The sequence below is a fragment of the Lipophrys pholis genome (assembly GCF_963383615.2).
Source record: "Lipophrys pholis genome assembly, chromosome: 2".
In the NCBI taxonomy this organism is placed as follows: domain Eukaryota; kingdom Metazoa; phylum Chordata; class Actinopteri; order Blenniiformes; family Blenniidae; genus Lipophrys; species Lipophrys pholis.
This window is the reverse complement of record NC_137636.1, coordinates 16643428-16715298: the sequence shown is the minus strand read 5'-3', so window position 1 is coordinate 16715298 and position 71871 is coordinate 16643428. Positions and strand designations below refer to the sequence as shown.

At 40.5% G+C, this 71871-nt stretch overlaps 4 protein-coding genes across 5 annotated transcripts; 3 read left to right on the top strand and 1 right to left on the bottom strand.

Moving 5' to 3' along the window:
- Nucleotides 1–14491: 14491 nt before the first annotated feature.
- LOC308106832 (chromodomain Y-like protein 2) lies at nt 14492–44828 on the top strand. The gene is made up of 7 exons (XM_080458813.1): nt 14492–14877; nt 31381–31987; nt 36306–36523; nt 43679–43851; nt 43939–44149; nt 44283–44426; nt 44511–44828. The coding sequence occupies exons 1-7, from the start codon at nt 14854–14856 to the stop codon at nt 44667–44669; spliced, it is 1536 nt and encodes a 511-aa protein (XP_080314939.1). The 5' UTR covers nt 14492–14853; the 3' UTR covers nt 44670–44828.
- A 3833-nt stretch (nt 44829–48661) lies between these two features.
- cmc2 (C-x(9)-C motif containing 2) lies at nt 48662–52022 on the bottom strand. Of its 2 annotated transcripts, XM_080491305.1 has the most exons (5): nt 51740–51986; nt 51474–51547; nt 50764–50834; nt 50611–50682; nt 48662–50508 (listed from the first exon to the last, which is right to left on the bottom strand). In XM_080491305.1, exons 2-5 carry the CDS (start codon nt 51508–51510, stop codon nt 50425–50427), a joined length of 264 nt encoding a protein of 87 aa, XP_080347431.1. In that variant the 5' UTR covers nt 51511–51547; nt 51740–51986; the 3' UTR covers nt 48662–50424. The 2 variants fall into 2 exon arrangements, with proteins under 2 accessions (XP_080347431.1, XP_080347432.1); XM_080491306.1 differs by lacking the exon at nt 51474–51547 and having other exon boundaries at nt 50764–50880; nt 51740–52022.
- A 1963-nt stretch (nt 52023–53985) lies between these two features.
- Nucleotides 53986–58831, top strand: cenpn (centromere protein N). Its single transcript, XM_080458555.1, has 10 exons — nt 53986–54278; nt 54769–54814; nt 55675–55734; nt 56530–56603; nt 56752–56925; nt 57014–57115; nt 57282–57336; nt 57468–57565; nt 57656–57779; nt 58272–58831. The coding sequence occupies exons 1-10, from the start codon at nt 54108–54110 to the stop codon at nt 58391–58393; spliced, it is 1026 nt and encodes a 341-aa protein (XP_080314681.1). The 5' UTR covers nt 53986–54107; the 3' UTR covers nt 58394–58831.
- A 2531-nt stretch (nt 58832–61362) lies between these two features.
- Nucleotides 61363–69493, top strand: atmin (ATM interactor; the record flags this gene model as incomplete). The annotated part of the gene is made up of 4 exons (XM_080489345.1): nt 61363–61578; nt 64746–64871; nt 65357–65556; nt 65664–69493. 4 exons carry the CDS (start codon nt 61363–61365, stop codon nt 67432–67434), a joined length of 2313 nt encoding a protein of 770 aa, XP_080345471.1. The 3' UTR covers nt 67435–69493.
- Nucleotides 69494–71871: the final 2378 nt, after the last annotated feature.

Here is a 71871-nt window from a genome sequence, read left to right as displayed (position 1 = left end):
TTGACAGGTAGGGAGAGTATACAATATGACCATGCTCTGAATTATTTTCATTAAAATGATTGTCTAAATTCATGTAATATGAGATGCTATCATTTTACTGGTCCCACCCAATGGAGATCGGCTGAATGTGACGGTCCTAACTAAACTCAGTTTCATACCCCTGCTCTAGAGGTTGTATCGCTTGAATTGTTTTTCGAGGAACAAATGTTTAAGTGTGGACAGAGAGCTCCACTTGTGAGAAAAACTGCAAATGTTGACAGCTATGTGAGGATTTGGTCTGCGTGTGGAGAGGATGTTTGTATAGTCTGTAGGCAATGTGTTGATGAAAGCTGGGTTTTCTTTGCCCTGTGTGTTAGCAACAGAGCCGGGTGAGATTTGGCTGTGCAATAAGGAATGTACACTACATAATGTATTATTAATAAATACCAGTATCTCTTTTAAGTTTCTGCTGACCTGCAGTTTTAAAAGCAATCCAGACATAAAATACTGCCCTTGTCTCGTCTGAGGTCTTTACAGGTTTATAATTAATTCAAGGCTGCTAACCAATTCAAGCATTTATTGCTCTTCCACGAGGAAAATCCTCAGTTTCTCATTCAGATTTAGTCATTACACTTAAGTTGAACAAATGTCTCTACTTTATCACAAAATGGGTGAGCTTGCATCAGTTATTGCACAGCTTAAGATACACACTGGTGGTAAACCATGTCTATTAGTGTATATGATAGTCATTTTTATTCATAATAGACATCTGAACTAAAAGCACTAATACTAAATACTCTAAATTGGTGCTTCTCAATCCTGCTCCTAGAGGACCACCAGTACTGCTTGTGTTAGATGTGTTCTTGCACCAAAACACCTGATTTTGAAAGAATATTCATCATAAAAATCAGTTGAGGCCTGATAATGAGTCATTCATTTGAATGAGGTGTGTTGGACCAGCCTGAAATATGAAGAGCAGTGGTATTTCAGGAGTTGTAAGTCCCTCCTGGACAACCCTGACAAATTTTACAACTTATATGAAAAGATGTACAAGATAAAGACAAGTCATTGAGAGAGCACTTCAAATAACCTGGCTTTTTGAAAAGTTATTTAATGGACAGGAGCTCAGGAGGCACTTTGTTAAGCTGGAAAACTTTACTTCTTCATGCTTGGATATTGCTTGTGGTGTCCCTCAGGGATCAGGACTGGGTCCCAAACTCATCATCCTCTACCTAAATGGCATCTGTAAAGTTTCTAACATTTTAAAATTGGTTTTATTTGCAGTTGTTTTTTTTATATTCAGTTTGGAAGTTGCAGGAACTACTGAAGACAAGAACTGCAGAAACGAGTAAGTTAAAGAAATTGCACTGTACAGGAATAACTTGTAAAAGGAATGCTAAATAAATTAACATAGATAGATGAGACTGACATTGGAAGAACTCATAAAATCTAATTTATTTGAGGGCACTTAGTGCACTCACCTCACAGTGAGAAGGTCCAGGTTCAAATACCGCCCAGGTCGTTTCTGTGTGGAGTTTGCATGTTCTCCCCATGTGTGCATGGGTTTCCTGCGGCTATAGGCTGGTTTCCGCCGACAGTCCAAAACATGCATGTGAGGTTAATAAATGACCCTAAATTGCCCCTAGGTGTGAATGTGAGTGTGTGTGGTTGTCAGTCTCTGTGTGTTGCCCTTTGCTGGACAGCCCATGGTGTACCCTGTCTATTTGTCCATAGTGAGATTGGATTGGCGCCGGCACCCTGTAACCCTGGACAGCCGTATTGAAGATGGATGCATGGATGGATGGATGGATGGAAAATGAAACTACAAATTGCACGTAAAACAGGTTCAAAACAAACTGCCACGAAGCATTTATCAGTTTAATACTTCCTAGACCACAATTCACTCCATAGTCTCTACTGTTCATATTTGAATTACTGTGCATTACCTACAAATGTACACTACATTCACTGTCTATACTGCAGAAAAGAGCCATAAGTGCCATTCACAACACAGGTTACAGATGTCACACTCATCCACTATTTTTCAAAACAAAAGCATTACAATTCACCAATCTGATTCATTTTCAAACAGCACAAATTATGTACAAAGCAGGAAAAAGGGTGGAATATGGGTGGATTTTTAAATTGTACATTCTGCTTATTTACTTGTGGGTTACTTTCTTTGTTTTGTGGTTATTTAAGGTCACGAGTACATGGTTTCTTGAAACAAACCCAAACAGATTGTTTTGTTTTCATTGTGTTCGAAATAAAATTAAACAAACAAACAAATCGGACATACAATCTTCTGGCAACTTCAAAATCAAAGTAATACAAATTGTGACAGTGATGGCAGCATATAATCAACTCAATTGGTACAATAAATGCAAATATCAGTCTTCTGCAAGTCAGACAAGATCAGTAACAGGTGGAACCACAAAATGACCAAGCCGTCGTTTTATCAACAAATCAGGTTATTAAGCAAAATGAAGAGTCTACTTAGTGCACATGACGCCACCTTTAAACATGACAAAAGTCACTGTCCTTACCTTGTATTTGCTGCTTTAACCAGGTCTGTTGGAAAAGAAAATCCTGCGCTAGTTGCTCCTCCGTGGTCATATTTGAGTCATGATAGTAAAATATGTCGCTTGTCAACACACCTCTTCTTACTTTTCTATCAATTGGGACGACAGGGGCCGTCAACGTGCCAGTTTGCTGTAAAAGGCGACAGCACACGTGTGGGACCTGTTGTTTTCCAGGTACCTGGTCCAGTAGTGAGATTGACTTCCTGCAGCCATGGCGCGCGCGTGCCCAACGAGAAAATGGATCGTTCCCCAGAGTGTTCCGAAAAGCAGGTTTGACCATTTGTTTCAGTGAGTCACTTCAATAAAGTTGATGACATGTAATTTAAAAAAACTGAATTAATTAAAAGAAGGGAAAATGGACAGATATTTTTAAAAAAAAAAAAAGTCTTGGACTTATCGTGTACAGAGCCCGTAGCAGCAGCCGTGGTACTCTACACCCCCTAGCGTTTATAGCGAGACATCTCAGTCTGCAAGTGAAAAGGCAATTTTGACAAAAACATCCAGCTTTTAAAAAAAAAAGTATACATCCAAATTTCAAAACATGTTCCAGATATAAAGATTGTATGTATGTAAGATTGTATGCATTTTAGTAACAATGATATATTTGCCAGCATTTCAGATATACTAGTTTTGCTTTTGGAGTGCTTTGGGAAGCAAGCTTGACATTTGTTCTTATAATTCACTTCTCCTGTGTTAATTTCATATCTTTACAAAAAATTGTGCAAACTACTCACATGGACTTTTCATTTTCGCTTCTTGTTCATTTTATTAACTATCAACATTTTTACAAGACATGCAAACAATTGAGTTTAGATTATCCATACCTTCAATTGTGTCAGTTGATGATGAAAATATGTGTAATATAAGAAGAAAGACAGTTTAATAAATCTTGAAGTTCACAAATAGATTGTGCTCTGCAGGATTTGCCATTTACACCCAGTGCAGCCGGCAATGAGTACATATGAGGAAATACAACAAACATGGAGCACTGACCCAATTGTTTCTTTCTTTTTTTTTTTACCCTAAAACAGTTGCCTTAAATCCTTGGTCATTTATATTGCTTGAGACAGGGAAGGTGAATCATGGCAAGTTTATTTATATAGCACTGTTCAAACACAAGGCAATTCAGTGTTACAAAGTATACAATAATGCAATAAAAATCTAAAGAACCAAAAACAAAGCTGATAAGATGGCGAGTAAGAAATTAAGAAAAGAAAAATAGATACAGGACCTTCTTTTTAAAGTGAATAAAATAAGTAAAATGTATTATTTATTGAAAAGTCTGAGACAACAGTAATATTTCAAGGCCATATCTGAAAGAAATAAGTATCTTGGCAGTCCTCGGATGTTCAGGAAGTTTGATTCACAGCTATGTGATATTGTTTGCTTCTCACTCTGGGAACACTTCCTAAAAACCTGAGGGCTCTGGATTATTTTCATTGTGCAAGTAAATCTAACATGGATTTAAGCTTAAGACCATTCAATGCTTTATGGACAAGAAGCGGTCCTTTGACTTATAAGTAGCCAGCACAGTGGTTTAAGCACAGGTTACTCCACCCTCTTTGTGGGCTGCATCATTCTGGCTGAGCAACAGATTTCTTGCTGAGAAGTGACAAGTGAACACACCTTGACAATAACTCAGCCAACTGAAATAAGTCCATGAACAACTTTCTGTAGATCTTGTTTAGTCAGACATTGCATCGCTTGGTGTTTGGACCACAATAATAATAATAATAATAATAATAATAATAATTATTATTATTATTACTATTATTATTTACTCATATTTGCTGAGCTGAGTCAACTTCTTTCCATGGTAGTGTGGGCACATGTTTGATTGACACTGTAACCTTCCTACTTAAACTAGAACAAAGAACAACCATGGTGTTGTCACTGAGATTGTTTCTGACATCTCACTTGTGAACAGTTTACAGAACCGAAAAATGCTTTTTTGTTTGTTTGTTTTCCATTGCAGAGCTACTTTCAGTCATGGCTGAGGGGTTGAGGCATCATACACATTTACTCATTCTGTTTTGTACAAAACATCATTGAGCATGACTGAAACTTAAAGAGCATATGTCACAAATTTTAAACACAAAACATTCTTACTGATTAAAGATATACTCAGATCCCACTGATGTTTTTGGCCATCACTTTTCCTATCTGGAGGAATCCTTCATGCTATGTTAAAAATGCTGCAAACCCTGTTTACTTTACGATGCTGACAGTGTCCAATTAGAAACCATGCAAAAACTACTGATTTAAAATATACCTGTGTGTTGTCAAGAAGGCCCCTATAACTTCGTGGTCATTTCACATTGTTAGACCCACAATATTTCAGCCATAGTCCTGATGTCTCAAAACTTTTCCTCTCAAGCTTTAAATTCATAACCGGTGTCCCTCCTGTTTTACATGTATCTCTCTCCGAAATGGTGTCACATTTAGGATCATTCATTTGTGAGATGAGCAGCAGAGTATGTCCATTTCTGTCTATGCTGAACAACTATTCTTTCTGTTGCTATTGACTTGTTTTGAGAGATGGTACTCCAGGGGTTGAATTAATGTCCTGATTGGAACCTGATGATGTTCAAAGATGAGCTCAGACTGTCTACAGACCTGGTATGGTCCTTTTTGAGGTTAGTGTGATAGTGTGGGGACGCGTCTCCCTAACTGGAGAAACAACAATAGCAAAGCTTCGGATGAAATTCTGAAACCCCCTTTCAATGACATGCCTCCACAACCAGGGACCGAACTCTGACCTCCATGAGGACAAGACTTGGTCCCCACAGTTCATCAGAGACTACCTTCAGAATTTGGAAGTCGAGAAGATGGAATGGTCTTCCATCAGTCCTGACCTCAACTCATGTAACGCTTGTGGAACGAGCTGTTTGTGCCAGACTGAGCAACACAGCCACGTTAGCCGAGTTGTGACAAACACGTGTTAAAGAAAGTGATGCCATCCCACAGCAGTGTGTGACCCGGCCTGTGACCGCCATGAGGAGAAAGTGCAAGGAAGTGCAGTTCTCCCAGTCATCACTGTGGTTCCTGTTTGTAAAAGGAACGAATTGTTAAATTGCCATTATGTCTTATTACTTCATACTTCAGTCACCGAACAACAAACGATAGTCAGCAAAGACGAATTGCTTGGAATCGGTAGAGAAATTTTGACTATTTTTTCATAGGTACAGCCTTACATGCTCCCCTCTGCTTGCATGAACGCATGTTCCTTACAAATGTGATATATAAAATGGAAATAACCAGACGTTTCAATAACAGGAAAAGAAAATGTCCCATTGGCTGTCGGACAATAATTTGCAGCGGTAATACTGCAGGACATGATTTCCAGAATTATTTGGAATAATCCACCAACATGGTTGTGATTGACTGCAGCTCAAAGGCAACTTAATGGTGCAAGATTTGCAAAATGTTGTCCTTTCTCTTTAACACTATTACCGTCCAAATTTACCACATGCTCACATGTTCACATCCTGAGTAACCAGGGTTACAGTTGTGAATTTGAGACCAAGTGTGGCAGGCGCACAATGGAAACTGTAGAGAGATTCATAACTGATTTGGTTCAGTGGGAATAAATTGGCTTGTCGAATGCAAACAGTTATGATGACAATAGAGGTTTGGGCAAACACTTTCAATCCATCAATCTTGTATATTGCTATATCTAACTTTGTCAGGTGCTGGGGCACTGGGGCACTGGGGCACTGGGGCACTGGGGCACTGGAGCTGCTCCCACCTCACTCCAGGCAAAGGTGGAGTCTGCCCTGGACCCTTGGCCAGTCCATCACAGACCAACCACAGAGAGACAGGCTGTCACACATATTCACATTAACACACACACAAACAATTTGGAGTCACCAATTAGCCTAAAACGCATGTTTTGGAGAAGAGCCAGAAGTCCACAGAAAGCATCCAAATTCTGCCCAGAAAGTCCAAGCCCAAATTGGACTAAACCTGACGTTGTCCTCGCCATGTGATGAGACTACCGGGCTCTACGTCATTACACAGCCACTTGTGAAATCTTTAAGGAAATTAATTGATGCAGAGTGAAGTGCTGCAGTGATTGCATGTAATATGCTGTACAACCTGTGAAACTGTGGAGAGCCAAGTGGTGGTGGTCCAACAGGAGAGATTTTTAAAGGATTTCCAATCATTAATAAATGACTGGGATTTTCACTGGCGAGCAGAACACACAAAAAGCTGATCATCCCCCTAAAAAATTCACCAAAATTAAGAATGAAATAACCTATTGTATCCATCAGAGAGTTTTTGCTGCAATGTTTGTTTGTTTGGCTGTTGGTTAGAAGGACACTTCTAAAATACGTCAATAGATTCCAATCCAATTTATTGAAAAGTTAGGCCCCGGGCCAAGGAACAAGTAATTAGTTTTTGGTGCAGCGAGTGCCCCTCACTTTGGCAATTCAGAAAGCACATTACATTTTTACTCACAACTGCTTAACCATGGGTTTTCTTTTTTTTTTTTTAGTCCATAGCTGGATGAGTAAAAACAAGATAATTGTTTAAGTGCCAGAGCCCTTTAGCCGCCATATTAATTATGGTTATTGCTCAGTGGAAGCAAGGGAGGAAGTCAGGTGTTGGAATACGGAGGCACAAAGTTGGTAGAAGGAGGAGGTTTTGAATCAATGGGTGTGCTGGAGAAATGTCCCAGAATAGCTGTTAGTCCTTGTCCGTCAATTCTGGGTTGTTATAGCCAAGACATGTTTTTAACTCCAATGTCTAGTGTCTCGGTCACATTTTTAGCTCAACAAAATATTGATTTCTGATGGTAGTTTCAAATTAGAAAATATCTTATTCTGGATCATTATAGTTTGGATAAACAATATATTATTTGTTTTTAATTAACATCAAAAGTGCCATTTTTTTTCTGTTTTCCCTTGACGAGTCGAAATCAAAATTATTCATTTTGTTGTATTTCATGTTCACCAATAGCCCCAAAATAAACCTAAAATGGCCCATTTGCAAAATGATTAAGTTCTGCTTTAATACGTAATATAATGTGACCCCAATCACCCTTCGTCAAGGTCGCACACAAACTTCGGGTTAGAGTTTTAGCTCGTTGTTTTTTCAATTCATGACTTGTGTTACATGTCATCATTTTCTTAAAATCTAAAATAAATTTTATCTGAGAAGACAAATGCTAGAAACAATGAATGTGCCTCCTTTAGGGGGTGTTTGCCATTCAGTGCAAGGAACAAGTGAAGCATGGTATTCACTTCCATGTCAATTCTTACTGTGATAATTAAGCATATTCAATAATAATATCGTTTTTGTCAAACTTTTATTGCCTTTGTTTTTATATATGTTTTCATACAATCCACAAGATGCAGGGCTCATGACAAAAAATAACATCTGCCTGACTACCTAAAAAAAAAAGCATTCATTTCTCTGTTTCACTGATGTTCTGTAAGCGGATGAGCAGAAACAGATCCGTTATTTTTTCTGAGATCCTCTGAAACTGTCAAAAATAAATTACGTGTGATATTCTGTCTTTCCTACATGACAACAAATTGTAAAGCTTCTGAATTTCCAAGATAAGAAATGTCCAAATTTTATATAATATATTAAATTGTAAATAGAATAGAAGCAACTTTTGCGACCTTAAGGTGAGTAATCAGTAGCATGCTTTTCAGTGCAGTCGTACTTTTTGTTGCGTTCAAAACCAAAAGTATGGCTATATTCCCCTGAGAAAAGCAAACACCTGAGCTGGATGTTTCACTCTTAATATAGTCTTCTTTTTTTGTGCACATGCAAAGCATCTTGCATCAGAGGATGAAAACAGACACATAATATAAGAGCCTCCCCCGATGTTACCATGGTATTCTTCTCTTTGAAAGTGTCTGTCATTTCTGTGAACATCACGTTGTTTGTGTTCCCTCGAAAGTTGTTTTTATCCCCACTGTCCAGGACACCAGTGTTCTGGAAAGCTCCAGTCACGGTCAGGCGTTTTTTTTTTTTTGTTTTTTTTTTTTTAGAGTTGCCAAAATTCGTCTAACATTGAGGACATTTAATTTCAAAAAGTGGTGGCAGGAGCAGACACGGGGGCAAAGATTCAATGGAAGCACCTGCCACCCCTTGTAATCTGATTGCCCGTTCCTTGTGCCTCTTCAATTGGCATTGATTTTTAAGCATTGTCATTCATTGTATGAACTTTTCACTTTCTACAATAAAAAACAAACTCAAACCTGAAAGTAATGTGAACCAGAAGGGTAGGATTAGGCTCCTTGATTTCAATGTGAGGATATTTCTGAATGTTTTTCATTAGAAAAGAAGTACAAAATACAAAAAAAATCAATGTGACGCATGTTCAAACAATAATCCTCTTGTTTTGCATTAGCTGATGTTTAAATGTGATCAAGTATGCATTTCACACCAAATATTACATAATTCTCTGCAATCTTCTCTTGCTTAACCAACAAATGCAAGATGAAGTAATGTACTAACTGAACCATTTAAAAAGTAGATTTGCACTTAGTAGATTAGATATAATGGAGCGACATCACTGACGGCTTCCATTTCGATCACATTCTGGCAGCCCAACAGGTTTAACTCTTTGTAGGTCCTATGCCTCCTTTCAAAACATCCTCTGTATCCGCCCCCTGATTGTTACTGTTATCTTCGAGGCCAGCTTGTAGAGGTTCAGATGTTCTGGTGATACTTTCTGAACTGTTTGAGCTCGCCTTTTTTTTTTTTTTTTTTAAATCTGCGTCATCCCTGTGGCAGCCAGGCAGGTTGGCCATGATCCCATAGACCTTAGACTTCTTACCCTAAATAGCGACTGTCACCCGAGTGTCAAGTCTTTTGAAAATGGGCTTAAAGCCTTTATCATAATCATACTTGACAGTTGTTTTCTCTCTTCATACCTTGAGGGAATTTAACAGTTTTCGTTTGATTGTTCATGTTGTGCACACACAATAACAAACAGGAATAAAGATTGTCTTTCTCTGTTTCAAAAGCCGCATGAAGGCTACATGATTGAAAATGCCACTAAAGCCAAGGGAAGTAAACAACCTGTCATATGAAAACAAATATCCCCGAAAGTATGCATGACAAAAAGGTTTGTCAAATTTGAGGACGTTCATGAAAAGTTAGACATTGTTTCTGTCAGGCGTAGCGCAGGCACACCACGGTGTGCTCAGAGCAGCACTTGGTCAACAGTGACCTGATTTTCTGGTTTAATTTGTCAGAAAATGTGACAGGATTTTCACAACCTTTCATGCTTGGGCTAATGCCATGTGAGCAGCAGCAGTGTTTTGTGTCTTTACTGAACACGCCAATTTAACGTGCTTGGGTGTGAACCTACATGAACACTTGGGTTTTAAATAAACCATCTTGATCATGACCCTTCTTAGAATGCCTTTAGTTAACACAGACAGTCATTTTCGAATTTACACTTTAAAAAAAAAAAAAAAAAAAATTTACAGGGTTTGTCAGTGTCTCACAAACTCAACGTAGCTGAAAACACTCCCCATCGCCCTTTTGTCTGACCTATGACAGCGTTGCAGTGCAGGTAAAATACAAAAGGCCCTTTATCCATCCATTGTTTTGGTTCACTTGGTCTGTGTCACTGCAGAAACATCAGTGTAACAGGTTGGAACTCTGGACGAGGAACTTCCAGGGCACCAGGCAGATATACAGTACCTGGTAAATAAAGCACATTCTTCCATTTCTGTCAATGGATCCAATTCAATTCATTTTTTTATTTCTTTCTTTTTTTAACATTCGCAGTCATGCCTATGGACAATTTAGATTAACCTCACACGCATAGTTGAGGAGTAGGAAAAAACACCAACTGACACATAAGCAAACTAGACACAAAAAGGGCCGGTCCCCCCGCCCACCCCCACCCCCCACCCCCACCCCCACCCTCATCTATTGCTGAGACGAGAGCGCTCCACACTACACCACCATGCAGCCCACACATGCAGGTTATTTCCAATAACATGAAATTGTCTATGTAGCTGTTCTGTAGTGGTAAACAGCTCATATTGTTTCCTGAGCTCCAGCTCAGCCAAAAGCCTGTTTCGTTATTACACGTACAGTAGAAGCTCATAATTGAACATATATGCAAATGAGGGCAGCTTTCAGTGTTCACTCTACCCCTAAAGGTTACACTACTCCAACGTTTAAATTAATTATCTAAGCGCTTTAAAGTACATTGAAAGTACATTCGGTGGCACCTTGACGCTGAAACTATTCCAGCAGCTTTTTGCTGTTTAAAATGTATTTATATCTCTTTATTGAATACAAAGAATACAACCTGTCTTGACATTGCAAGTTAGGATGAACATTACATGTAGTATTTTTGTTTTTAATATAGATTTATTTGTAAGTTTTATTGTATTGAGGCTGATGTGCATTCAAGACAGGATCTAAGATAGCTAGGTGATGTGTTTCAGGTTTTCTTGTTTATATGTAGATATATAGCATAAAAAAATTACGATTTTTACAAAAGATTCTTTGTACAAAATGATAACTCCCTCATCAAGCAATCAATGCCCAATGGGAAGCACTCCGACCATCGCTTACATGCTCTTTTAACCTTCGCCCTGGAATTTGAAACAACCGCTTCCTTGCAATCACTCTGGCCTTAAGAGCCCTCCACAGATTCTCAGTGGGATTCAGGTTTGGACTTTAGATGTGCTATTCCAGAGTTAACTCTTTCTTTACCACACTGCCATTACGAGTTGGATCCTTGACTGAAATGTCCAATCCCGCCAAACCCAAAATGTGTTTTTCAGAATACTTCATTTTGGTTCTTGAGAAAAACATCAGGGATGAAGTCCTCTTTCTTTACAGTGCTCGTTACAACAGTTTGACAGAGTCGCTGTCTTTAAAGTACCCACAAACCATTGCATCCCATACCATGCTAACAATTTGTGGGGTTCTTGGGGTTCAACGTTTCTTTCCTAAACCAAACCACATCATTGTGTCTTAGCAAATCTTTTTTTTTGCCTCATTTAACCAAAGAAAAAAAAAAAATCACTAATGAAATGTTTTCTTCCCAGTTCAGCTGAGCTCTTGCAAAGAGTTGGCATGTTTCCGTGTGCTGACTTAAGGAAAGGAAGTTTTTCATGGCCAGTATTCATAGATAGTGAAGGCAGTGTCCTTCAGACTGTCTGGCTTGAAGCCTGTGATGTTGGTACCAGATTTGTGGAGATTCATCAGCATAGCCTTGGTCGTGATCCTTGGATTATCTCTTGGCCTCTCGCACACTCATGCTCTTCAGGGTGACGTTTGGCTCGCCACCAAGCCCTTCAAAACACTTTTGTCAATGCTTTTCACTGTGTCCATTTGACCTTAAACACACTTGGATATGGCTTTATATTCCTTTCCTGTCTTGACAAAAGCCTTCATACTCCAACCAAAGGACATTATTTTTTGGCTGTGACTGGTAATTAATTTGAAGCAGGCAAAATCAGTTATTACAAGCGGGATTACATTTTCAGGAGAAATTGGTTTGGGTAAACAATCTCACCATGTGGCTATAATCTGAGCATAATATCTTGTCAAGCCAGCCGAGAGTATTTTCACACATCTGCTGTCATATCATCAAGGTCTGTTCAGTATTTTGAGCAACTATATAGGACAAGACCTTCTTTATCATCTGTTCATAATTTGTATTGCCGTCTTTATTTTGCAGCACAGAAGTGCAATTGTGTTACAAATCAAGTGTGCAGTGGCACGTTTTATTTCTATGAGCTCCTTTTATCCAGACATGAAACAATCAGCTGCTGTTGTTTCATATTATTGCTTCAAGACAAATAATTAAATGTCACCCTATCTTGTTGTGTTACATAGTTATGGTATATGTTATATAGTTAAGAGTTATCTGTAAACTACATTTAACGTTAACATTTAAAGACATTAGGGGTACCGATGACCTCCATCTTAGCTTGTTTTCATTTCATTGAATTATTTGAGGGTAACCAACTGCTGTCAGTGTTTAAGATGTCTACAGAAAGACAGAATGAAAGACAGTTATAGATAATTGTAAAAGAAATGCTGCTCTTCGAAATGATCATTACTATATCTGGGATGAATTGAAGACTTTCCAATTAGAATATGGTGCCGGAAAAACAAAACGGACAATTTGCATTGAATGAAGTCATTAGTGTAAGAATAAATATGGTCCTTAAAAAAGGTTAAAGAAATGCCATTTTGAAAGTATGTGTGCCACCACAAAGTGACAGTGGGTTGTGCTTTTGCCTCATGAAAAGAAGGTTGCATATTCAAATTCTGGCTGGGCCTTTCTGTGTGGAGTTTGCATGTTCTCCCCATGTGTGTCTGCATGGACTTCCTCCGCGTACTCCAGCTTCCTCCCACAATCCCAAAACATGCTTGTGAGGTTAATTGGTGACCCTAACTTGCCCTGAGGTGTGAACGTGAGCGTGGGTGGTTGTCTGTCTCTGTGTGTTTGCCCTGTGAAGGACTGACAATCTGTCCAGGTTGTATCCTGCCCTCGCCCATACTAAGCTGGAATCGACTCTGCGACCCTGAACAGGATACAAGCAGGATAGAAGGTGAATGGTTAAATGGATGAAGTATATGTGTCATATAAATGTCACATCAATCATGTATGAATGACATGTATATCAATCTTTATTAATCACTTATTACCGTATATGATTTGTTTTATTATTTTCACTTTTTCCATTAAAATTGTGGCGTACAACACTGAAAATGTGACGAGCATCTCCAATGGGCCCTTGTTGAATAAGCACTATTCTAAATGGTCTTTCCACAATCCATGACAAAGAAAGTGTCCTTTACTGATTCACTCGGGGGGAAAGTACTTCCCTGCATTGGACTCGTCCTATTCATAGTTAACTTTAACGATGCATGCAGTAGGCTGCCACAGAATGACCCCTGGGGAGTTGCTGGGGCCAAGGGTCCTGCTCCAAAGTGACCTGTGTGCAGTAGGATTCACACCTGAGAACGTTCCATCACAGGTCTGTTGCTCTGACCTCCAGGCCACTGCTCCGTCCAGATTACCTCCCACTTCCACACACCAAAGCAGTTCAAAGTCTCTATTATGGTAAATGTAAAATCCAAATACAATTTATTGTTGTGGGTGATTTTCTTTTATGTAGCTAATATTGAATTCACCAAAGTTTTCTATTTTTCTAGTAATAGCAATTATATGATTATACACAAGTTAGTAAAATATTATAAAGCAAGGGTCAGCAAGCTTTTTGAATGACTGTATGTAATCATCTATTTTCAATCATTCAAATCATATATTTCCATACATCCATTTTCCAAAGCAAAATTTGTCAATTTTACCCATAAATACCAATCACTCTTCTCCAATGCATTGTCTGTTATTCCACCCAGATATAAGAGTCTGACTAAAATATGGACATTTTCATCACTGCAACACAGAAAAAGTTTAAAGCTTATATTCAAAGGTTATCATGGCACTATTTTACCAGTCAGTCTCACACAAAATGGAATTGGCCTGTATGTGGCCCCTGAACTCAAATGTGTTTGACAGCCTTGTTTTAGGTAAAATGCAACACATTCAAACAACCGCTGAGGAGAGAATATTTTTCCTGACGTTCACAATGGGACTTTAACATGAAGTCAGTACAGTTTGTGTTTCTTAATGAAGACTAAAATGCATTGAGTCTGTCTGTATGACTGTGAAAAGCTGATTCCATTTAAAGAAGGTAGATCTTTCAATTATATGCCTTTGCTAGTGTGCCAAGGATTAGGCCAACTGTGGCACTGGTGCCCGACAAATCCCTCCACAGCCACAAGTCATTTGTTGTGGATGTTTCAACATTAAAGTAAATGAAGGTATCTTTCGTTGACACTCCGGTGTGCTGGTAGAGTTGATCAAATCATATAAGGGGATCTGACTCAGCTGGTGTTGAGTAAACAGATCCTCTCCCGGTGAGTAGTTGGGCTGCAGCAGAGCCGTGCGGCGCGGAGCGGAGCGGAGCGGAGCTTGGGCGCATGCAGACCGACAGGCTGTGCGTTCTGAGCCGGGGACTAATTTCCAGCCCTCCACTTGGTTCTGGGTAAACAGCACCGCCCCGATGCTTGTTTGTTTTAAGTGTGGAGCGATCCATCGCGGAGCGCCGGGCTCGATTGACACTGCCTGCTGATCTGCTTGCTGCGGATTGCTCAGAATAACAAGGCTGCTCGCTAATTCCCGTCCGCCGGGGCTTTCTCCGAAACACCGACGGAGTACACGGTCCAAAAACAGCCAACGAGGCAGGCAGGGACGCCGCGTCGCCGTGCTCCGCACCCCGCTATGGCTTCAGGAGACCTTTACGAGGTAGGATAACACCCCGTCCGAGCGAAATGGCATGTAATATTGACGAATAATGGAATTAGGAAGTAAAGGGAAGGGCGTCGCGCATGTATAAAAGCGGTGTCCTAAGCCCTTTAACAGGCGAAACTAACCCGTCTCCAGACCAGGCGGCTTGATTCACGCTCATATACTTTATGTCGCTTCTGCTCTACTTTGACATAATTGTTTGGCGGCCGCGGTGGATAGATGAGGTGTAATTTCACGGGTTGAACTCCTCAGTCTGACGCCGAGTTGAAAGTCGTGGTAAAGTGACAGCAGCGCGCAGCGGACGGACGGGCGGGCGGCATGGTGAATAGCTCCAGACGGAGTGATGGGTTCTAGAGGTGCGCATACATGCCCATCACGGGCTTTTTACTGCCACTACCACTACCACTTTCATAGCACACTAGTTTATTTATACCTGGAGAAAACAAGCATGCTATTGCCTGGATTTTGTAAAAAAAAAAAAAAATGATAATAATAGTAAAAAAAAAAAAAAAAAACACAACTCCCACAGTGGTGGGCGTAACAAGTTGCCCAAATGGGTGTCAGGAAGGTCACTCTGCCCTGGTACGCACCATCACTCTGGAACCGGTGCCAGATAATGAAGCTCAGTTCCTAAATCAGCTTTTATATAAACAGACACTTTAGTGTCACTGTGCCAGTGTGGGAGGATGAGCCCTCACTCATAAAAGCTCCCACTACATTATGCCCCCCTCCCCCCCAACTTTGTCTCACAAGTAATTTATTGTTGAATGCAGGGTTTTCAAAAACATTATGACTTATTACTATTAACATACGTGAGGTCCAATTCTTCTCATGCTGGTTATAATAGTTCAATTTTAACTTTACATGTACTTTGCCACTCTTGTCATAATTATACTTGTGCACAAGAGTTCCTTTTACTGTTTTTAACTGGTTAAATTTTCATTAGGGCTGCACAATATATTGCAAATGTATCCTTATAACTATACCAACATGTGCAATCTGCATTTAGAAGACGGACAGAGCTGCGATAAATGATGTTTCCATATACTTTGCATTTTTGCTTTGCCGGTTCAAAATGACAGAATTGCAGGTAGAAAAAAGTGTGAATCATTCACGAGAATTGTGTGATTAACTGATTAAAAATATGGATTCAAACGACCATAACTAGTTCATATCTAGTGGACAAATTTAACAGCAAATTTAAATACAAGAAGACATAACATCATCTACATAAGTGTTGTCGCAAGTCATATTGTTCAATATCCTCAGTAACATTACTGTCGTATGTTATGTGCCTATCTAAGAGAGCCAGGTGGAGGTAGAAGATTAGAGAGGCTGGACGGTTCCAAAAATAACGTAAAGTAGCCATAACTTCATTGACCATACATACACGTTACGCGTGCCGTGAAAAAGTCATTCTGAAAAGAAACTTGGTTCCTCTGAGTGCTCAAATAGATTAGATTATCAGCTCACAGCAGGGCCGGCGTAGGACCCTGGGAGGTCCGAGTATGGTCCACTTTGTCCATGGTAAAGGTTAAAACGGTAACACTGCAGGTCAGCTCTCACAGTCACAATTAAAAAAAATATATTTGTTATGTTGACAAAAATATTTCCTCGTATCCCCGAATAGATATGTAAAGCACAAACTCAAGTCTAAATTGAGAAGGTTGTGGGTTTGAGTCCGGCCCAAACCTTTCTTTGTGGAGTTTGCAGGTGCTCGCTGTGCACGCATGGGTTTTCTCCCAAAATCTAAATGGTGACTCTAAGCTGTGAGGTTGTGCAGTTGTCTGATTCTGTGTGTTTGCACTGTGATGGCAGCCTGTCCAGAGTGCACCCCTCCTTTGCCATTGGTCAGCTGGGGTCAGCTCCAGCCCCTTTGTGACACTCAATTGGATCAAGCAGGATGGAAGACAGATAGATGGGCTGTGTTAATCTTGTTTCCGGATGCTGGGTTGTTGCTGTTGTTGTTGTTTACATATTCTGGTTCAAAGTCAGCATTGATGATAGGCTTGTCTCCAGTAATATTTGCCAGGCAGTGCACTTGTTTCTGCTGCTTTATTCATAACCGTGTCATAGTCTGTGGGCATTAGGGTTTCCATTTCTTTGCACATTAACATGAAAACCTCCAAGTGCTCCTGAGCCCCTGAGCTTTGTAACCTGCTCTTAATAACCTTCAGGGTTTTCAGGAGCAACCTCCCTGGCAACCTGAGTGATAGAAACTGTCAATAGAAATGTGGGCACCAGCCCAGCCCAGCTCCATGGTAAGCATCTGTGAGGAGGTTATATTATGTGTGGAATGGCAGGTCCTCCTCCTATGCTTGTTTCACAGGCTCACTCTGCGCCTCCACGTTTCTGCAGTGCATCCTCGTTAACGCTCTTTTACAATACCACAGGTTACCACTGTAGTACTTGTATTTTAGCCATACCAACTCTCACAAATGTGATGCGCTGGGCGGAGAAATCACTCGGATGGCACAACTTTACATTTTTTAACAGGACGACATTTATTTATTCATTTATTTTTTAGCCGACCTGCCAAAATACAAACTGGTCACTGAATACTCACTTTACAAGCACTCTCAAGTATTGAGGCATATTTTAAATACCTGCGATAATTGGCAATAAGTAATTGCTTTTTTAAATTAATTTGTATAGCACATATATTTCTCATTTTCTTTATAATGTATAACAATGTTTGCTCCTTATCCTGGGAACGTGCTCAGTTTGCAATTTTGTTACATAATATTGTCAATGAGAGAATCAATAAACTATATTTTGCACAAGACCAAATCAATATATCCATCCCATCGCTGTCTCCATCTTTGTGACCGTGTGCCGTTTGGCTGTTGTTGATTTCATTCACTGTTATTTTCAGTTTTGAATTACAATCCATTCATTTAGCTGCTTTGCATATTGACTTCATGCATTTGCAAACTATTGCAACAAATGTTATTTGCATTGTTTCAGGTCCAGTGATATTGTTTCGTATTTATGGCTGCTGAGTTGGAAAGAAAAACCCTGTCTACAGCTGTATGTTGTGGGATTGTATTTTCACCTCAAAGAAGAGGTGCTGAGCAATATTGTACTTTTATTTTTAGTTTGCGAGTCCCAGATTGAAAACGAATCCTGCTCCTTACTCACTGTTGGTTTTGTAAGAAATCTGCTTTCACGTTTGCCACGAAGAGCCAGCGCCAGTTGAGTGTCTCAGTGGATTCTCTCTGCTAACGCAACAACAGTTTCTTGACAAGTTGATGCTTGATAGTTTTTAGGTGGAAATTACCGAAATGAATCGTCTGGAAATCTGTTGAGTTGAGATTCATGACAAGTAGTTATGTGTGGAGTGTGCACGGTGGAGATGCCATCGTTATTTAATTAGCCAGTTTGGCTGTGAGGAATTGTTTTGTTTCGTGGTTCTGCAGAAAATGGCGGGGAAAATAAGATATTATTGTCAGTTCACTATCATTAGTGTTTTGATGCATATGGATTTGTTGTGACAGGTTGAGAACAACAAAGAGAAGTGAAGAAATATAATACCATTCTGCTTTTGCATGTTCTTTGTTCCTTCGTTGAGGGAAAAACAAAATAACAAGATGGCTCAAGCAGCATTGGGGGTGCACCTTTCTACAGGACGGATTCACACAGTTACCAGGATTTCACAGCAAAGCTTGACGAGCTGAGAATAAGACTGGATCTTTTTCAGTGGGGAGGAACTTGTCGGATTCGGCTTCTAATATGATTTGTTTAAGCTTTGATTTGGGATCTTTTGGAGTCCTTAAGTCAGAAAATGTATAATTTAGGTCCAAGACGTTGAAAAGTCAAAGAAATAAATCAGTGGTGGAATGTTGTTTTTAAGCAACTATCGGTGACCTTCAGGCCCGAGTTTGGTTGGCTGAGACCAAGGTGAGGCATTGAAATGAGCTACTTTTATGTTGACCTTTTGTGGTTGGTAAGCAGTAACTTCTTGACTTGTATTATATGTGAGAATTCGAGGTTCGGTCTCTAAAGGGTTAGGACAGCTGTTGAGTTGTATATTGTGTGATTCTCTTCCACACAATGCGTGTAGGATTTGTACCTACACATTGAGAAATGTATGAGGAAGGCAAAACAGTAGACACTCTAAACTCTGTCTCTTTCCAGCATTCTGTTGTGTGTGTGTCGTACTTTTTCAAAGAGACTCTGATGGCTTATTTTGTAGAAATCACATTGTTCAAAAGGGTCGGAACAAATGTAATAAGTGTTGCGTAAGAAGCCCTGGGAGGCTGTGCCTGGTGCTCCAATGTGTCGGGACATTTGAAAATGTCATCCAGAGCTATTGCTTGTTTTAAAATGCCATCAGTAAACAAGGCCATCAGTCTCATTTACAAAATGAAGCAAAAATGAAGTCATTAAAAAGTTGTGTTAAACAAACATTGTGACATTGAAACGACTGGGAAAGTAACCTGTAAGCACTTTTGCTAAATTGCCGCGTTTGCTGAGCTGTAAAATGCAAAGAAGTGGTGGAGGTTTCGTGAATGAGGAGAACAATGTAAACTGACAAAAGAGCAACTGGGGTCCGTTGCTCAACAAATAAGCGCTCTGCTCATCTTCATCTGCCCGACTGAAACATGCTGCATACAATAGATAAACAGAGAGTTGTTTGAGGTAAATGCTTTTTGAAATTGCATCAGTGCGATGCAAAGGTGTATTTAAGGATTACACTTTTAAACTAAACTAAAATTCTCCCCCCAAATCTGCTATTTTAATATCAAATGTTGTCCTCGTGATGAGATTTGGCCCACCCAGAAAATGGGTCCACTCTCTATTGGGTAAGATTGAATCTCGATGCTTATGTTGACATTTTCTGTGCGACGTGCCATTGAACTTTTCAACCATCCAGTAAAATATTAATTACAACATCAACCTGAGTGACTGGTATAAATGTCATTCGTGGCTTTGGTGATCCCAGCATTACATGGGAGGCTCTTTGTTGTACATGGACACCTCAAAACCAGTGGTCTTATGTCATACAGTGGAATGGATTCATAGATATCTCATGTCACAGTCTGGCAGCCAAACAAAACCTGAGATAATCTGACAGTTTCACGTGTTTGACGACTGCTGTCTCGCTGTGCTGCTCAGCCACACAACACTGCCGCCACACACAAGCAAGAGTTAACCTATTTTCATGGAGCTTAATGCTCGACCACATCCATTAGCTCCTTAACACGTAGAGCTTTTCGGCGCTCAGTCCGTCCATTCAGAGAAATTTGGGGTTCAGTGTCTTGCTCAAGGACACTCTGGCGTGTAGACAGCTAGGGAATTGAACCAGCAGCATTCCGATTGAGAGATGCCTTGCTCAACCAACTGAGCCACAGCCGCCCACATAGATGGAAGACTGGCAGCCCTGCATACCAATCACATGACCAACACATTTTTTGACTGGCACATGAGCATGCACCGCCTTCAGTGCCATTTGTATTGATTGACTGACACTGTCGGTGTTTGAACCTGGACCCGGACCTTCTCGCTGTGAGGCGAGAGCGCTAACCAGCACGCCTGTAATAAAATGTATGATTTTATATTAATTCATTGCTAAAATTGCGAACCCTAACCCAGGCTTCTTCTGAACAATGCGCTGACTCTGAAGCCATGGACAAAGACATGTTTAATGCATATGTAATGGTGCCTGAGCAGTTCGCCAAACATCGCTAGGAGTTTTCGGCAGAGAAAGAGGAAGAGGGCAATAATTGCATCTTATGCCTTTGCTGCAATTATTGCCTCCTCTCCCCAAAGACTGAGAAGGCACGCAACCGCAACTGACCTCTGTGCTGGATTTTAATCCTGTCGGACATCAGATAGCCTCCATGATTCTTCATTTCTTTACCATTTGTTCACTATGTGACAAAATAAACTAGATGGTTGCAGATTTGATGATGTCAGAGACGTAATGTTAGGAAAATTTGATCAGCCAGGTTCCACACGGCAGTCACATTGGCACATAGCCGATCTGATTTATTTTCACATATCAAAGAGGCCGGCTCTTTTATTATTCAATTTCAGCCCATGCTAACGTCATTTAAATACAGTGCGTTTATAAACCACATTAAAACAATCTTGCCTTTTTTAGATTGCGAGAGGCCCCAGTGATAAAACATTATAGTTATTTTAAACAGCTAGTGAATAGAGAGCTCTTATTAAGACTCTTTTATTGACAAATACAAGCAGAAGCTTCATTAGTCCCTTTCAGAAAAAGAAAGTGTTTTGTGGCTGGTTTACTGGAAATGACGCCACTGGTCTAAAGTCCGAAAATAGTATCATAGATTTGATCTGCATTGAGGTGAACTTGCAATAGATTTGGGAATCTAAAGACAATCCTGTTGTTGAACTGCAATGTGTCAGTGAGCATAGGTGAGGCTCAAGCTGTTTGAAATGACTGAGGCTGAAGGATGAAGTTGTTGCTTATGTCACCTGAGCTTTCCGTGTTTTTCTTTCAGGTTTTTAAAAATAATTTCAGTGGGTATTTACAAGTAGTGGTTTTACAATAATGTATTGATGTCATCATTGACCAATGAAAGGGAAAATGTAAATATTTCTGTATTGTTAAAAAGTAATTACTTTGAGAAGTAGTTTTCCACGAGAAAATCTCACAGTTATGGACAATGTTACCCATCAATTGCTTCTTAGTTCAATGGGATTTGACTCATTCACATAAACTGAATGTGAAGGAAAAACCTGGTATTTTAGCTTAATAATTGAGAATCTAATTTTAGGTTTGAAGGATTGCTGCTTAAGTACATTCTTGGTGAGGTTGTGATGGGCCCCAGAGTTACATTTACTTAGAGAGTAAGAAATGTGTGCTGTGAATTTCACTGAATTTGTATATGCAGTGTGAATTAAGTGCTTATATAAAAGGAAAAAAGCAGCTTAGTATGGAGTAACTGGATAAGGTAAGTGAAGGAGTGTGTTTAACAGTAGGATTATTTCTCCAACCAGGTGCTTCTGCTTGAGGCACAAACTTTGTGTTTGGGGAGGGAATAGATCACTCAACACTGTGCCAGCTGCCACACTATTCGTTCGGTCTTTCCAAGGACTGTGGTTGTTGGGTTTGCCTGCACTAGGATGTTACTTCCTTGTGTGAGTTGGAGTGATGCAATCTGTGTTGCAGATGCTGATGCATACCCAGTGTAACTGATGGTGTGGGGTCAGGAATATGCTATATTGCCTCTGCAGACCATTCAGAAAATGTATGTCATCCTGTGGACTACACAACTCCTGTCTTGCCATCTTTGACAGATCTTTGTTTGTCCGTCTCGCTCTGTTTCAGCCTCAAGGGGCACTGCAAAAAGTTTGGTGGCTAAGGGATGAAAAGCCCCTCCATTCCCTCAGCTCACACCAAAATAGCATCATTAAAACTTGATTTCTTGTGGATGCAACTGGACTGTCTATCGACTCCATATCCATTCCTGTGTGTTTGCCTGCATGCAAGTCTGCCATGCTGTTAAGTGTGACCCTGTTTTCAACTGGCAGCATTCATACCTCCCGTGTGATTCAGTGTCACACCCAAAAAGTTCTCCGTCCATCGCTGTTCACGCCTGGTAATGAGTTCAAAGCTGCAGTAAATCACGGTTGAAACTATCCAACCATTTGTGACTGAATAAGAGTGGATGATGTCAGCCCCCCTCAATTTGAAGTGAATATTCCCAAACCCCTTTGTGTGAAAAAAAAGAGCCCACAATGACTCATCTTGTGAATTTTCAAGTCGGTTCTACCTTATGAAGAGACATTGCTCCGGCAGAGTCTAACTCAAGACAGAACATGTCTTTTTTTTTGTTGGTTGGTTGGTTTCACCCAAAGCTATATTTGTAACATATACCTATGTATGATGCTACTGTAGAAGTGGGGTATATTTTATTTAACTATAAGGCAGAATAAACGGCGAGTCTTTGGAGCAGACATACAGTCAGGTTCATTGGTATTTGAACAGTGATGTGATTTTGAATCTGCACGTGCAATAAAGAACTCTGGGAGCGTTCACTCATGAACTATTTATAATTTTGCAAAAAAATGTTTTATATAATATATAACCCACATAGAAGTTTCATTGTATCTCAGTTGGCACGTTGTAATTAAACATGATTAGAGATATTCAACAGTGACTCATTACTTGAGTAGATTTTAATACAAGTACTTCATTTCTCTTATGCAAGTGTTTTTTTTACACCTATTCTCTACTTTTTATTGAGTAATACCATGCTAAATTAACAATATTTTTACTTTTTATAGTACTGTCACCTCCTGTTGTTGTGTATGAAAAGCCTCTTTGAAAAGCTTATTGAACACAGTGGGTCACTTCATGTTGTTTTTAAACTAGTCAGTGTGAAGAATGAAACTACACATGATGGAAACCTTTTTACCTAAGAGTTTAATTGGAAGTTTTTTCAAATGTTTTTTTCTCTGTGTTTACCCTGTGACGGACTGGCGACAGGCCGAGGTGTACCCTGACCTCGCCTGTAGCCAGCTGGGATTGGCTCCAGCACCCAGCAACCTTGCACAGGATAAAGCGGTACAGAAGATGATGAATAGATTCATGACTTCCATATACTGAAGAGTATAAGTTTGGTAGATTTTTGCCAAAGCACAGCGCTTCACTCAAAACTGCAATTAACACAGTTATCAGAATAGGAGCCGTTATGACACGTGGTTATAAATTACTTGTAGTGAAGGATGAAACCTCGGGACATCATTAATTGGAGTTAACGCCATAGGAACAGGCGACAGTTTGTTTCAATTATCTACATTTCCTTGTAGTCCTTTCACTGTTTCTTCAGGAAGTGAAAATCCTGCTCAGCTATGTTGAGTTCATGTTGCTGGACTTTCCATTAATCTTAAGAAGGTCTGTGGTTCATTTCATCTTGCCTTGACTACTGCAATTCCATTTTCACTTGCTTCAATAAGACCGTCCTCGGCAGACTTCAGGTCATACAAAATTCAAGCTGCTAGACTTTTGACAGGTTCACCCAAAAACTTCTTATCAAATCTTCATTGGCTCCCAGTCAAATTTCGAATTGACTTGAAAATTCTAATTCTCACTTCCTGGGCGTTGCATGGTCAGGCCCCTCTATACATTGCTGACATGCTGTGTCCCTACATCTCAGGGCGCACCCTCCGATCTTCAGGCCAGAGTCTCCTAAAGGTCCCAAAGACCCGCTTTGAAACCCAGGGGGACCGGTCCTTTCAGGCTGTAGCCTCCAGCCTATGGAATGACTTGCCCTTGTCCCTTCGCACTCTCGATTCCACGAGTTCTTTTAAAAAGCACTTGAAGACGTTTTTATTTAGGAAAGCTTTTGGCTAAATACTTTTGTCACTTTTACTGTATTTTATGAAATTTGTATGTTCTGTTTTATTGCACCCATTTTATGTACAGCACTTTGTGATTTTCTTCTGTGAAAGGCGCTTTATAAATAAACTTTACTTACTTACTTACTTACTATGGTTGCCTTTGCCGTATGCTCTGTGTCATTATTTATCTGTACTGTAGTGTGCTGTGCTGTCAGATTTGAGTCTTTTGACAGAATCTCAGCAGAACATGAAGCTCTGAACATTTCACAATTCATCTTGCAACTTCTCTCTGTAGTGACCTACTTCTATTGGCAGTTACATACGTGCCCTTTCCATAACATTGCCTTCTTCAGGTTTGACAGACATTGGAGGTAGCCACAGGTTTATCCTCTCCGTCGTGTCCTCAGTTGTCCTCATTGGGTACATTTTCAGAACTCTTCTCATTTCATCTGTCCTTTCTGTTTACGAGATTGACCAGTCGTTTACACGAAGGCCAGTCTGTTTCTGTATTCATGAAGATTATATTTACATTAAAGCCCACCTCCTCATGATAGGACAGTAATCTATTGGATGTTTGACTTTTGCCCCTGCTCACATCGTTGTGGTGTGTTGGAGCATGGATGTATTAAAACATGCAGAACAGTGGCGAGACAAGAATCGGACACCAGCTTGTTAAAGGCCTGTTTCTGCAAAAGGGAAAGAAATGGACTGAGTCTGTTGTGTCCTATGACTTCCAGCTGTTTTACTATTGTTGAGCTTGCCAGTGCATTTCTTTCATCTGCATATGTACCATAGTGTTGATTAGGTCTTTAATAAAACTTTAACCATCTGTCTGATCCAGGGAATGTCAATCCTATGGTCAGGGCACCATAACCAGCTCACCACCAGGACTTCCCACAGGATGATCCATCATAGTGTACAACTAACCGAGACACGCAGTCAATTTTTCAATAAAATTACTGGTAGTGGCTGTTTATTATTTGTTTACTGTTTTACTAAGATAAGCTGGCGTACAACAAGATCTAAGCCAAGAGATCATTGTTAATAATAAGCCTTTTCGCTTCATCATCAGAGTAGCATCAAAGGTAAAATTGTGAGAGTGAATTTGAAAACACTTGCCCGCTGAAGGCTGTACACTTTGTAAAAACTGAGAAATTAAAGGATTTAATACAAGTCTTTCTCCAAATGCTAATATACCATTATTTTTACGAATCCAAGAAATCAGGCAAGTGCACAAGTACTCTTGTCCAGTTAATCTTTGTCGGCTCATTAAGTTCAAACTGTTTAGGAATTGTAAGGTAAGTCCCTGATGGTGTATTCAGAGCTTAATCAATGTCACTTAGACCCTTTGAGCTTTGGGGTAAAATATAACAACCGCAGAGTCCTCCAAACAGCTGCAGGAGGATCTGAAAACGAGGCTCACTGATGCCTACAAAACAGTCAAAAGATATCACGCTTTCCAGTTTGCAATTTCTACTGTCTGAAATGTCATTCAGAAATGGCAGCTAAGGGGAACCGTGGAGGACGAGGCAAGATCCCTAAGACAAACAATATATTCAAATAAAACCAGCCATCTGCTGGGAAGAAAACCAACAAAGCAAACCCCCAATAAAACAGCCGAGGGGCTGCCGGGAAGATATTGGTTTATGCTGGGGGAGTTGTGCACTGAAAACAGGGGTTTTCCTGAGAAGCAAAAGTTGCCTTTGGGCTTCTAACATATCTCACTATATATTGTTTGCAATGCCAGGGAAGACACAATCCAACTCTTGGTTTGGAGGAAAAAAGTTTCAGCATTTGCAAATGACACCTTGCCGAGTCTTGGCACGTAGTTGGAAATTTGGCTCCAGGATTGTGTATCAAACTATTGGTACGGAATAGACAGGAGAGTTGATTACACTAAATATCACCAAATTCTGAGTGTAAATGCCTTTCAGACAAACTTCCAAAGTTTGGTTGAGGGTTTGTCTTTGATGATGGAAAGTCTGCCTTTTTGGAGCCCTGATGTTTAGTTCAATGTCCACTTCAGACAATATGAACGGTTATTTTCTTAACGTTCTCATTCGTATGATGCTGATTTGTGTTGTCAAATCAATAACGGAGCTTGCTTTTCTCCAGGAAGTAAAAGAGCTTTAAACACAAGTTCTCCACCAGCACGGCGGATGAGCTTCTATATACCAGTGTTTCCCAAACTTTTTCTTGAGGGATCCACATTTTTACTGCTGCAAAATTCGGCCACCCCACCACAGCACGTACGATTAAACATAAATAAGAAAAATAAAAAGGTGAAGGAACCCGATAACAGTATGTGAAATACAGTTTCTTTGTTATTCTCTAACAATGCGTTCCTTTCTCTGAGGATAAACTTGTTGTGTTTACACAGTCTCTGGGTGTTTGGCGGATTGGTGCCACGTCAGCTTGCTCGGTTTCAAATTTTCATTCGCCAGTTTTTCACCACAAAAGATGCACTCACCTCTAATTTTGTTCTTTGCTTCTATGAAGCCATATCTTATGTAACTCTCCTGATACGCTCTTTTTTTTTTTTTTTTTCTCGGTTTGATGGATTCACCTTTCTCTTTCACCCGACACAACGCCCTTTTTACTCCCGCTGCTCACTTTGCGAGCTTACCCATGTGTATATTGAGTACAGGATGTTTGTGTTCAACAAGCTCGTATCCTCACAGTATTTTAAAACTTTTAAATAGTATTTAAAAAAAAATTATTTTACAATAAATTATTTTTATTTTTTATTTTTTTAGTTTTGTGACAAAAATGTTGACTCACATGCTTTTAAAACATTAAAAAATGGTATAGCCTCAATGAATCTTTGGCCATGGGGGTTGGACCCCTCGGGTTGGGAATCGCTGCTCTGTACATCTTTAGTTGGCTTCATCATGTTTAATGAAACTAAATTGAAATCAAAAGACTCCGTCTTTGATTCGTCTCTCCAATATGTAGACTGTGAAACAGTCGTTAGAAGTTTTAGATTTTTGTTTTATGACACATGGTCACCATTCGATCCATCCAACATTAGATCCATTGATAAAAGTAATGGGCTCTTGCACATTTAGGTATGTTTCAATCATATAGTGTACTCTTCACTTGTGATGACTCCTGTTACAGTGGTAGAGTAGTACTATTTACAGACTTGATTTGGACAGGAACACACACCTTTACTTTTAGTTCCAAACCACACTGTGTTGCAGGTGTTACAGGCTTGTTGGTAGAATGTGACAGCAGTGTGTGAGGTCAATCGATAGTGCATTGCTGTTGCACTTGGAGTGGAGTATTTCCTCTACACAGGCTGCACTTGATCAGGCTCCCCACTCCGGATGAAAAGCCTTAAAAGTTTGAAAAGCCTCACACTTCATTCACTTAGGATTTTTTTTATATGTTTGTGAGTTATTTAAAGGGATAATCCTAACCTACAAATAATAGTTTTACTGGAACTGTAAAATTTCTGGTTATAAATAGCGATAACAAAGAGCTGTGCTTTTGTTGTGGAGGTCAGCCTATTCTGAACAAACACGTTTCATGTATGGTTAACCTTGTTCACTGAAACATATACAACAGTGTTTATATTGCGTTAATCTGACACCATAATGAATTTGGAGAATTACTCAACAATACTGATCAAGGCAAAAGTGAACATAGTATAGTCTCTTGTTCAGAAAAGGTTGTGTGAAGGCAAGGCAAAGTCATTTTCAGTGTTCTGAAAATTGCGTGCACTCTAATACATTGATGGGTTTTTTAGTTGGATATAATGTGGTGTGCTGGGATTTCTTTTCACAGCAGAGCTGTTTGGATACAGCAGCCCAATTCCCCAAAGTGAGCACACACAGACCCTGATCTACTGCTGCCCACTTCATATAAGCTAATCAGCCTCCTTTTGAACTGCAAAAGTTTTCAAACCTCTCTGGGCTGTGCACGCAAGTCTTTTCAGCTCTCGCTTTTCTTTTCCTCTTTTCTCTGCATGCGTTAGTTAGGTGTGACATTTTCTGGGACTGTAATAAGCCTAATCATCTGTTCCGCTCTCTGACACCCCTGCGGCTCACCCATCAAAGGCTGTTTACTCCTGCTAATGCGGGCAGCACATCCTCGAGCATGATGAGCAGTTATTACTGCAGCTGCACTCAAACTTTCAAACTATTTTCAATCAGTCTCGTCGCCCAAAACCATGATACTTCCAAATGTAGCGCAGAGGCAAAAATGTACTAAAACTGCCTCTTCTTGTCTTTTGTAACTCAAGAAAAAACCCTAAAGACTGAAAATCTGTACTCACATTTCTTTGAGCAGTTAATTGTCTTTAAAGAGATGACACATAAATGATGCTTGATACATCTTATGTTCATAGAGCTATTGGAGGTTGTTATTGAAAATGCAGTCCCTCCATAGTCGGCAGTGTTCCATATGATGCCTAATAGAGACTGAATATGTCATTCAATTTATATGTTTCAAGCCTGACGTGTGTCTATTTGTGTTGTTTTGAGTTTTGAAAATGGCTGCTGACAGATTCTGCAGTGAGGTTTAATTTTGGATGTGAATTTATGACTATTTTTGATGTGATGTGTTCAGGGGTTCTGGCATCCCAATGATTCCATTGGTTTTAGGGTAATTTCTCACTCTAAATTGCCTGTATTCAAAAGTGTGTATGCATGCATGTGTGTGTGGTTTGTTTCCAGGTTGGTGTGTTTCTGTGCAGCATTTATATTTTCTCTCTTTGCCTGTGCAGGTTTTCTTCAAGAAATATATATATATATATTTTTTTTTTCCCTGCCTTCCACATACACATGTTCGGTTATGCCAACATGTGGATCGCTTGTAGGTGTGTGAGTGCATGTAATCACTTCATTATGTTGATCCCATGATGGACTGGCGGCGTGTTCAGAGGGGTGGTCTTCTTTTTCCCTGGAGTTAACGGTAATGCAATCTAGCTCCCTGCACACTCAACTTGGGAAAATTGGAGTTATAAAAGATATTGTAGTTTGTGGCGGCTGTGGTTTAGTTGATAGGGTGGGTTGGTGATTCGACTCCCTATCTCTTCCTGTCCACATGTCTTGGACAAGACACTTAACGCCAAGTTGCTCTGAATTTGCCAAGCCCCTTACATGGCATTCATCCCCATTATTATGTGTGTGAATGTGACAAATCGAGTTAGGCTGACTGAAGTGGTGAAAATGTACCATATAGTCCAATAGAAGTTCATTTAATGAGTATAGTATATATTTTCTTTATTTACGAGTCAATAGCTGGTTTCTACGGTGGCCGAGAGGTGCAAAACAACATTACAACATACTGTTACACAAATTTACATTTTGGAAAACATTGTAGAGACGAACCACATGAACAACAAAACCGCGTTAATCGGTCCATATATTGTCCACAAAACAGGCAAAACATGACTTGGTCGCTTTCCATCTCGGTCCATTAACGTTAACAAGTCGGATTTACTCGCTCCCGTTATCACTTCCGGGTCATCTCCGGACTTGTGCCCCTCCCTTCCCGGTAGAGATTGTATTTGTAAACTTGTATGGCGGCTTGTAAAAGTGTTTTGTGTTTTGTTAATTTGCTTTCTTGAAATGCAAATGTGTTTCAGGAATTGTAAATGTGTTATGGTATTGGAATTTTGTTTGATATGTCAAAAATGTTTATAGTAAAACACTCTCACTCCATATCCTGCACATTTTACTGTAATGATCAATATTCAGTTTTCCCAGTGAATGGGTTTTCAGGTTTGTTCTGTAAAAATATTTGTCTCTTGGAATGAGTGGTGCCCTTCATTAAGTTATGGAACGTAAACATCGCATTGCTCCAACATTGCATCTCGAATTTAATCAACGCCTTTGCAAATCATGCTAAATGCAATCAAACTGAATTGCAAAGTAATGATTCCCACTCTTATTGTTTGGTTGATTACTCACACTCACAAAAAGACTAGACAACCCCATTGTGGTTATTAGTCTGTCGGCAATGAATGAAATATGCATTATTTATGTAAAAGTTCAGTTTTTCTATTCTTTCTGATTAAAATAAGAAACCTGGAATAAGAAATTGTATCCAGAATTGTTCAATGCCAGCTGCTTTGATGCTTTTAATGTAGCTCTGAAACGTGCTGTATCTCCAAGGTAGAGCAGAAAACATTAATATGTGTGGCGATGCGGACTTCATCGTGAGTTTATCCATGGACCGGCAGATCATATTGTATATTTATTAATTTCAAACATGAGCTGTCAGAGATGCTGTCCAAAGCTCCAGCTGTCACTTCTACTTGACGAGTCATGTTACATAACCTTGTCGGACATTTTTGCGATGAGTTGATCCAATTATTATTGTTATTTGTGCAAATTGCAATCATTATGCATGAGTTATTTGCATGTTTCTATATTAACACAGCAGGACCAAACACAGAAATTTCACATTTAGATTTTAACGAGTTTTTTGCTTCATTTGTTTGTTTGTTATTCTTAATAGGCATCATTTCAGTTTTTAAACTTCATTTTAGTCCCTTAACTGCTATTTTCACTTTATGATGCACTCTGTTTGTTGCCTATAATCTATATTATTTGTATTCTATTTTAGATTATATACAGCTTTACCATAAGAGGGCAACCGAAGATGAAATTTCGATTCGACTGCATTTTTTTGAATGTACAGCAGAGTTGACAATAAAGCTGACTTTGACTCCGATGTCTCTGTGCTGCGACTCTTAAGTTCCTCTAAAGCAGCTCCTGCAGTGTTCGTAATCTGTCTTTTAGCTTCAGCCTGGGGTGTGTTGGTTTTAGCTCCTGTGTAGCATGAGTGGGTGGTTTGACAAAATGAGCCATCCTAGAAATTGCAGAAGAAACTAAGAGAGTAGTTTTAACGCATCACCGGGTGTAAAGCCTACAACAGGGAAACACAACTAAAAATGATCGGCTGAGTCCCAAATCTAGCCATAATGAAATTCATCTGCTCGTGATGTGGTCGAATGTGTGATGAATGTTTACAATGAGACGGAACTATGTTTTATCTTCCTTTTAACATACATTCATCCCATTTTGAAGGTGAAACGTGTTTATCTAGAGTGGTGTGAGCTTCTGTGCTTGTCACTTTAGCGGCATCTAATATTTAACGTATCGTTTTTAGAACGAAGGAAAGATAGCAGTATCTGTCAATGATGTGGTCTCTTCTGTGGGCTCCCTTCAGGTGGAGCGAATCGTGGACAAGAGGCGAAACAAGAAGGGTAAGTGGGAGTACCTGATTAGGTGGAAAGGCTATGGAAGTAAGGAGGACACATGGGAGCCTGAACACCATCTACTGCACTGCGAGGAGTTCATTGACCAGTTCAACAGCCTGAGACTGCACTCACACAAACGGCCCAAAGTCCCAAAAACCCACGGGGAGCCCCTCACCAGCAGCTACGCCACGGCAGCAGACAACTCCAGAGCCCGGTCCGAGGCACGGAAGAAGAAAAGGTCCTTTGGTCCGGCTGTGGGGGTCAGAGTCGGAGGTGCTCTTGGCATTGGAAGTGGAGGGTCGGGGCCGACTCATAAGCAGAGGAAAGTGGGTTTAGGACCGGGAAAACACACTTCAGGGGACAAAGTCAGCAAAACTATGACATACAAGGCTCCTCCAGCAGGTGGACCGCATTTTGTCCCTCCACTGAGAGTTCCTCATAACGGACTCCAGAATGGAGAGATGGAGTCCATCGTGTACCGGACGGCAGCCAGGTCGCACAGACTGCCGTCTGACAGAGTGGAAGGGGAAGTTGGACACACAGACACCATCGGACAGCAGTTCACCTCTGAACTAGGTAAGATGTTGAGAGGGCAAATGAAATGTGAAGGAGAAAATTAGTGGTGAGTTTTTGATATCTGTGAATCTCAGAAAACAATTAACGTTTCAGTAATATCCTGAATTCTTTGAGTAATTTATATACTTATGACACACACAAAAAAACTGTTTTGTAAATGTTCATTGTTGTAATTATGGCCTCTGGTGAGGAAAATCCGAAAAACATCCAATCTTGTGACATATTCTGTTATTTTGAGAAATTGTAATTTAGATTTTCATGACTAATAAAACAACAAAACATAATTATCTCAATTCCAAATTTACGACCTTTGAAAATAAAAGTTTGAATTCAATTATGGGGGAAACAAGCTTTTCTTTTGTATTCTTTTTTTTATATATACATCTGCATTGATTCTCAAATACTGCAAAATATGATATTTACATACCAATACAGATTTCATATCCCTAAAATAATCTCATAACAGTCTAATCCCAGCTCACGTTCCCTATTCGTCAACGACGAAAAGTGACGTTGCTATGGACGCTTGGCCACCACAAGGCAGTTCTCCCTTTTCTGACACCTATTGCTACTCATTGCAGAATCATCGTGAGGTCTTATTTTTATAGTCTAAATTCATACTGAAAAGCTTTCCGTGCCCCCTGAGCTCACCTTAGGACATCTGTGTTACCATTTGACAGGTGTACCACCCTCGTCAATTGTTGATATGACTGAAAGCCAAAGTCCTTCGGGAATGTTACTAAAATATGTTGTAAAAATGGACATGATTTGCACAATTTACAAAGTTTAGGACAAGTTTGTTCAACAATATTCAAAGTGATGGGATGATGGTGACATTTTGGTAAATACTGAGCATGCTCTGCACCCTATAAATGACTGTAGCAGATGATTACCGGTATCTATTATCCATCCGAGTGGATATACTGCTAAAGTCTCTGAAATGCCTTTAGAGACGGCTTATGGCAGAAAAGTGAATATTCAAGTCTCAGGCAACAGCTCTGGTGGACATTCCTGCAGTAAGCATGCCTACTGCCTGCTAGGTCAAAGCTTCCAACATCGGTAGCACTGTGCTGTGTGATATAACCGCACATTCTAGAGTGTCCTTCTGTTTGTGGCCAGCCTAAGACACACCTGTGCACTAATCATGCTGTGTAATCAGCTTCTTGAAATGCCACAACCATGAGGTGGGTGGATTATCTCGGCAAAGGAGAAGTGCTCACGAACTCGGATTTAGACAAATTTCTGTCCACTATTGAGAGGAATAGGCTTTTTATGTATGTAGAAAAAGACTTAGATCTTTAACCGTGTGGAAAATGTGATCAAAAACAAAAGTTGTTGCGTTTATAGTTTTTGTTCAGTGTAGTTTCCTAATTACATACAGTACGTCAACAATAAACTCTTCCAATTGCGTGATGGATTGCACTGCATCTTAAAAAACTAAGCCTACTATATTTCTGCAGGGATACATTTGGACTACAGAGTGCTATGTTGTCACATGCCTTGTAAAAGCTCCTGGTGTAGTTCTTTACAGCAGGAACAGCTGATAACACCTTTGTATTTCATACCTGGGTCACAGTCCAGGTCCAAAACCTGCAAAGTTAATCATTACATATGTTGTTTAAAAAAATAAAAAATCTTCCTGACTTTGTTAAAGAAAACGTACCAGATCAGAATGGAGAGCTTTCTGTCAATATTTCATGACATGACAACACACACTGTCATTTTTCTTTCTTTAAAACCTGCTGAATAAGCACTTTTTCTTATATCGTGTAAATCAGAGATTTGAGTTTTTATTTTAGATCAGATACACATCACCTACAGAGTGTCTGTGTCACTTATTGAGATGAACGTTTTGTTGATTTTTTTTTTTCCAACCACCATGGCACATGCTATGCATGATGTTGTATTGTCAAGTGGCTCCAGACACATTCTTGTGATCATCATGACTCAAGAATAAAACGCAGCAGTTACGTTAAAACTTATAAAAGTTCCCCATTTTGAGGATACCATTATGGTTTGCATTGCTGAATATGATTAAAGATGTCAGGCAGAAACCTTAGACTACAATAAACTAGAGCTTTTAAGGTTAACAGGGTTATATTATCCAGCTTTTCAACACCTTCATATGGGTCTCCTTGGTCCAAAAACGTTGAATTCAAAATGTATTGCCTCAAATCCAGCTTTTCCTTGATTTTCAGCCATTTGAATATAATATGAGCTGCATTCAGAATCTGTTGTCTGTGTGAGCTGAACTGGCTCCGCCCACACATGCCCATCTTGGGAAGAGGAGGAAGTACTTCCTCTCGTGGTGCCATGTGCCAGAGTAGAACTGCCTAATTGTGGGAGGGACAAAGGGAGGGCCTACCTTGATTAGGATTGGCTGAACCCGCGATGACACTGTATAGAGTTGGATTTCTGATTTGCTTGTTTGAGCACACACTGTTTAAAATATGAAACATTCCCAGGTAACAGTAATCTGTTGGAAAACCATTAGAAAATGAATTCTGCATCATATGGCCCCTTTAAATCACACGTGTGAGAAGATCTGTCAAATCTCATTTAATTCATTTGTTAGATTTGATCCAAATATTTTAGACTTTCATCATTAAATGTCACAATCCAGTTTTTCAACGAAAAACATATCTAGATGAAATCCTTAGATGATACAGATATTTTTCATAATGCAAATGACCTTCTTGCCCTTCTAAAATGTTTATGTTCATTGAAAATGTAATAATAAGCACCGTCACCACAACAAATCCTATCAAATCAAGCCAGTTGACTTATCACAGTTGTTCATTTTGTTGTGAAAATGTCTTCCCATTTATATTGATATTAAAGGGGAATTGGAATTTATATATGCTGAGTTTGAGAAATTTGGACATATAATCCTCTATCGTTAATTGTTCTTTTGTTCAAATGAAAATATTACACTGGCTTTTTCTTATTGAGTTCTCATTGAGGTCTTCTCTGTGTTATTCATCTAGATACAAACTCCTCCTACTTTGAAACCAAAAAAGCCCATCAGTCATTTATTTTCATTTTATTTAAGACTGAAAAGACAAAAAAACAAAAAGAAAACATCCACACCGGAGCCATTGGCCGTATTAGAGAGACAGCTTTTGTCTCACTAATTTCATTATTCACATTATTGGGCCTAAAAGCATCACACCATTGGTTTTCTTGAAAAACCAATGTGCCTCAAGGAAATGTGATTTATTAGTGTGTTATTGTTAACAACCATGGCATCACTGAATGCTCCACATGAAGGACTTTTACAGCGCCAGATGTGGCATCCTTTTCTATTCATCCAATCAAATGATGAAAGTCCATAAATATTATTGTCAATAATATTCTAGTCAAAACATCTTGTGAATTGATGGTGGATCACTTTGCTTTAGTCAGTCGGAGTACCTCAAGCTTCAAGCCTGGAGGAGCAGGGGACTACACAAGAATAAATGTCAGTAGAGATGAGACAGAATACATGTGTGTGAATGAGAGGAAAGCAACCATAAATATGAAGTTGCAAGAAGTGGAGGTAGCAATAATGAGTATAAGTACAGAGCAATAGTGCACAAAACAGAAGGAAAAAAAAAAAGTGGATGCTGGATGGCGCGGTGGGAGGTGAGCCCTGACCTGTGTCTGATCTGATGTGTGATAGGATAGCAGTAAGACTGAAAGGCTGTGGTTTACAAGACAGTAGTGAGCCTGCTATCAAGTATGATTTGAAGACAGTGGAACTGTCTAAAAGACAGGAGTCTGAGCTGGATGTGGCAGAGATGAAGATGCTGAAAATTTCACGGGTGTGACCAGGATTGAAAATGAACGGATCAGAGGGACGGCTGAGGTTGAGTAGTTTTGTGATAAAGCTGGAGAGTCAGGGTTGCAATGGATTGAACCTGACGAGATGGAGGCTGTTACAGAGCTGTTGAGCAGAAAGACAGGCGGAGGAGATCCTTGGACGTCGTGAAGTCCGACATTGAGCTGCTTGGTGTAACAGTAGAGGAGACGGGGATGGAGGCAAACTCTCCTGTGGCTCATTTTCAATTTAATGGTGACAATTTTTTATAAAAGGCAGAAGATGGACAAACTGTTTGACATCAATATTACATTATCCAAAACTAGATGTTTACTTTATTGATCTTTCAAAACGGAAGGTGATAGAAACTGTCATCCCATTTGTTTTTAGTAATGCTGGGAGTGATTCTTCATTTAATTATTCTTTATTTCATTAAAATGTTTTATATGCAAAGTTCTTTACTGTATAAAAGGCCCTAAACAGACTGAGTGATATTTGCTTTGTCGCCCTGTGTGCCAGGCTCCCCTCTAGCTAATGGAAAGATGCATCTACACAGCTCGGTAAAGCGGAAGCTGGCTGAGGAGAAGGGCTACGTGTTTGACAAGCGGCTCAGGTACAACGTGCGACAGAACGAGAGCAACTGTCGTTTTCGAGACATCGTGGTCAGGAAGGAGGAAGGCTTCACCCATGTCCTGCTGTCCAGCCAAACAACAGACAACAATGCCCTGACACCAGAGGTGAGCACACAAATGTGTTTTAGTTGTTTAGTCACGTTCTAATGTGGGGTCTTACACTGTTAAGTAACCGCGTAACAAGACAGACAAGTAATTGGTTTTGATTGCATCCCAGTTGCCATGGAGCTCTGTTAGAGGGAAATAAATGATAAAGGTTCCCTGACTGACTGCTGTGGAGATGCCCTGGAGCCATTGAGTGACTCCCCAACTGCTCAAGGGGAGTTTTTCAGGACACAACATCAGAAAATTGTGGTTTTATTTGACAGCTGCCAGGTGTGGAAATGTGAGCTGCATGACTCTAACAGAGGGCAATGCTAGGGGGGAAAAAAAGGCTTTTCAAAAGTGCCTCCTGCCAAAGAAGGCCTCAACAAGTTTAGTAATTGGGTCTACATATAATCCAGTGTTATGCCATCTGTTGTCACTGCAGCAAATTGCCAGCAGAACTAGTGAGGAAATTATGCCGCAAGTTCACGGACGAGAACATTATGTAATTATTCTTCAAGAGAACCGGAGACCCTAGAGATGATTTCCAGTGATTTCCGCTGCTTGCTTGCTTTGTAGGAATAACACTCTGCACTGCTAAAGATGGCCATGTTTGCAAGAACACACAGTGACTGCTAACATCTGTTGAACTGCTGATGTAAAGACATGAAGACACGTGTGTGTGTGTGTGTGTGTGTTGTTTAGTCGGTAATATTGTCTGCCATCATGGCATGTTCGTCAGAAAGTGACATGTATGCATTCATATATTTAAATGTAATATGCATATTTGGTATGCTTTGCTTTCAAGGCAGCTGCTCACAGTTTTTGAAGGTTGTTTCTCACTCTTCTTGGTGAAGCAAGCACAGATCTTCTGTGGACGTCATCTGGTTCAATTGTGTCTCTTCATGCCACAGACTTGACGATGTAAGGATTAGGGCTCTGTGGGTTTCACACCATCACTTCCAGAACCCTTTCCTGTTGTTCAAGCAGACGGTAGTTCATTATTATTGTATGTTTGTGGTTTTATTCCTCTTCAAAAAAAGAAATTTGTTGCCCATATAACACCTTCTTCTGGTTTTTAGATGATGGATAAGCAGTATGTCACATGAGCAGTAGTCCTGTGTAAATATTGTTTCTTTTAGTGTTTTTCATGTACATTTCTCCTTCATTTACTGTTGCAGTTTACTCTGACAGGTACTTTACAAGTAAAGTCATTAAAGTCATTGATCAATACCCATTGTTTTAGGTGGAAATTTTCAACCCAAAAAGATTTTGAGACTTGAGGTATATTTATTATTTTCCACCATCACAGTCACAGAATCTGCATGATTTAATTTTGACCTAAAACAACAAAAAGTTTTGTTGGATTGTGACACGGTAAGGAGTGTCACTATTTTTAGAAGCTCTTCTGATTAGGTTTAATGATCCACCAGCTGAGTTTTCTCCACGGGCGTTTAGGATGCACAGTCTTTGTCAAGCTGTGATCTCTTGTTTTTGATACATTTTCTCACCGTTTCCTCAGCAAATGGTTCATCGCTGGCTTTCTTGATGTCAGTCAAAGTCCCTCCATGGAATCACCGTCCAACACCAAACAAATTGCATGTCCTGATTTGCAATGCAGCGTCACAGTGATTGAAAGACTTTGTCATAGTCGATCATTTTAACAGCGTGTCCATCATCTGTTGGAGGCTAACTGATGCTTCTGTAACAATATGCTGCCTTAACACAGCTCACTCGCAACCAAAGGCATTAAACCCTAATAGATATACATGATCGGAATGAAATTCCTGCTCCGAAGTGGAACTTTAACATCTGTGCTGCAGGATGTCATTTTATGGCTGTCTGCTTTGGAGCTTTGTGCTTTGTGCATTGTGATGATTCACTCATTGCACTGGCTGCCTGCGGGAATGCAGCAGCCCAAGATTGGTTGCTCATTTCCACACTCCAATCAGCAACAAGCTGGTCCTTTTAAATTTCCCCCAGATGTATTCAGTAGTTTGCTTTTTCACAGATGAATAGCAGCAGTAAAAATGACAATGGTGTTTACTTGTCTCCTGACAATGTGTTGAATTAACTGATAATCAACCCACAGAAATAAATGCAGGACAGGTCATTCCCGTTCATGTCATTTCTACTTTTTAAAATGTGCATTAAACCAGAAGTCTGACACAGGAAATTATCATTCAGATAATGCGATTCGAATTGTTTTGTACACTGATGAAAAATTGTTTTAAATGGGCCTTTTATTCGACCGCATATTCCTTTTGAGGTCCAATGATATAACACAGGGTTAGCCACAGATAACGGGATGTATCACAGTCATCCACCTCTGGCTCATAACTCAGAACAAACAGGATTTCCTCCTCTCAGATTGTTTGTTGTGTCTCAGATCTTCCACAGAGGCGGTTCTGGCTTTGATACAGTGTCGTGGGCACGGCAGCCTCTACTTCACAAGCTCTGAAGAGGCCTAAACTGTGTGCACATGTGTGCGTACTTTCATGTGTGACAGTAAGCCCGTAAGCTGCGGGCTTATCAAACAGCTCGGATGGCTCCCTCTTCGTCTCTCAGTCTTTGAAGCTACAGGAACCAGAGAGTCTATGGATGTGCTTTCTGAATGACCGCTGCTGAGAAAAATCCTGAACGTTTTCCCTGTACATTTTCTTCCAAGTATTCAATGCTTGCTTTAAATCGCTGTCCCTTTCTAGTCTGGTTTGATGTACAGTGGCTTTCCTATCTTGTACCAACTCATTCTCATTTCTTTCTTTCATACATACACTAACAAGAAACGCTTTGAAACGATGAACGAAAGCACAAGTGAACACAAAACAGTCATCACTTCAATTGGGATAATCTATGTGTATTTAGAGTCATTTTGAAAAACACTGGTTTTGTTGTAAGCCCCCAAAACGAGCCTAATATTTGAATTTATTATACCTTTTATTCAGAGCAGGCTGATTTTTATCCCAAAAGCTCCTGTCTCAAGACACCTAGTAGAAACCCACTATCGAACAACTCATGACTACTAGAAAATACTGTAATTCAAAACAATTTTCACTTAGATTACACCAAGAAGGTAGTGTGTGTGTGTCGCAGAAATGTCATAATGTCACACAAACTTCTGGAAAATCTTGGGTTATAATTTGTTCCACGTGTACGTTCCACAGCATTCCCCCCGAGATTTATACATTTGACAGTTGAAACTACAAAATTACAGTTGAGTTTTTGACAATATAAATACAGTTTCTCCTCAAGTCAAGTAATAGTTTTGCCGTCAATCAAGTGAAATTGAGCTTTTAAAAAGTGCAGAATGAGAATCGCACCAAGAAGAAAGACCAGACTGATATTCTGCAGGCTAATTTCTCATTTGGTGTTCTTAGACAAATGTAGAAACTGAATTGAGAAGGATTCGAGATGGATTTGAGTCACTTGCCACAGCAATAAGACACTTTTGCCCAAAAAAATTGTACAGAAAAAAAAAATCACAAAGTGACATGTTTGAAAAACCATTAGACTCCTTCATGAGTTTTAGTCGCAGCCCTGTGAGATAGAAGCTTGAGGCTCATCGTTATCAGCAATCTCTTCGATTGGCTGCCTCTGTCCTAAGAATCAAGAATGAAAACCTTTATTCATCACAAACACAATTATAATTGGGAGCGACTCAATCACAATGTTTCTTTCTGCTTGGACTGTGAAGGCTGTGCAGAATACAAACATAAACTTATGTATCTCAGCGATATTGCAAAGGTGCGAATGTCCATGCTGCCCGTTTATTGACATGCTTACACAGTCGTAACATGAGCGGTATCTTCTAGGTGTCACGTTTACAAAATACTTAAGTCTATTATATCATCAAAACCAAACTAAAACGGCATTAAAAAGGTAAACCGTTCATATTCAGTTCAATGTGACCAGACATTCTCAGGCTCTAGCTGTAGCCCTGTTCAGTCCTCGCTTGTGGTGGGGGTTCACTGAATCAAGCCAGCAGAGGGAGAACAACTTAGTCAGCAATGAGATCAGGTAATGGAGCAGCCAAGGATTTTCCACCTGTTCACTGAAAAAGATCTTTCAGCTGCTCCGGCAGTGATTGTTGACAAGGAATACATGCCCACATCCTCATGAGCCCTCTGGACTTGCTGTGCAGTAAGAATGTTGTTTTTCTTTCCATATAATTAGCCATTAACAGCATGTTAACCCCCCCCCCCCCTTGTTTGCCAGGTATTTTGGAATCATCCAGTTTGCCTGTGCTCTCCCACAAATTACTCACAGTTGTCCAACAAGCCAAGTATCCAATTGCTTTTGAACTCAGTGTCTAAGAATGCTTCATGCACTCAGAATTGAAATATGGAAATCAATCCACTGAAAGTAAAGGTTAAACTTGTTGCTTAAATGTAGAATTCAGAGGTTCAGGGCAGCGTGAGTGGAGCAGCCATTTCCCAGCTGGTGGTGTTGGGGAGCCTGGGCCGGGCCGGTGGTCTTACTTGATACTTTGAAGATTTTGAACGTCTTTAGTAACATGGAGCATTGGGCACACAAAGTAATGCTAATTAGTCTTATGTATCTTTTACCAGCTATTGTCATGGTTGACGGTAACGGAAATGTCCTAATCTTGCATGAGCAGCTTCTATATTTTCACTCTCCAGGTAGGGTGGGGGCACTTTCTCCAGGTCAGGGAGTTTAAGTGTCTCGCGGTCTCATTAATGACTAATGGGAGGAGGGATTGTGAGATACGGATTCGGACAGACGGCCGCAGTAATACAGTCACTGTCCCGGACTATTGTGGTGAAGAGGGAGCTGAGCTGTAAAGAAAAGCTCTCTGTTCACCAGTCGGTCTACATCCCCACCCTCACCTATCGTCATGAACTTTGGGTCATGACTGATAGAATCAGATTACGGTTACAAGCAGCCAAAATGAGTTTTCTCTGCAGGATGGAAGACGTCACTGTGTGTGATAGAGTGAAGAGCTCGGCCATCTGGGAGAGACTCAAAGTCGAGCCGCTGCTCCTCCACATTAAGAGGAGCCAGTTGAGGTGGTTCGGGCATCTGATTAGGATGCCCCCTGGTCGGCACAGGACTCGCTGGAGAGATTATATCTTTGGTCTGACCTGAGAGCGACTCGGGGTCCCCCCAGAAGAGCTGGAGGAAGTTGTGGGAGACCGAGATGTCTGGGCTCCTTTGCTCTCTGTACTGCTACCATGATCCCAAACAGACTAAGCGGGAAAGAAGTGGGATGGATGGATGGATGGATGGATGGATGGGGTAAATTAGATAAAATGCAATGGGTGAGTGGGTCCTGCTTGTCTTCTGCACCCCCAGACTGGCTTTTACTTGTTCCATTCGTGCTGAGCTGAAGGTGTTCTTTAGACTTTTGAAGTTTGTCTTTTTTTGTTCAATATCACAAGTTTATTGCTCAGGAATGTCACTTTGGCAGCTCTTTTTTTTTTTTTTTTTTTTTTGTCTCTTGTGGAACGAACAAGCATCTGTCTGTTTCATGTATCAAAGCAGGATGTTGATTCATCGTACTAGAATGATGCAATTGTTGACACATACACACACACACACAGTTGCCCTAACTTCCACCGATAATTTAACCATATCATCTTTGGAAAACCTCGCTTTGTGCTCCATTAAACAACATTAGATCTCCACACCTTGAATTTCAACATGCCTTTGTCTCAACCTGAACAATATAAGTGCCCCCCCCCCCACACACACACACACAGAGATAGCACATCCTTTTTAAATTGGGGACAGATTATGTGCTTGGTGAGACATAGAGAATTAAGTTCACTTTGAGGTTGAATGGTTAATATGGGTCATGGGTGATAATCTGATTAAAATGCTGCAGCAGAGTCTGCAGGCTGACAGTAGACAGTGATGTGGCGTTCGAGGCTGACTGGAGGTTCAAGAGGAGATCTTATCAGGGCGGCTGACTGACAATGTCGGCTCTTTTCTTCGTCATCGGTTGACAGGGAGGGCCAAAGACTGTAAACGCTAAAAGATGTATTGCTGGTATTTACTTGCAAGGTGAAATTCCGCTATTTTTAGTCCAATTGTGAGCGGTATCATACAGACTATTTTAGACATTATAACACTAATTTAACAATTCAACTACATTCTAACTGTATGGTTTCATACATGTGCTTCATACATAACATATCCATCATTTAGTGGCAATGGCCAGGTCAGATGACATCTTTTTAAAACACACAAAGTTGCACCAATACTTAATCACACATCTTTACCAGCCATTTGGATAACTGCAGGTGCTTTTATGCTCGACTACCCACAAAAACAGATGAACATTATACCGAGATGAGGATGCTGCACTCAGACTTTCAAGTAGGATAAAGAAAAAGGATCCCATTACTCCTAAGGCGATGCATTTGTGTCTTTCAGGGCTGATTTTAAGGCTCTTCTGCTGGTGTCTGGGCTCTTAATGACCTCGCTCATCATCACATCAGAGACTCCCCACTTCTTTTCCCGGCCAAATCACTTATGTCCTCCACTGAGTTTATTTTCAATGTGTCTTGTGTCTTGCATGAGCGCACCAGTGAGTCTTCCCTCTGTGCTTATGCTTCCCAACTTTGAAACTTCCTAATATGCAGGTAGAAATGCCAAACATTCTCTAAATTAAAGGTAAAAATGAAGACCTTTCAATGCATTCTTTCTACAGTTTTAGTATTTATGTTAACAGATCTATTCATTTTACTGACTTCACCTCCTACTTTGGTTGAAATGTGTTTGTTGTTTTGTTGTTTTTTTTTGTTTTTGATTGTGAGGGACTGTAGACTTGCCTATATATTTAGAGGAAAACCTGAAAAATAATAGTATCCATCTCTTTCCTACAATGCTGCAGCCAACCTAGAGTTGTTGAGCCAATCCAGGGCTGACATGACTAAGCGGTTTATGGCTCTATGACAAACACACACACACACACACACACACACACACACACACTCACACACACACACACACACACACACACACACACACACACACACACACACACACACACACACACACACACACACACACACACACACACACACACACACAGCAGTGTATATTTAATGAAGCTTTATGAATTAATGAAGTTAATGATTCAGAACCTGTGATTTCACTGTTTCTTTTGCGTCTGTGTCAAGACTAACACTTCCTCCTCCTCTCCCTCTTCAGATCATGAAGGAGGTTTGTCGAGCTCTGGGTAACGCAGCTGCCGACGATAGTAAGTTACTGCTGCTCAGCTCTGTGGGCACTGTCTTCTGCAGTGGCCTGGAGCCGTCCTACTTGATCGGGCGTCTGTCCACTGATCGCAGAAAAGAGAGCAGCCGCATCGCTGATGCTGTTCGGTAAGAACAAATCCTGCTGCCATACCCCGGAACTCTTTTATCAGTCGCCAGTAGTCCTTGACACCGATTGTTCTATGACCCCTTCAGGGACTTTGTGTTGGCATTCATCCACTTCAAGAAACCCATTGTGGTTGCAATAAACGGGCCAGCCCTGGGCTTGGGGGCATCCATCCTGCCGCTGTGTGATGTGGTGTGGGCCAGTGAGAGGGCCTGGTTTCAGACTCCATGTGCAGCGCTTCACCTCACCCCCTCTGGATGCTCCTCTTACACCTTCCCTCAGATACTGGGTGTAGCTCTGGTAGGTCCCAGGGAAAATGCTGTTGTAATCTCTTTTGGATTCTGTGTACAACCTTCTGAGTAGTCTGTGTTTCATGCCAGTCGGTCCTTTGTAATGCACGACAGATTGAAACATTTTTATTTACCTAATGCAGGCCAACGAGATGCTGTTCTGTGGACGAAAACTTACAGCTCAGGAAGCGTGCAGCCGAGGTCTGGTATCACAGGTGTTCTGGCCAACCACGTTCAATCAAGAAGTGATGCTTCGAGTGAAAGAAATGGCGTCATGCAACGCACTGGTAGGACCTGACCTGCGCAGGGTGGCAAAGCTGTCTTTTGAATACAACCAAATAATCTCATTCCTTCTTGTGTCTTTTTAAAAGGTTTTAGAAGAGTCCAAATGCCTGGTGAGGAGCATCCTCATGTCCATCCTGGAAGAAGTGAATGAGAAAGAGTGTCAGATGCTGAAGCAGCTGTGGTGTTCAACCAAAGGACTTGAGGCGCTTTTCAGTTACCTCCACAACAAGACTCACGAGAAGTAATTATCCACACGCAGACAATCCCAGCCTGGCTGTGTGGGTCTGAAGCTACCTATGGAAGGACGATAACAATGCTGTGATCTCAAAGTGCATTATGGGTCTTTGTTTGCATCCGTCGAGTGAGTGGATTCTCTGGATCTCTGTTTACTTACAGCTCTGAGGAAAAAAGAAAAAAAAAAAGAAAAAAAGAATTCTGTCATGATTTTGTAAAGCAGTTTTTCTATCAGATTCCCCTATGTCTACATGTTCATCCTATACGTTGAAAGGGTCTAAGAGCGAAGGGCCAAATGAGCTACGAAGCAGGGAGGTGCAGAGTTGATCTGAACTTGTGTGATGCTGAATCATCAGGGTGTATGAAATCGGTGTATGTCTGAATGCACATGATAAAGTGATGATAATATATAAAAAATATATATTTATTTCTAGTGTGCAGGCGAGTCGCTTTCTGTACATAAGATGCATTTTGCGTGATTTTCTTTTTGTCGCCTATTTTTGTTAGTGTAAACCAAAGTTTGCATGAGGACTCTGACGCTTGCTCCTTAACGTGCACATTCCCTCCTCTCTTTACTGTCTTTATGGACTGAAGGAAACCCTCCACACTGGTGAATCACATTCAGTGATACATTTTTATATGATGTTAAAAGAACATAAAATCTGTCGGGGTGATCGCCAAAAAACGGACACTTATTTAAACATTTTGATTCTTTTTTTTTTTTTTTTTTTACTGGAAAAATGGTTGTTTTCCATATACTTTGTCTTCATTAACAACAATTTTCTCCCATTTACTGGAATGAAACTGTTCGGTTTTGGAAATGTACTTACGATTATATCCTCGTACTGACAGAGTGTTTTTGATTCTTTTCGTTTTTGATTCTTTTAACATGCCATAGAACAGACCAGCAGTCAAAACCTTTTATTTACTCACATATAATCTGATTGACGTCAAGATTTTAATGCCAAAAAAACAAAAGACACATTTGATTTTTGTTTGCATATCAGAAAAAAAGTGAAATGGATATAAGTGTCGCGTGTGTATAGTAGCATTAAATATATAAATTAGGAGATGGCACATACCACAGGGGATAAAAGGAGATTTGTTTCCCATCTTGTACTGTGATGGTTGGTTTATATGAAATTGCTTCCTGTTTTAATACAGGTAGTAGCTGTATGAGATGTGTGGCTGTTATTTGTTATTTTACTTTAAAAAAAAAATTTTTTTTAGATAAAACCAGATAGTCACGTTCATATAACCTTACAGCTAATTCTTAGTTGTGTGTTCATAGGGCTGACTAAATAAACGATGTCCTCAGTGTTGTCGGTGAACAATATTGTGTCATCAGAAAAACTTCTGTGTCACTGGAGTCGACTTTGTTTTTAACCTGCATGTGATAACTCTAGATTTCAAGAAACTTTTATATTGCGATGTGTATCATATTTAGGGATCTATTTTGTTTTACCAAAATGTAAATGTGTGTAGGTCTGTGTAAATTGTTTTGTAAAACGTGTCCTTTCTTTCGCAGTTGTACACATGCAGTACAGAATAATATAATATATATGTAAATGTAAACAGTTTTTTTTTCTTTCTTTCTTTTCCTGTAACTACTTGCATGTAATATACTGTATAAATGTGTTGCCTGTCTTAATACCCTGTACTTCAGGGTATGTTTTGTACCAGCATTGTAAGTATTGTTAGAAATGTTGCTGTTTATTTTTGTATTTATTTGAAGAAGCTGTCTGGGTGTGCAGTGCCATGTGGTTTCCTTTGCTCCTCTAATCGCCCTTTCTAAATTCATCTTTGATGAGCAACTGCGTCAGGAAAGCAGAACATTTCTAAAGAATTTCAAGACCAAAACAGAAACTACTTATTGTCGTACAAAAGTTTACTTTTGAAAGCACCAACGTCAGAGTAGCCTTTTGCTTTAAATCATCAGAGGCATGTTAAATAATTTGAAATACTTGATGTGTTTGTTTTCTTTTAGCTTTATCACTATAAACAGGTTTTGATAAATCAACATATTATTGTTTAAGTTGATCAATTTCAATTTACTACTACTTGTTGAATGATTTTCAGTTGTGGATTTATTTTGTTTGTGGTCATTTGATGCTGGGAATGGATTATTGGTTTGATCATGGGTTTTTCTGACATTAAAGTCATTTATAAGTACTCACGATCACCATATACAGTACACTTGCACCGGAGCCCCTGAGAAGTTCAACTCTGTCCTTTTTGTTCACATCATCAAACTATTTGTTTGGGATTTATGTTTTGTTTTTTTTTTCCCTGTGAAACAACTGCCTGTATTCACTCCATCTGTATTTTTCAGTCAGCCAAAACTAGTTTCTATCCCCAGTTTGTGATTTTGTATAAAGTCCCAGTTAGGTGAAGACTTGTGATGTTGCTTCTGAACAGCATCGCAAATTATTCAGGTCTGCTGAATGTTAATTACACTGATCCTCCAAAACAGGGGGTTTTATGTATTTATTCGTCTATTTATTTTATAATTTTGTCTGCGTGCAACCTAAAGTAGAAGAAGCATTTTGCTATGAGAAACGCTGATTTCTCTTTCGGAGTCCAGATGAAAATCAACATGTGAGCGTGTTTCAACGTGTTGATATCGAAGTGTCTAAACTTGAACACCCTCTTTTCTCAGATATTTATTATAAACGACAAACCTTTGGCCACAACCGGTTTTTCTTTACTTCTCACCACTGTAACTTCTGTGGATTTCAAAGTTCCTTCTTTTTGTTTTTCCCTTCCTGCATCATCTGAAAGCACACCTTAGGGTGCCTTAATAGTTTCGGTATCTGTCAATGATTGATCAATACATCGTGATGGGTCGAGTGATGTGCTTCAAATAAATTATTAAAAAAACAAATCTGCATATTTCTGTTTAGTCAGACCCACTAACTGATATGTTGTGTGTTGTTTTCCTGAGCTGAACTAACATCAAGTGACGCTCAACAATACTTTGAATGAAACTTTGCTTGAGTTCCAGTAAAGACTTGACAAAAGATTCTTTCGCCACACAAAAACCAAAACAAGACTCTGTTGTGGTCTTCGGCACTCTCACCTCACACTGAGTTTGTTTTTGGACTGAAGGAGCGTTCGCTTTGTGAAGTTGAATGTCCTTCCTGCTCCTTCAGTATTTCTTTCATAGTTCAAAAACGTGTATTTTAGGCTGATTGGTGACTACATTTCCTGTGTGTGTGTGTGTGTGTGTGTGTGTGTGTGTGTGTGTGTGTGTGTGTGTGTGTGTGTGTGTGTGTGTGTGTGTGTGTGTGTGTGTGTCTTTAACTGGTTCCCAACTTCTTTCTTGAGAGACACATTTGTACTCTCGCAAATAAGCGACCACCAGCTACAGTACAATTACAAAAAAAAAAAGTTGAAATAACCTCATGAACATTCTATATGTGAAATAGTTTCTGGATTATATTTAGTAATGACGACTTCCTTTTGTTTGGATAATGAACTTGTTGGGGTTTCCACGCCGCTTCTGCCTGCATAGCTTGAAACGTCAAACCCCAAAAGATGCATTCAGCTGGTAATTCTGTCCATTGCTGCGACGAAGCCATAGTCCATGTCCTGATACCCTCCTCTCCTTAATGATGGATTCATCTTCCTCTACAGCCTGACACACCGCCCCTTTTTCTCTCGCTGCTTACTTTGCAAAGCTTACCTTTATATGTTCACGTTCACCACCATTAGTTAGCTTTAGTAGTAGTTTTGTGACAGAAACGAGGTGACTCATCTGTAGTTAAAATATGAAAAGTGATGCTCACAAGCGTTTTGTCGCCCCGTCGGATGGAAATCACTGTCCTATAATAAGCTGGAATCCCCTCCAGTCCCTCTGATTCCCAGCTGGATCAAGCGGCTCAAAACATAACCACACGTGTTCCCGGTTGATTTTTCTCACCGTTTCTCAAATCACTTGAAAGAATGGCGCTTTGTTCTCACACACACACACAAAAAAAAACTGAAGCAAGACAGGATTCTTAAGTGAACAAATAGTTTCACTTTATTTGAAAAGAATGAAATCAAATCAAAATGATCCGCTAACGTCTGATGGAGCACACTGCTGATAGAAAAATGGATGAGAACTCCAAACAGCTCCCTTTTAATCCTGGTGAGGTAAAGGCAGTTGTGTCTTTGTGGTTGACTTAAATGTTAACTGCAGGTTTAAGTTTGGGCAAATCTAAAAAGAGCTTCTCTGAGTTTAAAAAGGTCATCAAGAGACCCAAGTATGATTTCAATAGTTAAGAGTCTGCAGCTCGCTTCAACATTATGTCAGAAATAAACAATTAAAATATCAAATTATCACCGTAATTCAGTTTCAGAAAACAGATTTTAAAGTCCACGAGTGTTTCTCTGAACTCAGATATAAAACTCATCTGAGTTCAGAGAACTCAGCACATGTGTAATCACCATACAGTTATCCTCTTTAGAAGATATGCACCGAAACTACTTGTATTTTTCCTTTGCGTCACTACAGTGGGCATTGATGGTAAGCCTCTGAAAGCGTGACGTGCTGAAGAAACAACTCATTTTTTTGACACACGACACATCCTCAGACAAAAAAGCCTCAAAACGATCCACCAGTGATTCAATCTGCTGCAACTTTAACCCCAAACAGGTGATAATTGACCTACAAATATTTTCTCACAGACCACTAGAGCCACAACTCATGGCTCCAAGAACGTAGACAAGGCACAATATTACACTTTTGCATGTCTTTAAATGCCAGTGCATGTCTACAGTTGGAAATAAAGTGGATCATTTCATCTGAGAACGGGAAGCATGTCTGATCGGGTCTAAAATTTGCATCCTGAAATACGTCCGAGTGATTTCATTCAGCTTCAACATTGGTGAGTTCAATGAGGAAAGGACAGTCTGGGTTTCACATCTGCTTCAGGGATTCAGGGAGAAGGTGGGGAGAGACTCAGGGTTTTGGCCGGCCGGCAGGTTATAAGCTCAGTTAATATCACCGACTCCGAGCTGAACTGACACAAACTTTATGAATGGAGAACTCTGATTTTCCCTTAACTTGAAATTAAAATGTTCTCATTCAATCCACTTTTTGAAATCCACATTCATACTCAAAGATCAAGACACTTAGTAACTCGAAGCTACTCTTTAAACATGTTAAAACTTCTGTCAGTTTCACAAACCTGCGTATGGGAGCATGTAAGCAACCTGCTGAGCTGGCGTGTCAGAGCAGCAGGTCACAGCAGATACACATTGTATCCCCAACAATGGGTTTCTCAGTTATTTCTACACCCATGACATACCAACTAAATAGATTCAAGCATTCTTCATTGTGACAACGATGGCTTCTGGTTAAAAAAAACAACCATAAAACTGATTTTTAGACGCTGCAGTTTTGAGTTTAATGGCTTGAAATATTCCTGTTTATGTATAATAAATAGAATATATATATGAAAGTTTCACTGAACTGAGTTGTTGGGGGAAAAAAAATCTCTATTTTGGGACACAACTGGATAATATGATGTCATACAAATTACAACCTGGACTCCATCGGCTTCTTCTGGAGCTGCACGAGGAAGAGTCAAAGCAGAAACACAGCTAAATAAAACCGGCCACTCTCAACACACAATACAGCCGAGTTAAGGACCCTCCATGATCTTAACACAATAAGAGAGAAGAAAACCTTTTAAGCAGCGTCATGCTTAGTTCAATGTCCTACTGTCCTCCGTACATTTACGCTGGAGAAGCAGAGGCCACATTAGAATAACTGGTCCTTCACAGGGGCTCCTTAGGTCCTTCTTTCAGCTTCTTTTTCATTTCTTTTGCGTGCTGCTTGCTGCGCTCTCGCTTTTCCAGTCTCTGTTGAATAAAAAAGAAAAGTAAATGAAAAAAAACCTGTTAATTAATCAGAGCAGTTTTTATATCTTTTTTCACACAAGGCAAAAAGCCTAACAGACTCACCTCCTTCTTAAGGCAGCTGCGCATCGCCCGGTCCACGTCATTACACGTCCCGAAGAACTTCAGGACATTGTGCTGGAGGCAACAGAGGTTTCATCTTGATAATATGTTTACAGGGCGCGTAAAGTATACGTGGTGGACGTGAGCGTGACGTACCTCCTGGTGACACTGCCTTAAAAGGGTTATTAGCTCGTTACATTCATCCGTGTGCAGGTGAGGCGACAGGTCCGGGTGCATTCTGAGTTAAGGTCTTAATGAAACACTGCAGCAGGACTGAAAAGCCACAAGACAAAGGTGCCACTGAGAATACACACTCGCACACAATCGGCCTACAGATCGTAGTCAAGCCCAAATGGCAGGATCACAGCTTCCACTGTGGCGTGGAAATGTGACGCGACGGGAAGTCCTCCAATCAGGTCAGCTCAACCCCCCAAAGTATCTGAAATCTTTTGAAGTACTAACTACATCATGACCACAGACCTTTTAGAGGACTAAAAAAAACAACAATAGAACAAAAATTAATCCAAACTTCCTCCTATTTGAGGAAAGATCCTGAAGTCGAAAAGTAACTGAAGAGACACACCCGACCTTATAACAATGTTGATGGGGGACAGAAGTCCTTGTGCCATCTTCACAAATAAAAAGAACGACCAGAGTCAACAAATGCAAGATGGGAATTTGTTCATCATCATCATCATCATCATCATCACCAGAGTGGATAATCTGCCTGCCTCCCTCCTCTGCCCCGCCACTCTGACGCCACCATGACTGCCATCACTGGCAGCTTGCCTTTACATTACTTTTGAGCAAATTATGGAGAAGTTCATGCTAAACCACCTTCCAAGGACACGCCTTCTAAAGGATACTACTGCCTCCCCATCCCTCTCCCTCCTGAGCTGTCATTGTGCTGCTGGGGTTTGTGTTTCCAGGCCACACTTACCTGCAGACACAGAGACAGCAGGGACACAATCAGCACCATGGAAAACAACAGCATCACACCATTGTTAAGCTACTGGAAACACCTACAGTTGACCCTGGCTCATGCTCCACGGTCATTGCAACAGTTTGGTTATTATCTAACAGTTTACGACTACTTAGTAACACCGTGGCGTGCGGGCTGAGAGTAACTTACCGGAAGAAAATCGGTGTCATGTGAGAAGTTTCCCTCAGTGTAGTGTCACTGTAGCTAACTGAGGCCTCAGCTAATATGAACGATAACTTCTCAACCACCGGACAACTAGCGATTTTTACCCTTTATCTCGACTGTATAGTAACAGAACAATTTATGATGCTACCTTAGAGGTCTGAAGTGAATCTACTGCCCCTGTATTAACACCAGTCATTGCTACAAAGACAACAAGCTCCTGGAGGACATGCTGCCTGCGAGAACTACTACAAGCTTTCGTAATTGTGTCAGCGGCGCTTTGAGTGACAGCAGTCACAGCCAATCAGCGCCCGCCTTCTTCGAGAAAGTAACCAATAGTGTTCACGTATTTTATGAACGGTGGGACTTGTGATGACGCGAGTAGCAGGAAATACAAGAATATTCCCCCAGTATCATTTCCGGTTTTGTGCATTTTTAACTCGTGTGTATGTTTACATTATACTGTTTGGCATAAGTTTAATTCCATACATTTATTGCTATTAAAAAATTGAAATAGAAATAGAAATAGAAATAGAAATAGAAATAGAAATAGAAAACTTTTATTATCATTCTACAATGTACTGGAAATTGAAGCGCTGCTCCTCTCACTGCAAATGAATAAAAATAAGAACAATAAGACTTTTAAAATAGTGCAATTTAACAAAAAATAGTGACATATGGTAATAGGTTCACAGATGTTTCACAGTAGATTTTATATTTGTTTGTATTGGTGTGGTTTGTGATGTGCAGAATGTGCATGTGATTCAATGAATGTGTCAATTTAGGGTTGTTAAGGCTCTGGCAAAGAAACTATTTCTGAGTCTATTTTTACTTTGAAACATCTGTAGCACCTGCTGGAGGGCAACAGGTCAAACAGATGGAAACCAGAATTTTGTGTTCTGCTAAGGTATTGGGAGGCTTAAATGTCCTTCAGGGAAGGGAGGAGGCAGCCAACAATCTTCTGTGCTACTCTGATTACTTTCTGTAGCCTCCTATCTGCCTCAGTGCTTCCCTGTACCATACTGTAATACAGTATGTCAGCAGTAGTAGAAGGTCAGCAGCAGTTCAGTGACCAAGTTGTTTTTCCGGACAATTATGATAATGTAGATGATGATTTTTATTATTTGTAGCTTACTTTTAAGCATATATGACATGTCAAAAATCACGGTAAACAATCATTTTGGTATTTTCTTAAAATGCCACACTTTGAAGCACTTAACGAATTGTATTCGGACAAATGTTCTTTAAATATATGTTTTTTGTTGTTATTATTCTTAGTAACGTTAGAATTACAAATAGTCATTATCATTTTGAGAGGTCCTGACAAAGTGTATTCTGGTACAAATGACCGTACATAAATACAAGTGGCATGAGCATACTCAGTAGCGACCCATGACTTTTAAAGTTGTAGTACAACATCATCAGATAAAAAAAAAAATGCATGAGTGCAATGATATTCAAAGCCTGCTCTGTGCATAGTGCTACTGGATTTATATATTTCTTAATAGTCCCTAAAAACAATGCAATCAGACACTCTTATGTGTTTAAAATATATTTTGTTTAAACATTTGAACATGAGGTAAAAAGGACATTTCCAGATAAAAGAGGATGTTTAATTTCTCTTGTTCAGGGGTAATGAACGTGTGGGAGGTTCAGCCCCCACTCTTGGTGCTTACCTCATTACGGCTTTCCAAATGACACCAGCTGTTTAGTCTCACATGCAACAACAGGCATGTCTTGTCATGCTCATTAAAGGCTTTGAATTTGAAATCAGGATTCAAACACACACACACACACACACACACACACACACACACACACACTTTTACCAAAAAATCACTTTTTCAAGAGTGTCCTGGCCAAGTCATACATTTCCATATGCACTCTGTTCTTTTACATTATGCTTATTCATTTGTTTATTTATTTGTGGATTGCTTTCTTAGCTTGTTTTGGGGTTATTTAAGTTTATGACGTGATGATTGGGGGGGGGGGGGGGGGGGGGGGGGTAATTACAAGATGCAAACAGAAATTAAATAAAAATAAAGCGCCAAGACAAACAAACAGAATTGATGAAAATCGATTTCCAGAAAAAAAAGTATAGGATTCGTATAGGACTTATACATTTTTTAATTATACAAAACACTGGACGCAGAACCAGGTAATGTGGTGAGGCGGCTGCAATGCCACTCCGATCCAGCAAGCGGCGGTCTTCCGAGGTGGTGAGCATTACAGGAAGTGTGTGATTGGTGGATTCGTATCTCTGGCGGTTGGTTTGTATCAGTTGTTTCTCTGTAAGTTGAATGAGCAGGTTTCAGGCCGAGTGGAAAACATCACGCCGAAGTTTATCTACGAAACAATGGACAACTTTACCAGGCGTTTACTGCACCGACTCGTCAGACGGATCCCGACTCAGAAGCTGCGAGCCTCGCTGGAGAAGTGGGAGCGTGTGTCTGAGGCCCAGCGGCGATCTCTGGACCCCATCAAGTCCAAATGGGCGTTGACGGAGAGACTGCTCACGATCTGCGAGGTATGCGGCACGTTCTCGGCTGTCACTGTCTTCCCTTCGCGTATGGTTGAGTGGTTGGCAGCGTATTTATAAAACGACTAACTTCATTTTTAACCGGGCGTGTCAAACATGAGGCCCGTGGGCCAAAACCGGCCCGCAAGAGGCTTCAAACTGGCCTGGCAAACCACCAAGCAAATTGTAAACATTTCAAAGAAACCAGACTTTAAAGAAAAATCTTAAAGGTAGCAGACATAACAACACTGAAACCTGAGCTGAGATCAGTCAGGCTGCCTCAATGTCATGCTCCCAAAGGGAGTCTGTAAAAACATGCATAATGCAACAGCTAGAGGAGAAGGTGTTTGTATTATTTATTATTATATTTTATATTACGATTGCCTTCGTGTTGAGATTGTAGTCATTTTCCCAACTAATTGTTTTGTTTTGTGAAAACATAGACTTTATTAAAATGCATAGTCTGAACCACAACAATTTGTGATGTTTTTCTCCTCAGGAAAATGAACTGACGGTTAGACACGTCACAGAGCTGGAAATGTTGCGTAAGTACATCTCAACACTGTTTATATGCTCTTAAAATACAGTATCAACACACAATGTCTAGCATTATGTCCACATTTTAATTCTAAGTTATTACCCAAAAAAATTGGTTTATTTATAATTTACAAAAATCTTATAAATAATGTTTTTCCTGCCAAGTAAATGGCAAATGGATTTCACTTATATAGCGTTTTTCACCGCTTTATTGCATTGCTTGACATTGTTAATCACATTCACCTATTCAAACACGTTCACACACAAATGGAGGCGGCTGACATGCATGGATCTCCATTCACTCTACCAACCGAGCCACATTCATATTTACCTGTCTAATATTTTATTCATTGTTAAATGATATTTTAATATTCTATTCTGTGTGGAGCAATGCTGTAAAGAATTCCCCTCTGTGATCAATAAAGTCTTATCTATACTAAACCAAAGGCAATACACAATATGTGCGTGGAAAATTGTATTATTAATGTGAAATAAATACACTGAAATAACAACATTAATGTTCATATCCCAAAAGGAGTGAGAAGTCGTCTAACTTATTAGCTGTAAGCCCAGCTCCATTAATCAAATTGAATAAAATCTTTCATTGTAATCAATGATCTTTGACACTTCTTACATAAACTATAAATCATATATGAAGTAATAATACTTCCTTTTGAATCACACTGCTTCAGGTCCACATCGACCCAAACTAGTCTTACCCTGCAAATTCAAAAGCATATCAGCTGATCATAACGAAGAATCTGATCCTGTTTTCTTGTTTTTGATTTTTATCATTTAGATTGTAAAATGATCAAAACCTGTTAAATGAAATGACTCAGTGCCACTCGATCTGCTTTCACTGTCTCAGATGTCATTGAAAATCCAAACCAGGGGATGTGGCACGCCTTCCAGCTCCTGGATCCTGAAGGTATGTTCAGCCGAGAATGTTCATTTTGAACCTTTTTAGGGATGAAGTCAGCTCCCTTTAAACAAATCACTTCAGCTTCTCCAGGGATCAGTGTTTTTCATCTTAATATATGGTTTGAATTGGGTTCTTCATCTTTTTAATTGATGTTATATGGTATTGGTTTTTTTTTTTTATTATTGTATTTTTATGTAATTTATAACTCATCCTAAATGCATTTCCTTTCTTTAATCATTGATAATCCATTTTAGTTTTATAGAAAGACTTTGAAGCAACGTGTTTATATAGTTTTGATGGTAACTGCGTACAATTAGTGGATTTAATTCCTCAGTTACTGCTCAGTTCACAGCTGCAGCTTCCTTGTTCCAGTGTCATATTTGACATGTGAAGTGTTGTAATTAATGCTGCAGAGGAACTCCAAGCACTGCCAGATTTGATTTCTAGTGCTTGTCGATTGGGGTGGTGCAGTTAAAAAATAATAATAATTGCAGGATGGAAGCACTGGGTGTCAGACTCATCCACAATACATCCCGGTACAACATTGTGTGTGCAGGAATGCTCACAGAAAACTCTGCTTTTTCCATCAATTTCAAGGATTATTTTCCCAAAACTACGTCACGTATTGTCACTGACCATTTACCCGCATTTAACTTAATTAGTTCATCAAATAGACTCTCACTGGATGTTTCTCCATGTTGTAATTAGGAAATCATTCCATACTTCTGTCGCATTTGTCTGAAATGTAAATTTTATTTGGACCCTTGTTTTGAAGCATGTTTGAATCTCATGTTTTTCCAGATGATGCTCATTCTGTTGATCTGATACAGTTCAAGCAGCAATTCAAATGCCATCTCAGTGAGCTCATACGACATGTAAGCAACATTTCTTCTCTTTTTTTTTTAGATAACTAAGATTTTTATTGTTGTATTACATAAAAAGAAAATACATTTGATCTGCTTTTATGTATTAAACATCCCACACTGAAAGTATTTTTTATTTTTTTTTTACTTTGAAACAAAGGTCTCAATCAAAATGAAGATGCACTCTGACGAAGCCATATGGATTCGAATTGCATGGGGAGACGCCATGACTCGGCCCAACCACCTCAAGCCGACTTATGTTGTTTATTATCTTCAAAGCCCTTACGTGTTTGTGACCAGCTTGACCTCAAAGCTCAAGCCCCTCTTATCCCAGGTGAGGACTGACTTCTGTATTTAATCATTTTATCATGGCAATGCAGGTGCCGGTTTGTTACCCTCTAACAATGTGCGGCTCCGTGCAGGCCTTGGTTCTGTCCACTCGGCATCGCGTTATTAAGGACGCTCACCTCAGCGGGCGGAATCTCACGGCCATCACAGACCTCCTAATGAAGCGATACCAGCAAGTAAGCTCATTAGGATGTGAATGTATTTAAAGATGACTTTTGCTTTGCCTGTTTCTTACATTAAAGAAAATCTAGTGTTTTTGTCATTCAAATGAATTCAGGCAACAAGCTTTAACTTCTAAGTATTCTTTAACTGTTGATTTTTTTTGTCTTTACTCCCTCTCAGGTTTTTCCCACCAAGTATCCAACTCCTATTGCAGAAAAAAATGAAATTGTGTCACGTATGTATTACTTCTTGAAGCTACTCTATGTACAGTATTTCGATGATAAAGATTACACTTGACTTGAATGTGCATTGCTGGCAGAATTCTGCATAGTGGTAGAGTGAATTTGGCTATATTTATGCATATAGAAAGAGAACAAGCCGAGTCTGCAGCAAAGAGACAGCGGATGGCCTGCGAGGCATTTGGTGATGGAGTCTTACCTCAGCTACAGTCTGCAGTTTACAAGGTAAAAGCAATCGCACTCATCATAATTTGTCATAATCGGAGATGCAAAAGGTCACTCTGTTCTGATAGGTTGATTGATGTTTTTTTACAGCTTGAAACAAAATTCCGAGATCACACCAACAAGGTCATGACTGAGCGGGAGGAGCCTTTCAGATGTGTTGTTAAATTTGCCAGTGTGAACCTGTTGGAGTCCCTCAGACACTGTGCATCCTCAGGTACCGAATCCACAAGAGAACGGCTTCTGTCTTAAAAAGGAAACAATATACATGTTAATTTAACATTGCTTCGTTGTGTTTACAATTCTTTAAATGACCACAAGTGGGCACCCTGACACTCTGGAGGGCATACTCTTTTCTTCTATTTTTTTTCTTAACCACTTTACGGGTTATTTATTTTTTTCAGCATTCCGTCATTCGTTTTTACTTTCAACAGTCCTTTAACGACCTGCTGCTTTATTCAGTGTAGATAGACACTTGAGCAGCAGTCATCAAATTGTATATTAGTGTACAATTAGCACATGAATATCTTTTCAGTTCTCAACATGACCTTTTGTTATTGCCAGACAACTTCATATGGATGATGTGGGGGAGTTGTTTAAACATCTAAAATGTTAATTTTGGATTTTGTGTGCTGAACTGAGTCCTTTTCATTAGATCTTGCTTTATTCAATATTTTCTTTACATTGTGCATTTTTGTTATTTTTGCAGGAATTGCCTCCACTCCTGTCACACCCCTTCTTTCATCGGTCCCTTTAAAAGGAAGGAACTATTTTGTGATCACAGACAACGGCCCCGGTCCCTCCTCACAAATGCACCAGACACAGAACTGATGATGGAGCCTCGATTAAGAGGTTTCTCCCCTGGCATTATTTGTTACCGCTGCTAACCTGAATTTGTCTAGCCTTGTATCGTTGATCTACTTCTTTTAACAGTACAGAAAGTTTTGTTTATCTCAAAGTTAAACTTTTTTTAAGTCGTCTTCGGCCTTTTTAAGCATCCAGAGTTGGTCCTTGTGGTAATGTTGACTGTTTGTGAAGCGCAAGATACTTTTATAGATATAATAGAAACATTGGTTTGTGTGTCACTTTCTTTTACACAATGCTGTACCTTGCTGTCATAGCCAGCAGTGAAATACCAGCTCTAAGTGACTTTCCTGACTAACATGAATTTAACTTCTTTTGTCTGGACATTAAAACTTGACTATTTGGTGCAGATTATTCAAGCATGTCATAATAAACACTTCCAAGCCTATCTATTACAAACATCATTGGTTCAGTGGTCCTTTGTGCTCAATGCAGGTACCTTATAAGAGAAAACATGCAACGTTCACACTCTGGATGTGGTGAAAAACTGAAATTCTGCCATCGAGTCAAAGGTCGGCGTCCGTGTTAAGTATGGGCTGCATAACATAATACCACTGTGCAGTGTCACTAATTGATTTTTTTAGGGTATTTGTGCCAACCTAAGAGTCACTGTAGATTTACTACTATTAAAATACAAACGAAATTTCAACCCGCAGGCACAAAAAAGGCTATACTCGCGAAGAAAGAGTAGTTAATGGTATAGAATGAGCAAGGCAACAACAGAATATTCCTGGTTCAGCCCTAGCTGTGTCACAAGCAACATGACTCCATGGGAATTGCCTGAATGAAAACAATCCAAACGCATGTTGCAAAGGCCAGAAATCTGAACACGCGGTAATTGCAGTAGTGATTAGGAGACGTGAGTGCAGTGATGTGATGAGGTATAATATGATAAAATAAAGGTTGGGTTTCAAATAACCGTAAACGAGTCCTGTGACGTATACAGCGGCTGATGATAACAAATGGGTTGCAATTACAGTAAATTGTTTTAGTGCATAAGCAGTTAGTAGCTGTGTACAGAATACCCTTTTGTGCAATTTTGAGTTACCCTGAGTTGATGGACACAACTTCATGACATTTGTCACCTGACATTTAGGCAATTTGCTCTAAAGATCTATGTGTTTTGAACAGAGTAACTCCAGCGTGAGAGGGATACTACACATGCAACGTAATGTGGCAGTAGGGCTTCAACAGTTGGAACAGTTGCCAATTTAATATAGATGTACCTGGTGTGTGTCATATTGTAACGGGCATTATTCCCTCATATAAGCCATTGACAGTATCCCACAATGCATTAAAAATAATCAGACTGAACACATCCGAGCCAGCCTGCACGGATGTCAAAAGGGCCGTGGGATTTTGTCAAACTTTAAGAAAATAAGAGTTATTGATCCATTTCTCAGGAAGCCGCGAATCGCCATGAACGGTTGAAACAGTTCTCTGAAAAAATTAGTTTGATTAAAAGAGTCTTCACTTACTCTCTGACACTGCTTTACAGACAGAAGAAAGCAGGATATTTGATAGGAAAATACACATTTGTGACACAATTTTAATTTTCTATGAGATAGATTCTCAACAAGCCTTCAGAGGCATGATTTAAAAACTGGGTAAAGTTGTTCTCATTTCATAGGGCCTTTATGAAAAGGGATAGACACCGTGCCCTCAAGAATAATGTATTGGCCAATTTAGCTTACTTTGCTCCACTATCTATTACAGGGGTGGCAAACATAGGGGGCGTGGGCCAAAATTGACCTTCAAGAGGCTCTAAGCTGTCCCGCCAAACCATGAAGAAAACACTGGTGTATTTTTTTTTCAAAACAAATTTCTTCATAGTAGCAGACACAACACTGAGACCCAAGATATCAGTGATGCCATGAACGATTGCTATCTCATTGTAAGTAAACTGGCATTCGTCTAAAAGCCATACTGTCAGGGTGAGTTTGTAAAAGTGCACATTGCAACAGCGAGAAAGGGGAGCATTTCACTGTATTTTACACCAAAATGTATCATCACCATTTGGGTCATTTTTAAATTTGAGTAAATTTCAGTAGTAATTTGGTTTTGTGAAAACAATCATTTTCATTACAAATACTCTGTGCAACAGGTTCAAATTCATAAGTTATCGTGGCACTATTTTACCAGTCGGGCCCACTCAAGATGAAATTGGGCTGTATGTGGCCCCTGAAGTAACTGGAGTTTTACGCATCTGAAATGATTTCTGAAATGAAACTTTCAATTGTAGACAAATTATTATTTCTATTTTTTGGACATAAATTACTATTTTGTGGCCACAAAATATTAATTTGTGACTATGAAGTATTAATTTGTGGCCACAAGCTGAAGTTTGATTTCAGATGTCACATTTGAGGCTCCATATGATTTACAGCCTTAACTGTGGTACCGCGAGCTCCCTCTAGAGCTGAGTCATAAAAAATTTTTTTAATTAATTTGTTTTTAAAATATATAAGATTATCACATGGAATTCATATCTAAAAGATGTATTGGATTAATGAATCCATAGCTAATTGCGTAAGCCTCCGCTACTGTATGTTCAGATTAGCCATGATGGTGGAGAGCGTGATGTTTTCTCATTTTGAAAATAGTCTTTCATTTTGATATTTAATGTATGAAAATATACAGTCACAACGAGGAATTTTCAGAATGACTATTTCAACACAAATAGCCTCTACATTGCTGTTTGTTTGCTCGTTTGTTGTTGATTTTGTTTGTAGAGGAAGTTAGGACTCCACACAGGAAGTGACGCACTCAGTTCCCCCGCTTGTCCCTGAGTGAGAGGAAGGTGGAAGCAGCCTGCCAGCCACAGCTGAGGGACTGCGGGACGGAATGTCTCTACACACTGAGACCTACCGCCGCCGCTGCTGCTGCCGCTGCTGGGGCTCTCTGCCAAACACACGATGGACTGTCAACACAGGAACATGGCTGCCTCTGCCACGGCCAAGATGAATAACAGGGAGTACACAACGACGGACGAGGAGCCTCTGTCGCAGTCTCGGGAAATAGTCAAGCCCACCATCACGGAGCTGACCAAAGAAGTGAGGACGAACATCCTCTGCACCGTGGAGGGATGTGGCAAGATTCTCCCCAACACACCTGCGTTGAACATGCATCTCGTCAAGTCGCACAGGATAAAGGTAATTTCTCCCCGAAGCTGAGTAATGGTGAGCTTTACAGCTGTTCGCGAACTGCTGCGCTAACTTGGCTAACTCGTGAGGCGAAACGCCTTCTTTTAAAACTGCAGCTCATCCGTAACTAACAGGGTGGGAGTGATGGTTCACTCGTGACATCAGGATGTCCTCCGTGTTGGTGAAAGGATACTTTGATTTTGTCTGGTTCTAACGTCTGCTTGGTTGTAATGTTTATGATTAACACGGTAGTTTGTACGAGCTACTTATATTGTCATTTAATATTCTGGATCACGGGGGACAGATTAGCACAGTGCTGAAGCATGGACCACAGTCTACCTCTGACCCTGGTTCCTCTGTCCTCACTGGACCACAGTCTTCCTCTGACCCTGGTTCATCTGGTCTCACTGGACCACAGTCTACCTCTGACCCTGGTTCCTCTGTCATCACTGGACCACAGTCTCTGACCCTGGTTCCTCTGTCCTCACTGGACCACAGTCTTCCTCTGACCCTGGTTCCTCTGTCCTCACTGGACCACAGTCTACCTCTGACCCTGGTTCATCTGGTCTCACTGGACCACAGTCTACCTCTGACCCTGGTTCCTCTGTCCTCACTGGACCACAGTCTACCTCTGACCCTGGTTCATCTGGTCTCACTGGACCACAGTCTACCTCTGACCCTGGTTCCTCTGTCCTCACTGGACCACAGTCTCTGACCCTGGTTCCTCTGTCCTCACTGGACCACAGTCTTCCTCTGTCCTCACTGGACCACAGTCTACCTCTGACCCTGGTTCCTCTGGTTCCTCTGTCCTCACTGGACCAGAGTCTTCCTCTGTCCTCACTGGACTGGGTTTATTGGTGGGAGGCAGTGATTCACTGTTTCCCCACCATGAAAGAAGTTCTTTGGTGGGAAAAGCAGCCTTTTGTCCTGCGATAGACTAAGCTCTTTGTCTGGAATAGGTGAACGTGAGAATGTGAATTAGCTCTTCTAAGTACTCCATGTAGCCCAGAGAGGACACAAGAGGCCCAATGAATGGAACTGAATGTTTGCCATATATTTATATGATTTTCTCCACTTTATTGTTTAAACGTGATCAGGATGAGCAACATTTTAGAAATGATCAGCAACTTTAACTGCATTGCTTTCAATATGATAAAGGATATGTAATTACCGGGAACAAAATGTCTTGATTTTTCAGTGTGCAGCCACGTTTCAACCACAGATTGCCTTTAAAGAGTGCTGCTCGCTAACAAGGCTCTCTTTGTAGTCATTTATTTTAGCCCAAAAGCACAGATCAAGGCTGGTATTTTTAAATCCACAGCAATGTGAGACTTGTGTCAGCAGTGCTCATGAAATTGTGGATGACAGGATGACAGAAGTGCCTAAAGGCCACAGTTACTCACTATCGGCTTCTTGTGCATTATTTATGAGGTCAGAAAGCAAGCAAGGGGCATGATGCGGGATACCATACCTGTTTATTTTGTGTCCACTTTCAAACCAATGTAGTTGGTTTTTTTTGCATCAGCGTGCAACAGTATTAATTGCTGATTTGTTGCCTTACTTGATACTTCTCCTTTTGATTTCGTCCCCTCAGCCTTATTCAAACTCCTTTCATAAGGCTAATGTGACTGTTTTGGCTTGGGTTGCAGCGGTCTTTCAATTCACTGCTCTTTGCAGCAAAAAGAAGCTGGAATTAAAGACAATTACTGTAACTTATCACTGTCTTGTATAGATTTCTGGAGTGAAAAGTAACCCGGGCGGTTGAATGCTGAAAGACAGTGGGCTGGCACCGCTGTAACAAAAGACAGTTGATCTGGGCTTTCTTTCTCTTTTGAGCTGCTGCCCACTACTGACTGATGACAAATAATACCTACACATTAGTCATGCTTCAGCCTACAAATCATATGATGTAGCTGAAGTGGACTGCAAAAGCATTCCAAAATTGTCATTTGATGATAAACCTCTTGTGATGAAGCAAATGCTTTTTGTCTGCTTCGGCTGTTCTCCCTCTGGGTTTCCAGCTGATAGAGGTGACCTTGACCAAGGCCTCAGTATAAATGCCCTGTCATGGACTTGTCTATTATGAACGGCGGCATTCGTTTTTTCAGTATCGTTCCAAATGTGCTTTGATGTATTGCAAAGGTCGGAGCTTTGACATTTCAGGAGATTGAGTGGAGTGAAAAATACACTGTTCGATGTTCCCACATGCACTCGAGTGCAATAATGTGTTCTGCAGCTTTGTAAAGCTGAGCCTGCTGTACCTGCAGGTGGTTTGTTGGTTAACCAAGTTTTGCTGAACCAAAAAGATCTACGATTTTTACTATGTTTACAAAAGGCCTGTTTCTCTCAAAGATTGTTCACAAACGTGTCTAAATCTATGTTAGTGAGCACGCCTCCTTCGTTGAGATAATCCATTCGGCTCACAGGTGGCTTATCAAGATGCTGATTGGACAACAGGATTATTGTACAGGTGTGTTTTAGGCTGGCGCCAATAAAAGCACACTCTAAAATGTGCAGTACTACTCTATTGAGGGGGGGTGTCAGTATCTGGTGTGACCACCATTTGCCCCTCACGCGGTGCAACACATCTGTTAGGCATAGAGGTAATCAAGTTGTTGATTGTGGCCTGTGGAATGTTGGGCCACTCCTCTTAAACGTGCCAAGTTGCTGGATATTGGCAGGAACTGCAACACGCTGTCGTATATGCTGATCCAAAGCATCCCAAACATGCTCAATGGGTGACATGTCCTGTGAGTGTGCTGGACATACAGGAACTGGGATGGATATTTGAGGGGAAAAGTATTAGATCTTTGAGTTCAGCTCATGAAAAATGGGAGCAAAAACAAAAGTCTTGTTTATACTTTTGTTCAGTGGCGGTTCAATGATGCCTTTGACAGATGGGTTAATCATGAATAGACATATGGTGGGGTTTTGATATAAGACACACACTTTTCCAAAGGAACTATATTTTAGATTAATGAAACTGTGGCTTGTTTGCTAAAATCTCCAGAGCAGTAACATGATTAGTTTCTGATTCCGGGCAATACTTTTTTGCAAGGCACAGCCAATGCAGCGTTATGAGCAGTCACTGTTATTTCAAGAATTGCTGTGATTTAAAGGTTAAAATTGCAATCTTGTCTTTGTTTTAACCGACTCACTGTTTTTGTCACATGCAGGATGGTATTGTCAATCCCACGGTCAGGAAGGAGATGAAAGGCTTGCAGAAACTCTACTGCTGTCCAATTGAGGGTTGTCCCAGGGGGCCAAACAGACCATTCTCCCAATTTTCGCTGGTTAAACAAGTAAGCATTATCTTCACTCTTTTGTAACAATCATTTTAAAAACATTTCAATCTGTATCATCTTGAGCTAAATGCCATCTTTAACGCCAAAAAGACCTGCTTTATTGTTTGAAATAAAACCAAATATTTACATTTAAACTTGTGTGCTTCATAGTAAAGGATTTAAATCTATATTCTATGAATAATGTTATCAGTTTGATAAGCTATCCTACATTAATGTCTGTATCTTGTACCACAGATTTAATAAGTCATAGGACTGCTCTTTTTTCCAAATAGCAGCATTTCTTCTTGAAGTCCTACATCAACAAACGTGGCACCGACCAACTCGCATGATGAAAACAGCCACTTCCTCATTTCTCTGGAACCTGTTGAAATCTGTTCATGTTGTCCTGCACTTTGAATATTTGAAAACCATGTGAAGAAAAACATAATTATCAAACTATTGTCTGAAATAACTTATTTGCGTTTTAATCTCTTCGACACCAGCACTTTATGAAGATGCATGCAGAAAAGAAACATAAATGCTCCAAGTGCAACAATGGCTACAGCACCGAGTGGGACCTCAAGAGGCACATAGAGGACTGTGGGAAGACCTACCAGTGTACCTGTGGCTGTCCGTACGCCAGCAGAGCAGCGCTGCTCTCGCATATCTACAGGACAGGTCACGAGATTCCTACTGAACACAGGCATGTACACGTGTAGCCCAGATGAGATTTTTAGAGACATGGTGCAATGTTTCAGTTCATAAGGATGGTTTTCATTTTTGTCTTGTTCTTGTTTGGTTTCTTGACAGAAATCCTCCAGTGAAAAAGCGAAAGCTGGAGAAACTCTTAAGTGGTGCTGAAAAGGTTAAGACCAGCGATTCCTCTTTCCAGATTATGTCTACTACTAAGGAATTGTCAGAGACTGCACTCCCCTCTGATTCAGCTGTTCACACCCCGGACGCAGTGAATCAAAGCTCTAACTCTTTAAGGAACCCTCCCAAGTTGTTTCTCCTGAAGCCTAAGATGGCTTTGGTCAGTGTTCCTGTGATGCAGCTGGCCCACCTGCCCGTTCTCCTTCCATCTACAGACAGTGGGACTCTCAGATCTGTCGTCCTCGCAGTAGACAACCAAGGCTCTGTCAGCACCCTGCAGCTTCTGCCACAAGCCATGGGAGCAGTGGTTCCCCAAGTCGATTCTAAAAGTTTGAGTTTCAAGGACAGTATGCCCACGTCCCGCTCCTGCCTGGGGCCCATCAGCACGGGAGTGCAGGTCAGTCTGGACCCTGAGTGCACAGAGGAGTCAGCCAGCAGCGTGGCAGGCCAGCGAGGAAGGAGCACGTCCACCAACATTCAGACAGACAAATCGTACTTGTCAGGAGTGAGTGCTGCTGAGGGAATAGGCCTCTGCTCCATGGCCGAGTCCTCGGTCTCGTCCTGCTCGCAGACAGACATCAGTGTCAGTGCTCAAGTCCTGCTGCCAGTCAGTGTTGAAACTCAGACATTCTCCTCCCGAGCAAAAGCCACATCCTCTATCGGTGCTCAGACAGACTTCCAGAGCCTGAGCCAAATTCCTTGCTCGTCCACTGAACTTCCGTACAAAACCAGGCAGACACAGACGTATGTTGCTATGTCCCAGGCAGAGGAGAAGGCTCAGGACCAAGCAATCATCTGCTCTGATCTATTTGCTGGTGACTCTCTTAGTGTCTCCACCCAGACTGCTCTGGACCTTGAGGACACCCTGAGTGCTGCAGGAAGTGGTTTATATGAAGACTCCAAGTCAGTGGGTGGTATGTGCTATGGGGTGCAGACACATGAGCTCAACACAAACAACATGGCAGACAACCAGACCCAAACAATGACCCTGTTAAATGACCTCGAGAACATTCTGTCTCACAGCATGTCAGGACACCAGGTGCTCACGGAGGCCTCTGCAGGCTGTGGGTCTGGTCTCGTTTCAGTTCAGGAGCAGCACAATGGCATAGACTTTGACTTTGAAGAGTTCCTCAACGCCGGGCATATTCAGACACAGACCGAGGAGAGCGAGCTGGGAGGGCTGGGTGGTGACACGCCGCTGGAGTCTCTGGACATTCAGACGCAGACAGACTTCCTCCTCATGGACGAACTGGACCAAAACGAGGGACCAAGTCGAACACAGGCCAGCGACTTGGAGCTGTTTGACACTCAGACTCAAACCGACCTCAATTTCCTGCTGAACGCTGGAAACCACATGCCCTTGAGCAGCATCTTACGACATTCAAGCTTCTCTATGAGCACAGAATCCTCAGATACAGAAACGCAGACGGACCTGCCTCCATTTACCACCGGCCTCCCTGCTCAGGCTGCTGTCGGTCAGAGTGAGCATGCAAGGCTGCTGAACAGCACAGAGACGCAGACCGTGACCAGTCAAGCAGAAGGCCTGGGACACCTCTTTCTGACCAGCAATGAAACGCAAACGGTCATGGATGACTTCTTGTCTGCAGACCTGGCATGGAACATGGAGTCCCATTTCAGTTCTGTGGAAACCCAGACATGCGAGGAGCTGTGCGCTCTCTTTCACCACCCCGAGAAACCCAATCGCTGAAGGCCTCTGAGTGAAGCTCCGTGAACCATTGCAGTACAGGTTTTCATTATAAGCCTCCTCCAGTGAGGCTGATCTGTATGTGCTGTCCTCTGGCAGACCATAGTCTTAGAAGTCAGAAGTCTGCGAAAACGTTTCTGACCATTCCACTGGGGGAATTGAGTCTAGAGCCTTTCCAGGTGTACATCCTAACAGCTTTGCTGCACTTTATTAGCTCAATGGGCAGGAATTATCATCTCCTGTGACAGTTTACATGTTTATTTGCACTTTAAGTATTATCTGTCTTGTCTGAAAAGCCGGTTTACTTGTATATTTCAGTGCGTTACCACTGTGGCTGGCTTTTGCTGTTTGGTCTTACTCGATCTCTACAGCAGTATGCAGCTGTCATGAAAAGGCTTGCAACATCACTCTGTATGACCTGACCCAAATATGGACACACCAATTTACAATAATTTCCTCAGTCCTGTACAGTATACAATATTGTGCATTCAGTTCACATGTCTGAAATATGCATGAAGCCTTCACATGAACCGCAGCACAGACACATTAGATATCAAATTTGCGCTTGTGTGTCTTATGGTCTCCTCCTTGAAGTTGCATCCAAGTTTTGCAGTCAAGAGAAATCCAGTGAATATCAGCTTTATCTTTCAAAACAATGAATAAGGCATCACTCAAAACTGTGTCGATGTCTCTCTGAAATATACGGTTCCTCATCCAAGTGTGGCACAAGTGACCATAAAATGTATGTTTGTCAGTTGTTGTACACCTTTTCATTGACGGGTGTATCGCGGAGTCCAATGTCACGTGGACACTTTTTCTTTTGTGTCTGGTCCTCTAAAGTGAAGAAGTCCACTGCAGTTTGTGAGCGGACAAAGCTATCATTGTCTTTGACTTATTCATTAGCTGGGTGTAGGTGTATACAGTAGCAGTGCTCTGTGCGTAGTGATCTAGTTGTCAAGCATAGTGGATTAGAGCAAAGATTAGCACAGAGTTATTGTATGTATTCACGGTCTGTTTTTGACTGAAATAAATCCTATTGAATTGAGTTTTAATTCCAATTCCTAATTTGTTACTCTTCTCAAAGTGGCGCAGAGTTATCGTTTTTCCTTAGGCAGTTACCTCATGGGCACCACAAGTACGCCGGGTTCTACTAGGGGAACTCGGAGGTTCGGGCCTTCTTTATTTGTTCATTTTGTTACGTCGGTGCCTTAGCCCAAGTATAAACTTGAGTTGTGTTACGGATAATTTGCTGCTTTAAAGTAATGCTCCTATTTTTTACAGGTATTCAGTGTAAGAAATGACTCGATGCTGAAAAACTGTCAGAATCCTTTCAGTCTTTGCCTTGCATGTTAAGCCATTCTGTGTTGGTGTCTCCATCGTGGTTGCATGAAACATTGGAATGTCCTTCTCGTCCATAATTTCTAATTTCAATGGAAAGACTCATGTCCCGTCACATGAGAATATTGCTATGCAGCATTTAGTTGAAAAGAGTTTCTCTGATTCCATCTCCCTATTTTTATGGACGGGAAGTTAACGCCGTTACACTTTAGACGGTTGCAGTACTGAGGAATGTACAGGACATGTCACTGTGCCCAAGTATAACATGCTCTATTTTTTCTAACCACCTCTGCCTGTGTTAGGATATTTTCCCCTGGGTTAAGGCTTCGGCACAAAAGGTTCAGCATTTCCCGTTTTCATTTGTGATTGTCAATATGAGAGACGGCACAGCTTCTCCTCACAAGTTTATTGTAACGGGGTAATGGCTTGCATTAAACACAACTCTGTGTAGTAGCTCTGTCAGTCTTACGTGTCAGTTACAGTGCTTTATTTCCTCCCTGTAGGGAGTGCATGCTGTCATTTTTTCCAGTACAAACTATTTGTTTTAGCAGAATCTCAGTTTCTGTTGCTTATGTGTGTAGTTGAAGGTTGCCTTGATTATTAATTGTTGAAGCTACACGACAGACGTTGATAATAAACTGCTGGAAAGTGTTGGTTGTCTTTTTTTGGGACTTGCACAACGAAGGGGAAAGGAAAAATGCAGTGTCAAAAATAAAGTGCTGAAATCATTCAATAATCTGTGATTCATCGTGTACAGCAAGGGGTGTTAAACATCTGGCCTATTGGACAAAACTGTTCCACTAGATGGTAAAATCCGGCACTCGGGATGACGTTTCGAGGTGTGAAAATGACAAATTCCAGAGATTTAACTGCCATTTCTAATTGATGAATGCAACTTATCTTACTGACCAAGTAGCATTCAAGCCACGCTATGACAGTTTGTAAAAACATGCATTCCAAAGCCTTCGACAGTGAGGGCATGTTTTGTTTTTCAACATTTCATTGCATTTTTTTTACACAAGGCATCATGTTGAAATCACACTTATTTTTCGATAAAATGTTCAGTTTGTTTAGCGGGTGCAAAAATAATTGCACTAAAAGCAGATTATCTAGGGTTTTCCCACAATTCCAAGTTTAACTTTACTCGTCCAGGTTGTTTGACAGGAAGTTCGGCTATATAATTTTTGGAAGCTGCCAATGGGTTAAAACACACCCTAAACGGGTCACGTGTTCTTTGCAAGGTTACATTCAAATCGGTCAGAATAATTTCATTCCATGGTCTGTGATTTCAGCCCGGGAGAAGAAAATGCATGAATGTGCACTTCCACAACGCTTTGTTCATGATCACGTTTTGTTCCGCGGTGCTAAACATAGAAATGAATAAAGGCGATTTGACAGATGTGGTGGTGCAGATGTCGTTTGCACTCTCCTAACTAGTGACCTATATGATATTGTATCATTCTTTACACACTCATGAAAAGAAATGCAAATAACCATGGCCTGAAGTCATTTTATTTGACATGTATAGTCAGGTAGGACAGTTGTTTCAACACTTTTAAATCTCATAACAACAAAAGCATACACTGAGTAAAGGAGCAGACAAACATAACCCTGATTGAATTTCACAGTTTACGGATCTCAATAATACTGCATAATCTTTGTGCGTCTGCCAAACCTTAACCCCCTAATCACCATTAGCAGGAGTCACAACTCGTGTTCAATTGTGCTGAGCAAATGCATTAGTTTGGCAGCTGATTATGTAATTTCACAGTAAACCAGTGAAGTTCCTACCCAGCTGTCATCTGGTTGTTTGAAATGTAAAAAAGAAAAGAAAGGTGTGAGGCAAACACAGGACTGTACTTGAGTTGGTGCTCCGTAGCTAGGTAACAAGAACAGCTACTGAAGCACTTGTGGGAATAGGCTAGAACAAAATAAAGACGGCTCTAAATAATATCAAGAAGGGGTGGGAAATTCTAATTATTTCAAAGGGGCCACATGACAAACTAGTAAGGTCCAAGCCATAAGTTGAACTATTATGGAAATATTCATTAACTGCAGTATGTTACATAGATTTATAAACTATAAGCTCTGCATCAGTAAAGCAGTTTGATTTGGTGTTTTGCCCCCCACGAAACCTTCAACATTCTGTGCTATGATTTAACAGGTGACAATAGTTAGCTCGAAGAAGTCCACATGCAAAAACTAAATGAATTGCAAAAACAAATAATCCAGTGACCTTTAAAACTAAAGCACAGTATGTGTAGTGACTGATCCCCATACAAGGGTATTTCCATAGGTTTTCTCCAAGTTCTCATACCAAACTATTTCCTTTGACTCATCATTTCTTACTGAAGTCTTCTGGTACAACCAAACCAAAGGACAGCATGAGGACTTCGGGCCAAATCTTCGGGCTCAGCACAGAGATTTTCAGGAATGTACATTTATATATGATATGGGGGCACACAGCAGTGTAATGGTAACCACTTTCTATGGTTTTGGTGAGGGCTTTCTCCTGCTATTCCAGTTTCTTCTGTGTGTGTGTGTATTTCACAGTCTTACAGCACAAAATGGATTGTTTACTAGGAAAACAGGCATCTTCGGTGCATGTGAGGTTGTGCAATCGTCCGGGAGATGCTCCTTCCCATCGGATACCCAGGGTGGTGCACCGCTTCCGGTTTGGAAAACACAGGTACTTGATGCCTCTTTGGGATGAAACCACGAGCAGCAGAGTAGAACTGAGGATTAAACTGACTTCCGTATTGCCTGAAGCTCAGGCCCGTGCTGTGAGCGTGAAGATCTGATATAGCAAGAGTTTCCATTCTTGATCCCCTTCTTCCATTCGTCTTATGTAATGTGCAACCGCTTTCTTCAAAGAGTTCCCCATCTGAATCCTTGCCTCTGCAGAGAGATCTACCGATGTTGGGACTCCGCTGTGGTGATTTGATTGCAGGTAAAAATGTGAAGTTTCTAATGGGAACCACTGTGTCACTGGGTCGATGGCTGTACGTCTGTGTTTTAGCGGCTCTGTCATCCAACAGAGAACAATTAGATGAGAGATGATGAAGCTGCACATTAGCTGGTCGAAATGTAAATTCCTCCTTT

Bases quoted from the DNA above. Each gene is read 5' to 3' on its own strand.
- LOC308106832 (XM_080458813.1), top strand. From the start codon at position 14,854: ATGGCTTCAGGAGACCTTTACGAG. The intron at 43,852-43,938 runs GTAAGAACAAAT...TGACCCCTTCAG, and splicing joins CGCATCGCTGATGCTGTTCG to GGACTTTGTGTTGGCATTCA. The intron at 44,427-44,510 runs GTAGGACCTGAC...TCTTTTTAAAAG, and splicing joins TGGCGTCATGCAACGCACTG to GTTTTAGAAGAGTCCAAATG.
- cmc2 (XM_080491305.1), bottom strand. From the start codon at position 51,510: ATGACAGCTCAGGAGGGAGAGGGATGGGGAGGCAGTA. The intron at 50,835-51,473 runs GTATCCTTTAGA...GAATGCACCCGG, and splicing joins AGAGGGATGGGGAGGCAGTA to ACCTGTCGCCTCACCTGCAC. The intron at 50,683-50,763 runs GTACGTCACGCT...TGTTGCCTCCAG, and splicing joins TAAGGCAGTGTCACCAGGAG to CACAATGTCCTGAAGTTCTT.
- cenpn (XM_080458555.1), top strand. From the start codon at position 54,108: ATGGACAACTTTACCAGGCGTTTACTGCACCGACTCGTCAGACGGATC. The intron at 54,279-54,768 runs GTATGCGGCACG...TTTTCTCCTCAG, and splicing joins GACTGCTCACGATCTGCGAG to GAAAATGAACTGACGGTTAG. The intron at 57,116-57,281 runs GTAAGCTCATTA...ACTCCCTCTCAG, and splicing joins TAATGAAGCGATACCAGCAA to GTTTTTCCCACCAAGTATCC.